At 44.9% G+C, this 72,089-nt stretch overlaps 1 protein-coding gene across 1 annotated transcript; it reads right to left on the reverse strand.

The window, feature by feature from the left end:
* Nucleotides 1–6,177: 6,177 nt before the first annotated feature.
* On the reverse strand, nt 6,178–50,434 carry COX5A (cytochrome c oxidase subunit 5A). The gene is made up of 5 exons (XM_085643815.1): nt 50,130–50,434; nt 44,594–44,710; nt 24,101–24,222; nt 19,924–20,042; nt 6,178–6,354 (listed from the first exon to the last, which is right to left on the reverse strand). Exons 1-4 carry the CDS (start codon nt 50,224–50,226, stop codon nt 19,929–19,931), a joined length of 450 nt encoding a protein of 149 aa, XP_085499941.1. The 5' UTR covers nt 50,227–50,434; the 3' UTR covers nt 6,178–6,354; nt 19,924–19,928.
* Nucleotides 50,435–72,089: the final 21,655 nt, after the last annotated feature.

Genomic DNA, 72,089 nt, shown 5'->3' on the forward strand with positions numbered 1-72,089 from the left:
TCCTCCCTGCACCAGAAATGAGCAACTGGGGACCGGTTTCAGGGTATCACCCCTCATCAGCCAGGCTAGCCTGAATCCAGGGGAACATTGAGCAAGGGACCCACGTGTAAGAATACCCATCCAACTTTGGGAGTGAGTGATTTGAGCAGCATTCTGTCCATCACATTGTTTGCACATCATTTTTCTCCCTGTCAAGACATCTGGGTTAAACACATTGTTCTTTAGCTCACCATGCCACCCCAGTTTGGACCCAGCCATATGCAAATCAGCCTTGATCCTGCTCCTTATAGGAACAGTCCAGCCGGAACTGCCAAGCCTGGTCCTCCCTGGCACGGACACAAGCATCTTGTGACCGGTTTCGGGGTATCACCCCATATCAGCCAAGCTAGCTTGAATCCAGTAATGAAAGTAAAACAAAGCGCTATGACCCAGCTAGTGGAAAACGTCATAGCACTTTTTAGGTCGAGCCTAGCACAGCGCGCATGCGCTGCCCTAGGAAAACTACTTCTTGGAATCGCTCTGGGCTTTCTATACACTCGTGCGTGTTTTTTTTTTCCATTGATCTATGCGTGTCTTTCTGAGAAAGGCATCACGCAATTGGTCAAAGGTGTCTGCATTTATCCGCCTACGGCCCAAGGCTTGCGGTTACGAGCAGGGGCTATCTGTTCGACCTTCTGTTTTTAATAAATGCACCACGCACGTAGTCACGTTAATTGGAAACAGATGTCACGTTCACTTTTTGTTTCTTAGTTAGGCGCCGTGTCCCATCAATAGAATCTTACTCTCCAGCTACACAGTGAAAAGTTACACTTAATTAGAGGAACTAAAACTATGCTTTATTCATTCATTTACCCGCATCCACGTCACACCCCGACTCGGCATTTTCGCTGTGCCCGCCGCATTTCAATCGCTTCAAAGACTCTCTCAGACGGGGAGCAGATGTGAACACTCTCGCTCTCCTTCCTACCGGCAGAAACAAGAAGCTCTTCTCATCTTAGTAACTCCTTCTCATGACCTCACTTCTTCCACACATTGCCTCATGCTCTTCTTCCAGTAGCCTCATTTTCCTCTCCCACTTTTTCTCCCAGTGCTCTTGCATCCGCTTCTCCCCTTTAACCCCTTCTTCCTCCCCTGCGCCACTTATCTTCGCATTTCCTTTTGTGTCTCTTTCTCCCGGACTCCAGGCGCAAGAAACAGCTGCCACGCCCCTCCAGACAAAATTTCCATTTAATGGGATGTCTTTACTGAATCCCACTGGTTTTTTTAGCACAATGGCAGCTGATTAATAAAGCAGGCCGCCTGGCCTCTCTCCTCTGCAGAGTCACGCGCACAGCCTCATGAACTACAAGCAGCAGCGCACAGGAAAAGCACACCGATGTTCACATCATACCAGGCTTCAGTTTTATGACAAACGACTGCAAGTGCCGGCTTTTCAGAGCTTGTGTTTATTATGACCTGGTTGTTTCTTCATCGAGTCAGACACCTACAAACTCTGCAGAGGCAGAAGTGGGGCTACAGTCTGCTCTGAGGGGCACAGTTTATAACCATTAAAAGTGATTTTGTGTGTGTGTACATTAGCTTTTTTGATTGCACATACAAATCACTGTTAGCCGTAAAAATATGGGTGCGTTTTTCACACAATTCTGGAAAACAATTTCTGAAATCCTCAGCAAAGCACGTCGAGAGAAATTGCATGATACATTATGAGATGTTGGTTTGCTTCCACAGTGTGTTGAGTAGTGTTTTAGCTTATTTGTAATAGAACACATTTTCATGTGGACTTAACAGTAAGTAACAGGCATTGCCATAGCAAATAGGTCTCGCATTTGGGACCTCATAAGTGTTTAGTTACCAAGCACAATTTCCTTGGTGCAACTACATCAACTGTTGCATGGCTAAACACAAGTGCTTAACACTTGTTAATATAACTTTTCAACATAAACAGCAGCCACAATGCTCTACAACATAGCCAAAAGTTCTGGCTAAACACAAGGTCCCAAAGGCGAGACCTATTGGCTATGTCAATGCTTGTCTTTAAACCATGTTGCACAGCAGCTTGTGTGCTGTGCAACATGTCTAAATAAACATTGACAAAGCCAAATAACTCGTGTATGCGAGAGCTGTTTGGCTTTGCTAATGTTCTTTTATGCCTGAGGGGTGGGCGCTACAACTTACCGGTCAAAGAGGCCAACACCTGGTGGAATATAGATTAACCTAGCCTACACAAAGAAAACGTTTAGCTGTGGTTCGTTCGCTCCCCTTCTGACCCACCTCCCATAAATTGCTGTCTCCCACAACACTATCGGAGGGGAAAAACTCAACATGTGTGGGAGCTCAACCCATTGTGACACATTATGCAGACTCCGGTTAAACAGGTCTTTTCCTATAATATTCAATCACGTCTTACCTTCAGGTAGGTGATATATGTGTAGAATGTCCATAAGCATCTACCGAAATCCACCAACGCCCATTTCATCGCCGCAATGTTCATCAATGCAAAGCGGATACGGAGCTCATGCATGACTCTGAAGCGTCTTCGTAGCCATGATGACTGCAGACAACACTCTACTTTTAATGCATTTTTTTTTTACCTCATTGGTACCATGGGGCAACAAGGCTCATTGGCTCAGATGATATGTACTCATAAGCAAGCCCATCGCCTCCCTAATTGTGCCTGATTGCATAGAACAGTTTCACTCTTGTTTCCAGTGCCCCTCATGCTCAGCTCAAACTGCTTAAACCAGCTGAAACATGCTTTACCTTCGCGTTTCACAGCTAACAGACAGGGAAGAAAGAGAATAAAATGTAAGCTACGGTAGAGGGAGTGGTGTTAGAACTGGGGAACCAGGTTTGAAGTCTCGTTGTCGGCCTAACATCCTGCACGTCTTTGCAATATCACTTAATCTCCCAGTGCATAAAAACATAAATGTGGCCTTGTGTAACGTTAACTGCCTCTGTAAAAGTGCTCCAATATCTTTGTCTCGGCTTGTGAGATTTTCACCTTTTCCAGTTGGCTCTCCCAGACCCTGAACCCAATCACTCTTGACTCATCGGAAGCAGAATCTGGAACCTGCAGTACGGGAGCAGGGCATCTCGGCAAGGGCCATGAGCCCAGAAACAAGTTATTTCTAGGTCAAAGTAAAATCACAAAAATAGTTATTAAAAGAAAATATATACATCTCCCACAGCCAATGCTAGCTAGACCAAGGGGATTAAAACCACAATGGAAATCCAGGGGAGAGGAGTGGGGAAGGGGGGGGGAGGGGGGGGGAAGGGGTGTAAAAAAACTGAGCTGAAGGAGATTTGGGGGTATGTCATAACTGAGCAGGAGGGTGGAGGGGGAGGAGAGGGCCTGCAGACATGCACTTTACACAACAGAAGGAGGGTGGGGTGGGTCAAAACAAAATGGAAGCGGAGTGAAGGAGAGAGACTGCACACACTATTGGATTGCATGTGCAAAAGTACATTTTAAAAAAATGGGGATGGTCGGATGCTGCTGGCCAGTGGAAGGACACTGGACACAGAAAGCAGTACTTGGTCCATGCTCCATGGCATGGACGAAGACATCGAAGCACAGGAGGAAGCTGGAGGACAGGAGTCACTGCTGAACATTAGGAAGCAAGGAAACTATAATGACGGGGGAAGCCAACCAATGGTGAGTGAGGGTCAGTAAGCCCGCTTTTATGATTTTTTCAACTTTTACAAGAGATTTTGCAAGCGTTGTGCAGACGAAACCTAAAAAGGACACAAAGTAGGATGTTTTGACCAATGTAGTGGTATCTGAATTTTACAACTGTGTGAGGCTCTAGGAAGGAATGCCTTATATCCTCAATTTTTTTTTATATTTTTAGTCAACCGTTATCTTTAGCTATTAGTCAGAAACCAAACTTTATGTAGGGTAAACTACATCGACACCGATGACAGGTTAATTTCTACTATTGAGAAAAGAAATCTGTTGACCATCTCCCATTTGGAATGCTTTTGGTGCTCAGGCCATTAAATCTATAGAGGCAGTCTGAATTTTTATCAATCTATAGAGGCAGTCTGAATTTTTATCAATCACAATTTTGTAAATAAACTAAGAAAACTTTTTAAAGTTATTTTCACAGTTTATAACTTGAAATGCTGAAAAATATGGAATACTTTTTCAGAAATGGAGTATTCTTTAAACGTACACAAGAAGAAATCTGTACAATCTCACGGAGAGGCAAGGTTTCAAACGCGTGTTTTACATATTTTCTTTAAAGGAGTTATGTTTACTATGCAAAAATGGCAAATATATCAATGTTTAAGTAATTTTTACGACAAGGGAAGAGGGCTATTACAAGATTGCTCAGATTTAGCGATACATGTGTTTTCAGCCTGCTGGTTTTAGACTGATGTCAAAATACAAGTAACTGCAAAGTCAGAGGAAACAATGCTTGGGAACATATCTTAACATTAGGGGGGGGGGGGGGTGGATGCAGGGACAAAATAAAAATCTATAAACGGCATGAGATGTGTACAAAGCTCAAGATGTGTATAACAGACCTTTTTGGTTTTGTACAGGACACAATTTGGTCGGGAGAAAGGGACTGAACTTCCCCTTGCATACTGACTCAATCATAAGTAAATCCTAGTGGTGATGGCTTTTTTTATCATCTATGGCATTAAATGCATTATCAAAAAAAAAAGGTTTACAAAAGAAAAATAACTTGGTTGTGCAAGCTAACATTAAAAATTAAATATAATTTTAATGTACACACAGTAAACATGACAGATTTAATTTTGTTTGTCATTAATGCACCTTACATTTGGCTTGCACAAGACTGCACATGAATTTGTGTTTGGGGTGGACCTCTAAAGAGTCATTATGTATACCCTTAGATTGCTCCCCAGCAGCATATGTTCAAACAGAAATACCAATAGATAAACCTAAGCAACTGGTTCTTTAAATGCTTCCTATTTTTACAGACACCGGTCTTGTGATCATTTGGCTAAACCTCACCTTTTTCTATCAAATGGTTCAAAAGCAATTTGTTTAGAAAATCATTTCAAGGTAAAGTGTATGCTAGTTTGAATCTTCCTTCCTTCTGAAAACAAGCATTGGCAAAGCCAATAGGTCTTACCTATGCAAGAGCTACTGGCTTTGTGAAGGTATTTTACCTATGTGTATACAGCAAGAGAACTGAAAATAAATACACTATGATGCGGACACACCTGTAATGCAGGTGGGGCAAGCAACACGCATGAGAGAAGCCACGCTGCTGGGAACAAGCAACATGCATGAGGGAAGCCGGGATGATGGCAACAAACAACTCATAGGGTCGATATGTACACAATGGAGCCAGCTGAAAAAGATGCATTCTAAAATCTAAACACACAGAAAAAGAGCGTAAAACAAATGAGCAGTGGAAGGACACATGAAATACATTTGTGCTACAGAGGAGGGATAAGTACACAAAGAGGAAGGAATCCTAAGACAGCTAACCAATAAGCATGTAAATGAGAATAACAATGGAGCCAACCAATGGTAAACAGCTAGAAAACAAATGGTCTTGAGGAATCTGTGCGTGCGCTGTCTAGGAGAGACCTAAAATGGAGTTTAAAAAAAAGCCACAAAGGGAAAACCGGGTTGCTGCTCTTCCAACTTGCCACCTCCATCTTACATTGTCCCTACTTCAGCTTTTCTTTACCATTTCTCAATATGTCGTTCAAATTCCTTAAAGTTTAATTACTTTCTATAAATGGGTCTTTTGAACAATTCAACTATTACGAGCCAAAATTTTATTGCTGGAATACAATTCAGTCCTGCGGGCTTTAAGAAAATTGTGCCGTTGGAAATTTGGTAGATTATCATCACTTTATGATGAGGCTGAAGAGTTAACTCCAGAATGAAATGCAGTCATCTGCAATTCACATACCCATATGCCCCCAAACAAGCTTTCCCAAAACATGACATAAAAAAAATGATTCCTCAATACCCCCCCCCCCACCCCCCCCAAAAAAAACCATTGCACCCAAACAAACTTGTTTTATGACAACACCTGAGATGGAGCACTGAGAACATACTATTTCAAGTCTCTGTAACACATTTCACACTTATCTGCTGTCAATCTGTCTGCTAGTCTCAAACTAAACCATCATTGTGAATGCTTCCTTCCAGTCTGCAGTCCATCACACCTTTTCCACAGAATATAGAGGTACAACAGTTTTCCATTTATTAGGTCCAGTTCAATATTACATGGCTTCATCAGGACTCAATAAAAGAAAAGTTTTATTTCAAATAAGGTAATATCTTAACATATATTTGCATCTTGAGGTGGCTGTGTACAGTCAAGTAGCATCAACAGTAAAATTCAGAGGCAGACCGATCTAGAAAAGAAGAAACATGGTTTAGTATGAGCTATTAAAAGTACCGATTCGTTTTTGCTAAACCAGTTCCTACAAAACTACAAACTCAAAGTGGCAAATATGAACATATACATGTTAATGATACAATGATCTGTTCAAAGATAAATATTCGCCCCTCGGCAGTCAGCCAGAAACAAATACATATTGGACTTATGCAGTTTCATTCAACCATGGGACAAATATCTGGAGAGTAAACACGGGACTGTAAAAGGATAATATTTCTTATCCAGTAAGCATCTGTTCTAGGCATGTAGAGTTGTAGGTTCACATGCTTTGCAAACTCTGCCATCTAGTGTTGGGTCCGGATGTTTGAAAGTTGTTTTTCATCGAAGAAGTCTTTCCCAGTCATGAGGTAAGAGGACTCCTTTCGGTGATCGTGCGCATGGGCACCGACTCCATTGTTATATTGTTTTCCCACAAGAGGGTGTGAATGGAGTAAGTGAGTGTAGTACAGAGATGTACGTGCGTATGTAATGTAAAAAAAATGACAACTGCAACAACTACAGGTGTCCGGGGAGGTGGGAGGGCACATGTGAATCTACAGCTCTACATGCCAAGAACAGATGCTTACTGGGTAAGTAACAATCCATTCGAGGCATGTAGGCTGTAGATACACATGCTTTGCATAGGCTTTATAGCAGTATTCTCCGTAAAGCGGTGGCTAACCGGTAGGTGTTGCAGTGGTTTGAAAAAAGTATCTTTAGCACCGCTTGCCCTACATTGGCAACCACCCTTTTACCCAATGCATCGATCAATTTAGACTTCGTACGGGGGAGGAGGTGCATCTGCAGAGATCTGCAAGTTTGCTCTTACGAGCATTAGAGACTACTAGTGTGTCTAAATGAAACTGTTCTTTAATAAAAATAGGATCAGATGGTGGGGTTTTATATTTGTCAACCCTAGTTGTGGGCATGAACAGGGCCCTTACATATTTCATCTGCACGTCTCTTCATACATAGAAAGACACTGACTTGTCCTATGTGAAGGCCCTAGTCTCAAATAAAAAGTCTTCGTCCAAAGACTGCAAAACCAGCTCTGGATAAGCTACATCATCATCTGGAGGCGATGGCTTCGCAGGGTGTAAATCTGGATCATTATCCATATGTGGATCAATATTGTAGTTATCCCATGGATCGGCTGGTAAATGACTATTGTCAGTCTCATCCTCCCCTATTTCAAGCTGTGTATGAGGAGCCCCCTGAGGTGTTATGCTCAGAGGATCTGAGCCTGGCAATTGTGGTAGTGGTGAAGATGGTGGAGTGGATGCGGACTAGGGTGAACAGGACTTGTAGCCATGCCCTCCTTCTTGAGAGGAATCTTATAACTAGTGTACTCTGAACTGACTTTCCTTTTGGAAGGTGTTTTTGCTGAAATATGTCCAGTATTTGGATTGATGTAGATTTTTTTTTTTTGCTTAGGGTCTAATTTCTCTTTCATAATGTCCAGGATTGGTTCTGGAGACTTTGGAAGGCCCTCTTTCAATTTTGGCACTGGACTGGTCTTAGTTCTCCTTCGAAGCAAAAGGTTTTGGTTCCGTAGACCATTTGACTCTACTATCCCGAGCCGAAAGGCTTGACTGTTTGTTTTGGTACATGGCCCGAGGGCGGGGAGTCGAAAACATGGTCTCGGTGCCAACCATGGCCCCAAAGCAGAGGTGTTGCTGAAGCCTTGGGTGGTTGCAGAGAATTTGTGGGGTATAGGGGATTTAGTGCTCTCGGCATCCTGTCCTGGTGGAACATCCTCTGACTCCAACTCGATTTCCAGCTCGGAATCCAATTCTGGGATAGAGAAGACTTCTTCCTCTTCTGCTGCTGTCGCTTTGACCTCTTCATGTTCAGATTTTTCTCCGAAGATATCCGGAGTATGTTGGATGCTTTTTCACTGCATTTCTTGTAGTCGAGCCAAGCAATCCTGTAGAATCTTTTTTGATCGTAACAGACAAGCCTCACAATCTTCTTTGTGCTCCGATGAGAGGCACAAGTTGCAGACTTTATGTAGATCGGTGTGACAGTATTTAGAGTTGCACTGAAGACAAAACTGAAACAGAGTGTTCCATAAGCAGAAGGCTAGACCAACGCGGCTAGGCCCGAAGGCCACCCACGATATTTTCAACCGAAAATTGAGTCTCCCCCCCAATCGATTCGATATGTGGAGACTAGGGAAACGCGTACGATAACACCGCTGAGGGTACAGTGGCTTGAGCTCCTAGGGGAACCTTAGGAGGGTTTCGAACCGGAGCACAGCAATACACGTCCACACCAGATGGCGGAAAGAAAACAATGGAGTCGATGCCCAAGCGCACTATCGCCGAAGGAGGAGTCACCTTACCTCATGACTGGGAAAGACTTCTTCAAAGAAAATCAACTTGCAAACATCCGGCCCAACACTAGATGGCAGGAGTATGCAAAGCATGTGTATCTACAGCACACAGGCTTCAAACCGTAGAATTTCACATGACCTAGCGCTATGAAGTGGTTCTCTGTTACAAAGCTGCAATTTATAAATCAATAAAATGTTACAATCATTAAAGAGTGGGGGTCTAGATTCATGCCTATAGCATGAGCGCTACTACATAACAAATGTCAAGCTTTTAACTCAAGACTGACAGCTTGTTAGATCTCCATTTTCAACTGTTAAATCACAAAGTAACTTTTTTACTAGTTTATTACGTGTTAATGCTTTTCAAGACCTGAAGGGTGGGCTTCACAAAGCAATGCATTGCTTGTACAAATTTATAATCAATAAACCCCATACTTTAGCAACATAGTTTCTGACAAAGATCAGCAGACTGTTAAGGCAAAATTCCATGAGCTATTTTTCTACTCTGGAGCACTCGTTTAAGCTACTAGCATCTGACAGGTTTATAAACTGGACACAGAAACAAGCAAAGGTTTTAGATGTCGGAGCGAAGGAATGAGAGTTGTTCACCAGCAGGATAGTTTCTGGCCCCGTTCTTGTTTTATACTCTGGCACATGGTTGACCAAGTCATACTTTTAGCACAGTCGATAATCGGAATCTTAATATGTAATGAGCACTTATTTGTAGGGATTTGCAGAGGGAATTAGCAAAGTGTTTTGTATTTCTAAAATGGTAAGCACTTGAATCTCGAGAAAAAAGGTTTCAGTTTTAAGACAAATATGAATCCATAGCAGTAGACAAATGCCATAGAATACACATGGACCCATAAATATAGCAAACCTACTTTGATGGAATTCAATAGAGGTTTTAATAGGCTGTATAATCCATAACACCAATGTTATTAAGTCAATCAAAGAAATATGTCCCATTTATCACTGTGTGCACATATGTTGCACCAGAGTAGACTTTCCCCCCCAGATACAGGTTGACTCTCTGCAGCCTTTACAAATTGTTTTGACATCTAAATGAGGACTAACCAGTTAGGAACATTTTCTGTGAGATACAATATAACTGCATCACCAAGCAAGAAAGGGATGCACAGCAACCCCAACACTAACACACCGACTCCCAGATGAAGTCAAGTTCTACTCCTGTTCCAAAGTTCTACTCTGATCATTACTGAATATGTTAAAAAGTTTGTGAGCTAAGCCACAGCCCTGCTTTACATGGAGATCTATTTGAGCCCCCATCTGTGCTTAAGTAAACTGACCTTTGTTCCACTATGAAGATTTTTCAAAATGTCAACTATTTATCCATCAAGACCACTGCCTAACTGTGAGAAGTTGGCCTGGCATATGCTGGTCACTAGTTAAAGTGGCCACCTTGCACCAGTCCAATTCTACTCTTATGGTAGATAGGTTAAAGACAACCTTTTAAAGAAAGCTATCCTAGTGGTAGCTGTGGAGAGCAGCCTTCAGGCTAAGTCTCTGAGGAATGTAAAGCAGCTTGTTTTACCTTATAATCTCTTGAACTACCAAATGAAAAGACACCACACAGGTATAGATATAAAATATATATGTATTTATTTCTAGACACACTCTACTAATCTCTTTGAGATTAGAAGTCAGAACATATGCACAAATCAATGTTTCACAACAAATTAAGCACTTATATGGCTGGGGCCCTAGGGGCGTACCAGACCATATACTAAAAAAAATAAAAAAAAAAAAAAAAGGTACAAGAAGAACGACTTGAGAAGGGAGAAGGCCTAAGGTCTTTCGAAGCACTGGGGCCTCACTAATCAACCCAAGGCAGGTAAGTAAAGGACCCACAGGAGACACATGCAGTGTGAGAACACAGCCGCGGATCATAATAGACTTCAATGGAGCAAGTCGCGGTTGGAATTTTAAAGTTTTAGGATACTTCGGGAGAGTCTACAAGCAAGTCACTTACAGGGCAAGTAGTTCTAGAGCCAACACACACAGAAGCACCGGAGTGCACGAGTTACCTCACCCAAGGGAAGCCGGGTGCATAGGTGTCTTTTGGAGTCAGGTCGCAGCGTCGTTTTCAATGGGAGCCAAAGAAGACTTGCTGCTTGTGAAGACAGAAGAAGTGTCCGGTGGAATCCAAGGGTGGATTCTGAAGAAAGAAGACCTGAAAGCAGAGGAGACCGTGTTCAAAGTCACTTGCCAGTAACCCGGGCCCAGGAAGATGGATGCCCACAGTCGGGTGATTTCAGGTGATCTCGTGTGTCTTGACTATTCAGCCACAAGGTCAAGGAGGCGTCGACAACCAGGAGCTGGATTCGGCGTGTCACACGATGTCTGCAGCTTACTGAGGTGTCGGCAACCGGATTGGAGCCAACAAGCCTTGGCAACAGCAAGTCTCGTGGAATGTGAAGAAAGTCAGCGGTGCAGACCAGCAAGGTCTGAGGGACTCACCCAGAAACAGTAAGTCAGGGCAGGCCTAGAGCAACCAGGGGAACCCTTTGGTTCGATAGGAGTGTCTTCAGAGGACCCACAAGCCAACAGGCAAGGGATCGTGAAGACGCCTCGGAAGGACTCTGATCCTCGGTGGAAATCCTGCTGGAGGCTTGGACCACACGTGGTCCAATGCACACGTTCGTAGAACGTCGTGAAGGGATTGCACTCGAAAATAGCACACAGTACCCGGGTATTGCTGTTCCTCGCCACTCGTGGGGTCCACTCGCCTCAGCTCTGCTGGGGACTCACGATGGCCGTCAAGAAGTCAGGAAATCCACTTTCGGGCTGCAGGGACTTCGAACTCCGGCGCGAAAGTTTGCGACCGTTGATTCAAAGTTTTGGTGCCTGCCAAGCAGGGGAGTCACTCCTTGACTCCAAAGGAGATTCTTCAGCCTTCCAAAGGCAGTGGAACGTCGAAGGTCCAGGATTCTTCTTCAGAGCGTCGTCCAGGGATATCTAGATTGCAATGGCAAGGGTTCCCTAACTTGTACTGAAAGAAAGGGAGGGACTAGCTCTATGACCACTCCTCTGGGAGGGTCAGGGGAGTGGGTGGTTACACCCACTTCCCTTTGTCCAGTTTCGTGCCAGAGCAGGGGCAGGTAGCCCCTGAACCGGTTTTTAGCTGGCATATGCACAGAGGAGCCTACTGCTCCCCAAGTGCAGGACTTCAAAGCACTCTAAGAGTGCACCCACCCAGCCCCAATACACTAAATCCTGTTTGGAAGGTGGTGACACCTCCCTGTGACAGGATGCCTATTGTTGGGCCTCCTCCACTGAGTTTCGGTCAGCAGCAGGAGGGTAGCCCAGTGTCTGTGCTGGTGGCATCCATTTTGTGATAATATCACAAAAAGGACACGGTTCCTAAAAAGTAGGGTGCAAAAAGTCACCCATCCATTTTGTGATGCCAGGGATCTTTCAGGGTTCTACCGTGTTTCCACAGTAGGTATATGTCTTCCCCTCTAGAAGGGTGGGATCATACTCACACCAGTTACTGGTGTGGGGGTATGATTCCAAAGCGTTTGACACCAAATACGACATGTTTTGATGCAGCCATCACTTAAAAGTATATGGTTTAACCGCATCCACAAACCGCCCCAGAGAATAGACTTCGAGCTGTAGAGGGGCCCTGCTCAGGCAGAGGCACCCCCTCACATGTAAACCAAGCACCCTGCCCTCAGGATTGATAGGGCCTGCCTTAGGGGTGACTGATAGGTTTATATGTGTGTGTAAGGTGAGATATAGGGAACCTATATCTCAGTGAGGAGTGCTAACACTACCTCACCCAGGCTGCAGTAGCAGGCCTGTGGTGTCAGATTTAGTCTGTTTCCCAGGGGTGGCATAATACATGCTTCAACCCCTGGTAGGCCTGTGAAGTACCTATGCCCTTGGTACCTAAGGTACCATATACTAGGGGCTCATAAGGTACCACAGTATCCAATCACTAGTGCATCTAATATGCACTCAAAGTTGTTTAGAGAGAACAGAGGCAGGGACCGTGATTAGCAGGGCCCCCGCCAGACTATAGCCAGAAACCAGTGTTATCAGAAAAAAAGTGGGGGCAACATAAGTGCAGATCCTACACTAACGAAGTGGCTGGTGGCGGGGAGGAGGATTATGGGGGCTGCGGTCTAAATACTTGTCTTAAGTCAATAAAAGACTGGGCATACTATTGGCCACCTGGTATTTGATCTCATACTGCAGCAGCTTACCAAACATTTTAACAATCAAGTCTACAAAGAAATGGGTTGAAAATTCCTAAAAATCGGTATTCTTTCAGATTAGTTTTAGCTTTGAGAAGGTCAGAGGTGAATGTCAAGGTCCAAGAAGCTTGACCTGTCAATCGCACACTGGCCAAACGTTCATGGGTGCCTGCAGCACAAGTCCCATTCATAAAACAGATGGTGCCTGCCATTAGCATCATAGTATTGTGGTGGGGGGCCTACTATATTAAAAATAGGGTCATTTATAATTAGGGCTCCCGGTTTTCCGTTTAAACGGATTTATACACATAAATACAGGCGGAAAACATTTTTTCCTTTGTCTGTATTTATAAATAGACACGGAAAAATACTGAAAAACCGGCGATGTGTCAATCCGTGTCTGAGGTTCACAGGGGCTGCAGGAAGAAATTTTAAACCGGTGTCAGATTCCCCTGCACACTATTCTTCCGTCTAAATCACCCTAAGCACTCCCCTGCTGAGTGAGACTGATTTGTTTCCAGGGAGCCTCTACCGCCCTGACAGCAGCAGGCCAGGAGCGCTTATCAGCCTTTTTGAATGCACACTGTCGGCTGTTTAGGCTGGAATTAGCTGGCTCTTTCTCTACTCGGTGCCTGTGTGGATCGCTAGAAAGGAAAAGGAGGAAGCACCATGGGTTAGTGGGGAGGGGGCCCCAGGACACTCTAAAATCACAGCGTGGGCATTGGCCATCAAGTGTCTGGCATAGTGATGTCGTAGTAAAGTAAAGGACACTAAGGAAACTTGACACTAAGGAAACTTTCAACCTGGACAATTCGCAAAGTCGAGTGCAGGGAGCACGGAGCGATACCAGGAGGGCAAAGGTCATTATCACCGAGTCAGGGCTGGCTTTAGGGCGGTGCGACCGGTGCCATCGCACCGGGTGCTGACTTCCTGGGGGCGCCGTGCTTGAAAGTTTACTATGCTTTTGAAGCACCTGCTGCAGCGTTTCTTTCCCTCGGCAATTACCAGGCCTCACATAAATGTCACAATAACTCCTGTGATTAATTATCGTCCTGCAGAGAGATCAGCAGTTTGCATAGTTGAGGTTTTGACTTAGGTGAAGTTAGTGCAGAGGGTTAATATGCCTACTGCAAAGAACGTGTACCAAGTAGATTACAGAGTGCGTATGATGTAAACAGATCAGCAGATTACTGCTTTCAAAAGAGGCATCCTTTTGTTACTTGCAATTTATAACTTAAAGTCCTAATATAGAATAGTGAACTATTAACTTTCATCTCAGAACTGCATACACACTGCAAAGCATACATTAGAACGTTGATTAATGTTGCAAAAAGGGTTAGTTTGGCTAGAAATCGATTCTTAGTATTAAAGAGAACTCCCAACTATGCTGTTTCTTTTTCGACTCTGCGTTTATGCTTCTCCACACCAAGCACTCTTAAACTATACTGCCTACCAGTATGGATGACAAGTGACTCCTACACTTTTAGTCCTTTGTCTTATGTAACATTTCCTATACACTGATTTACACACGTATGATTGATTGTCTCTGTGCAATGTGTGTGTGATGCAAAGTGCTCGGACACCCTACACTGGTATGAGTGGCGCTATATAACTAATTCAATGCATCTGAGAGAGTGTGGTTATGGAGACTTCGTCACTGTTAAAGGGTGCTAATGAGAGAATCTTTGGTGGAGGTGGTCATTGGGGGGCGCCAACAAACATTGTCGCACAGGGCGCCACCAGCACTAAAGCCGGCCCTGCCTCGAGTGACTGTGCCAACATTCATAACGCAGGGTGCTGTCCCGACCCACTCAAAAATTGTTTAAGCAGTAGGGTTTATCTGCAACACCTCTCTAGCATCACCACAAAAAAAGAAAGTCTGGCTTGGAGTCCTACACAGTGTCGTTCTTCTACTGGAGTTCTTAATAACTTCAAACTGTTGCCAATAAGGGACAGCTTAAAGGCATAGGCAAGTAGGGCTCCCTCATTTGGTTAAGCCCCTTAGACTGGGCCTTCACGGGCAGCACTTTTATTTATCTTGAAGTGAGCAACCAGGCCCAAATCTCGGCGTCTGCTCACCATCCTGTGATCCTGGGCAAATAACTTGATTTACCGGTGCCTGTAGAAATTAGAGTGATCTTGTGTAATCAGACTCGCGCTCATGTCAAGCGCTTCAATGCCTCTGGTGCATACTATACAAAACAGGCAAAAATGCACAACAATGTAAAACAAAAACGTTATTTTCATTGAGAAAAAAACCCTCCCCAAGCAAAACGCAACCATTCAAGATGAACATGATAAACATGAAGAAATGGGAGGAATTAAAGTACAATTTGAGTCTTGGTGTTTACTTACCCATCCCGTGATTCTGGGCAAATCACTTAAAGTGAAATGCCGGCTCATGTAACGGGTACAAGCAGCAAGAGGCCACTTGCACGCTGTTCCCTGGACTACTTTTGCTATGAAGTGAAGGGTGTTAACAGTTGATAAAGTTGTAGATCAGAAGTCCTAACCGGGGTTAAGCTGTACAGACCATATGGATAACTAGGACTTAGGGACTCCCTCAGTCTGTACTCTGAATAGTTTGTACTAATGTCCGGAGACCAGACGGCATAAAGGAAAAAAACAACCAGAAAGAGCCTCAATGTCGTCAAAGTCTCTTGAAATACACATGTTCTTGTCCTACAATGGCAAAGATTTCAAGTGAATGTATTATTTTTACTTAATTTGATATATATATATATATATATATATATAACAACCGAGTTCAAGTGTGTATTGTCTAATTAAATAAATGTGGAAAAATACTAGCTGTAGCGTCTTCTTTTGCTTGCAACACAAATAAATGTGGATAAATACAGAAAAATTGACCAAAATATAAATATGGATAAATACAGACGGAAATGTTAAAAAAATAAATACCATAAAACCGGGAGCCCTATTTATAATCTTTACAGACATCCAAACATTTGACACCAACGCTATTTCAAAATTCTTCATAGTAGTGGTGATAAATGTTAAAAAAAAGAAAAAAAAATTGAACAAAAAGGAGGCATCACTTCAAGACTTCTTAAAATAAAAAAAATAGAAAAGGTGGTTGGAATCACCTGTGAAGGCACTGATCCCAATGAAAAGCAAGAAGTGCAATTCCACCTCTATCATCACCCCGACCTGGCCTCTTAAATGTGCACTTCAACTTTTACAGCCTGAATTTTATACTGTGCTCTGATACATTAGGTCTCAACTGTTGAAGGATCTCTGTATCTAGCCCCTACCGCTGTTGACCCGGGAAGAGAGCAATGTGGGAAAATGGGGAGTGGGTAGCATTTGCCTTGACAGTTAGCATATCCAGTTACTAGAGGCATGGCAGTGAGTGGATGAAGACAAGCTTTGAGGTCTACAGTAGAGGGTACCATGTAGTTCCAATGTTTCCCCAAGGATCACGCAACTTAAGACCAAACCCTGAATCTCTCATAATGAGAAAGCCAATTTAAATAAGGTGTGAGAAAAGACTTAGCAGTGGTGATGCCTTGAAGGAAAGAAATAAAAGACTTAAGGGTGTAGGCTTTAAAATTAAAAAAAAATTAATAAGTGGAGAAAGCAGCTGAGTAGGTAGATACCCATGAAGTGACGTGTAACAGGGGATACACAATATGAATAATACAAACTTAAGGACATGGGACTAGAATTGTGGCAAGACAAAAACCTAGACAGACCTGTTTCCCCACTGGCTGATACTCCTTTTAGAGGACGGGTGCAGGGTTTTCTGGACCGACTAGCTCTCTCGACTCTCAGACACATGGCGATCTGTATGCCAGACTCAATAAGAGGCTGGGTTTGGTGGGTCTTGTGATCAGGGCTGCACTGTGAGTATTTGGGTTGCACGCTATCTGACCATAACACACCTCATTGGGGTGGGTGCAGGGCACCTATTCTCACTTGGAGATATCTTTACGAACCAACCTTTTGGGGCGACTGATAGAGGCTTACTTTAATACCAATGCTCATACTGCCTCCCACACCAGTGCGGAGTGGGACGCATTTAAGGTGGCAGTTAGAGGTTTTTGCCATAGTCAGTTGGTAGGGGTGAGTCACTCCCTCTGGGCCAACCTGGCCACCATAGGGGATGACACCTGGCGCCTGGAAAATGAGATTCCACAGCACCAGAGGTTCAACTTGCCCTATGGGAAGCACAAATACGACACTTTGTAGTGTTAGTAAAACTCCATTACATTAGTAGGCAAGACTATAGCACATGCTCAGGGCAGCAGAGCAGGTCTGACATTGGTGTGGCTGGTCCACTTGGGAGGGAGTGGGGGGGGGTGCCTCTGATCAAACAGGCAGCAGGGCTGACTGGAGAAATTATATACTTACAAACGGGCCTACATGAGAGCTTCACGGGTCACTACTGGACCTGCAAAGGAGCGAAAAGTGCTGGATGTCCCCATATCTGAACAGAAACAGGAACAGATGGCCTCCAGGCTGAATTTTATCATACTTATGCTACACAGTTGGTCCCCCGAATTGCTGCATTTTTTACGCGAGGCTTTCAATCGCGGTAGGCTCCTTGATATAACCAGGGAATGAGTGTCCATCCCCAAGCCATCAAGCTAAGCAGGATGCCCGGCATCCTCATGATCCTTATCGATGTTGAATCTGGATTATAAAATACTTAGCAAGGTTCTGGCCCAATAGGCTTCAACCGCCTCTTCACTGCCACATACATGAGGAGCACAATGACTTTATCCCTAATCGTAGCACCTCCAACATTAGGTGTCTGTTCGATGTCTGAGGCGAGAGATGGGGATCGATTCCCTGAGGCACTGTTACTTGTCATAGCTATCCAAAGGGCCTTTGATACTATTCGGTGGGACTACTTGAGCAGGAGTGACTAAAATGCCTTTAGGTGACTGGTAGAAATAATGAGTTCTACTATATGCCAGGGCACGGGAGCGCATGGGTGGATGCATTTCTGAACCCTTTGAGATTGGCTAGGGTAGTCTGCAGGGTTGCTCCCCTCTCTCGCTTGTTGTTTGCCTTGGAGACTGATCCGTTCGCTTGTGTATTAGAGGGTCGGGAGAGGGAATCCCACTGTGGGAACATGTAGTCTAGTTATACGCAGACCTGTTTATTTACCTGTGTGGCGCTAGGACTGGGATCCCCTGGAGTGCTCCCCTCTTGACTTCCGGCAAGTCTCAGGCCTCCGCATTAACTGTCAGACAATGTGCTTTCTCTGTGTCAAAGCAGCTCGAGAGACCTCTGGCACTGGTGCAGCTAACTGGGCTTTTTATGGGAGCCCAAGGTACTCAAATATCAGGGTGTCAAGGTGTACCACACTGACGTGGATGTAAGGGAGGGTAACCCCTGGGGTGGTGATGCTTGGCTTGCTAGGCAGCATGACCTTTAGTTCAGCAATGCAACTTTCCACCATGGCCCACACAGCGCTGGTGATACTCCCGAGAGTCCTTAATTACTTTGCAAATCACCAGGCTTGGGTGCCGAAGGCCTGGTTTAGATCCCTTGACACCATGATCAGGGAAATGATATGGAATAGATGTTGCCCAAGAGTATCACTACGTACATTGCAGAGGCCCACGACCGGAGGCAGCTTGGGGGGTCCCAGACTATGAACTGTATTACTACGCAGCCCAACTGTAGTGGATCGCACGCTGGTTGGCAGAACTCAACATTTGGTGAACCGTGCAGAAAGGAAGCACTACTGGCTCTGCTGCTGGGGCTAAAACGACCACCCCTTCCCTAAACCTATACTTTTTCGCTTAGCTCTCAGGTGTTAGAGGGGAGCTTGTCGCCCGATTGGACCGATCACCCTTTAAGCCTAACAGATGCCACTGGTGGGCTGGCTGATCGCATGTGGATTTTGTTTACTGCCAGACAAATGTCACTATGGTTAGTGACTGGGGTGGAGACCATAGGGGACTGCTAGTTAGAGGGCTCCATCCAGTCTTTGGAGGCCTTGGTGACGGAGGACGTCCTGCCTGGAACCCAGTTCTTAGCTTATTGAGCGATAACCCAAACTGCAAGCCATTTGTGTAGGGCACTAAATCCGGTACCCTCTACAAATGATGGCCAACATGAAGAGAATAACCCTCAGAAAAGGTAAGATATCTGGACAGTTGGTCATGCAGGAATCCGAGACTCAAAAGTCTAAGGGACCATTTGCTCCAGTCGGTCATTTCGGTACACGTAGTATGGTACCAAACTGATGACTGGCTAGCCCAAACACTGGAAAAAATGCTGCACCGGCCAAAACAGAATTTTTTTTTTTTTTTTAAATGGCACATAAAAGGTAGCAGTGTGGGCACATCCTGACCCCCGGTTCAATATATAAAGAAATATTCAAGGATTCTGGTCGTGTGGTACCCACCAAGGCGAAGTATAGAAAAAAATCACAAAAGTCTGGTCATAGAATAAATTCTGCAGTTGTGCAGGCTTAGGCAGGGGTGGTGGATGTGCTTGTGTGTATGTTTATACAGACACATGTATGCAGGACTTAGCCGGAGGCTCTACAGTCCTGCCCTCCATGAACAGGCTGATGTCATCTGATAATTATGGTGCTACCAAAGACACGTTTCAGCACAAGAATGTCAGATCCTGTGGTGGGTGGTTGGGGGGTTTACAGATCAAAACCAGAGTCCATCACAGGAGTGGGTTTTCAAATAGTGCAATTATTGCAGACTCATCTAGTTTGTTTTAATCAATTAGTTGCTTCAATATATTATCCAGCAAGTCCTCTGGGGTGCCTCCTGTTTTGAGTCCTACATTTTGATTAAAAGAATTCATGGTTTTAGCATATTAAGATGGATGAAATAACCATTTGGCAAAAGACTCTGCAGATTAAAATTATGTCTTTTGTAGATTTTTTTCCCCAAATAAGTTTAAGACTCAATTGTTCTTGTACTCCGGTTTCAAGAGCTAAAACAGCGTTTTCAGGCATCAATTATAAAAATTAATTTAAGCCAATCCTTACAATGTTCATGCTTTATCCAAGCCAAGTTCCTCTGGAGTGGCAACTCCCAGCTCGTCTAAAGTTGGTCGAAGTTCTTGGATAACATATGGGTATATTTCCTTGTGAGGTCCAGCTTTATCCTGTTTGGGGCGAGGAAAACAAATTGGAATTAGTTTAAAACGAACAGCAAGAAGAAAATAACTAATCTTTTGTGATGCTTCTACACCCTGTAGAAATGAGGATAAGAGACGACTGATTTAACCAGCTTGCCCACTCTTGATCTCAAGGACTGAGCGGGATATGTGAGCTTATTCTTATGCCCTTTCAGGATGGATGAATTTGGGGTGTAGGAAGGGTGACACAAAAAGTTCATATCTATTAACCACAAAATAAACATATTTGGCTGTATAAATGTGTAAAGGCCTTCCTAGATTATAAGGCTTAATCAAAATAACATGTTTCATTTACAAAATAATGGAACATTAAGTGAAGAATGAGGTAACAAAACTAAGAGAAAATGTTTGTTAACAGTTAACATTTTCCATTGTTTACCACGGTTTGATTGCATTTAACATTAAAATAGACCCAACTGACACCCTCATTCACCCTACCCTACCTGCCTTCTGTTCGGACAGACAGCTGCATACAAACACTTTGATTTGGAGTGGTCCAAGTGTGTCAGTGCCCTTTTTCAACTGTCTGTCCTTCCAACATCATGCGGGTCGCTTGAGGGGAAATAGGTAAGTTTGTTGTTGTACCAAAGCTGCAGCCTGTGCCTCCATAGTTTTCGGATATGTATTTATTAAAATACAAGGGTGCAGAAACATATGCTGCTACCTATCACATTACGAAAAGACGATATAATGGGATTCTGGAAAGCGATTTCCAACGTGATATAAAATTTATTGGGTGCAGATCAGGTATAATGCCACCCAGAGAACGAAAGTGTCCGCAAAAAAAAAAAAAAAAAAAACCAACCACAACCACAACCACAACCACAACCACAACCACAACCACAACCACAACCACAACCACAACCACAACAACAAACGTAGGACCCTGCCCACTTTACCCAAATTGCTAAATTTAGCCTCAGGGGATGGGGTTGGAAAGCTCTTGAGGGAAGGTCGTGTGGCCCTCTCCCATGTTTAAAGACCATTGGGCTTCAGGGGGTTCACCTGGGACAAATATGGCTTTGGGAGGGGGGAGCCACATGCACCCCTCTCCATATTAACTTAATTAGGCCCGGACATGGGATACACCAGTCTGAAAATTGCTTGGGGGAATGCTCCCTGCACTTCAAGGGATTTCAGCCCCGGAGGTGGGCAACGTGGCTTTCCACCCCTTATAAATACATTGGGCCTCAGGAAATCGGGTTACTGGGGCCAAATGCAACTCAAGGGGGTGGGGAGTTCTCGCCCCCAGCCCCGAATTATTAACTAGGACCCCAAGAGATGCGAGTTGCGGAAGAGGCTGCACACCCCCCTCCGATTAATCTATATGAAGGCCAACCCTATGCTGGGCACTCGAAAGTGTGGGTGGTGTGGGGACAGTAGCATGCTGGGGGGTGTTGGCCACTGGACCTGGCCGCAGGCCAAGCTCTGTGGCCGACACCAAGCTGGGCACCGTCAAAGGCTCTGTGCAGAATTGATTTGGCTGCTTATGAAGAGTTGGACGCAGGACCAGACTGCGAGCCTAGGCCCTGCAGCTACCAAGCTGCACACGATGAAAGGACATACACACTGTAAGGTGGACTGCCTGCGGGTTGCGAGGGTTGTGTATTGGCCTTGTAGCCAACCTCCTGGCCGTGTGCAGAGTAGGGTTGCGTGTGGGGTGGTGTTGCTGCAGGGTTCAGCATGCAGGTGTTTGGCTTTACGCATGGTACTAAAATATTACTTTAAATGTTCTATGACATCACTGATTAAATAATACAATGAGTGTGCTAGCTTATCTTATAGTTTACATAGTGGGGTAATTACCATATTACTTTCCTACCTTATTTTGTACAGCCTGTGTCCAACTAATGGGTGTAAGTGTTTACACAACGCATGTGTAGGGGTAGTAACCACATTATAAATCTTTTAATTGAAGACCAACTCGTGTTCAGATGACAGTTGATGACTTGTGACCAGTATATTTCACACAAGTCTCTCGGTTCTGCAGCAAATCTTTCCAAAAGGGCAAAGATTCTACCGCTTAGATATTAAGTATTGTAAGCAGCATTGAGTTGGACAGATTCTTCTGAGCAATACAATTTCTACATAACAAAGAACAGCGTGTAAACCAGGTGCTAACTATGTACACGTGCTTCTTTGCTACAGAAGATTAACGTTTTCGCCACAGTATGAAGGCTGCCGGTAGTATGATCTTTAGCACCTTCAGATCTTGGTTATTTTAAGTGAAGTGTCTTTTTTGACAAGTGTTGCCTGGTAAATACTGTTCTTACTAGATACTTGTTAATAAGCTGTGGCATATTTATCGTGAAAGTTTCACTATCTGCAAATAGTATGGCTCAGAGTAAACTCTTTTCAGTAGCCACTTTTCTAATCATATCAACTTCATTTCTCAATATAGATTCAGTGACCGAGTGGTTTGAATCATACAAAAGCTGCCCGTAGTAGGGTATTAATTTTGAAACAGACATCAAGTATCTTGAGGACTTGGTTTCCTCTGAACAGCTCTATATAAATTGCACATCATGTGCAGTATGGTTACCCATCTATCTGTGGTTGATGGTTAATGTGAACTGAACTACCCATGAAGTGTATATTATTGGGTCAATGTTGAACAGAACACATGCTTGCTACACCCAAGGGAGTTCTATCCGTCATGGCATCAATGATGCTTAATATTATTTTGAGCTATTTTGTACTTACTTTCAGGCTTATTGTTTCATACTAATTTGCAGAGACATGTGTGCAGAAGAGGCTTGACAAGGTCATGCGTGAGGTCATAAATGAGGTCACAGAACAAATGAGTGTTCTAATATGTGAGGTCATAAGCAGTACATGGCGGAGGCACAAACGGCTGTATGACAGAACAAAGCTGTGAAATATTCAGCATGCCTTTACCACGCATTTTTTACCCCACATCTTTTTAGATCACATATGCTCTTTCAACCTATGCCTTTGCCACGCATTGTGTATGTATATATTTATTCAAACACTATTTGTGTGGGGAGACCCCCCACACCCCTGAACTTAACCTTAAATGTGTGGTAAACGCATATGTGATAAAAGCATATGCGTTCTAAAAACATGCGTGGTAAAAAATGCATGGTTAAGGTACAACATGGTAAAAACCACGTTATAAAGACTGTTTTGTGTTAGTTGGTTCTGCTAACTAGGACTGGTGAATTTGTGTTTTTTGATTTCGTTCAAAGCGTTAATGCTATCACTGGCACATTCACTCAACTATAATGTTACTTTAACCTTTGTATTTCTCAGTGAATATATATTTACTCAACCAATGCGACTTTTTTGTTGCTGATCCTAGCAGAGCAGACGCATTTGTTTGAGAGCAGAACCTCGCATATAATGATCCATACAAAATCTAACCGGCATCTCACGAGGGGGACAAAGTGAAGATTTGTTCACCGCCACAGCAAACAGACATTTCGGCAAAAGTCTGGATTGCTGTGTTAGCGTTAAAATTAATTACCACACTTAAAATCATGAACATTAAAAACATGTATTTTATCAATATGGAAAAACAGAACAGCAAACGGTACAAGACAAGGTTCATTATTCTTGGCCATTTTATTAACCTGTTTATACTACGTATTTGGATAGAATCACTACAGTGCATTAATTAATACACTCCAATACCATCAGTCCTCAAAAAAGGAAACAAAATCATGCACATCGAAACAATAAAGTCCTCAAATACCAACAAGAAGTTTAGAACGGGGCACTTAGACAGTGTTAAAACATGTATTCACATATCTCAAAGGACCAATTCCATACTATAAATGAATTATTTGTGAAATCGTAATGTCTCCACACATTCAACTCCACTTATACCGTCAAACCTCTAAACTACGCTAGCCACAAAAGTGTACACAAACTGGAAAAGATTTGATGTTGTGGGATGGCTCTTAAAATTAGGTTGGAACCATTAATACGCTGCGTTAATATGCTCTATGACAGGCAATGACAAAGGAATGCCAATGACTGGCACATTTTATGGATGAACTCACCTTTACAGCTTCCAAGATGCGAATTGCACTAGCCAAATCGTTTAACCGTCGGCACGCCCTTAATGCTGCATCAATGATTTTTGGTTCTGGGACAAGGTCATAACCAATTAAGGTATTCATACCTATGGAGATAAAGAATGCCTCATCAACATTTAAGTGCAGCAGTTTGAGAAAAAGACCAAAGTAATTGGTTTCTGCAATCAAAAAAAGGCCTCCTTCTGATGAATTTCATGCAACATAATAATTTATGTCTAGTTGTGCTTTGTTTTCATGTTAGAAGGACAAAATGCCCATCTACAACACGACTGCTTCATTATTAACACAGAATATCTCACATACATGGGGTCCTAGAAAACTTTAATTGAAAGAAAAAAAAAAAGTCTCCATCCGTAACAAAGCAAAACCAATTTAAATGGAACATTTATTTCATATCTTCATGAAATCACACAAAAATATACACATTTAGCAGGAGTTTAAAAAAAACCAAAAGTCACAACGCCTTTGTTTAGCCTCATAAAGGACAGTGCCGTTGCTTTAGGGTATCCACAAGTTCCAAAAGAGCTCAGTATAGCACAATGGCAAATTAATGCTCCGATTGAAAACAAAGGAATCCAGCCAGGCAGTAGAGTTCAGCTTTCAGTCCACAGACCTGGGTATCCAAGCGATCTAAGAACACCACTCCGTTGTTTATATGTGTAATAACCACTTTAACATTACCGTAACTGATCGTGCCGGGGCGAGGGTGGGGGTTGACAACGCCGCAATCCATACAAATGATAGCTTTTTCACACCTACAATGAGGCACAATTTCCTAATAATACCTGGGCTACGACGCCGAAGTTTAAGGTCTCCATTACACAACAGACTACCTTTTTTTGCAAAGGTTTGCATAACAGCCCAGGAAGAAGCGGTTAAATCCGCAGAGATGACGTAGAAGCTGCTTTATTTAACCTTCCAGGCAAAACAACGTTTGACTAAAGGAAGAAAAAAAAACGTCCTTCCATGAGCAACACTTTTTGAATGTAATGGTGCTTTAAAAAAAAAATCCTTAACTGCACCAAAACCCACACATACTGCAAAAATTCAGATGACCAAAGAGGACTATATCGCTATTTTCGCCTCTTTCCTAATAATTATTATCTGGAACAAACCACTGAATCCCACCAGTCCATGCTCAAAATGTAATTACCAAAATACAATCAAACCAGGCGTGGGTTAAGAAGTTCCTTATTGTTTGCCGAGTGCATTAACTATACCAAGCGGACCATCAGCCTACAGATGCTTAAAGGCAAGTGTGCTCTTTCCCATAATGCCGCAGGCTGTTTTCAAACTCACAAATGTAGTTTTTTAGGTCGAGCCTAGCGGCAGCGTGCATACACTCTTCGCTCTGCGAGGAATGCTGTATTAGGGTATGCACTGGCAGCCCCGCCCACTTTACGCCCATATTGGTAGTTGGCTTGTGTTCTTGTCCTGTGTAAATGCTGGCATCTGATTCGTAAATAGGCTTGTTAGTCCCTCCTTGGTACCGCCTTGTCTGCATTTGTTACCGCCCATAACGACTGGACCTTTTACTGGTGGTGTTACAGTCTGCTTTATAAGCTGGTGAGCACTATTTTCTTTAATGCTCTTCCCCTATTCCACCCATGACATCCCAGCACCCGCCCGCTTTTATATTATTAAAGTGCTTGTTTACTTTACGGCACGGTCTGCTATAACTATAGCGGCCGCGCTTATTTATTGGAGCGGTCTGAACTTGCTCCTTTTAACCCCTTCCCCGCTCATGACGGAACCGTTCCGTCATGAGCCACGGTTGCCGTGTGCTCATGACGGAACGGTTCCGTCATGACACGACCGTTGGCGGCCGCTCCGCCTACGCGGCGCTGTTTCCCCGCCTGTGCGGGGGGACAACGCAAATGGGCGGAGTCATGACGGAACGGTTCCGTCATGAGCACAGCTCAACCGTGGCTCATGACGGAGCTGCTCCGTCATGAGCACAGGCCCACTGCGCTGCCCCCCTGCCCCCCCCAGCGCTGCAGCGGAATGTCCGCAGCAGCGAAGGGGTTAAAATGTATTATTTACTTATTTATTTTGCAAGCACGGGCTTTTAGCCTGGAGAAGCAGCCAATGGCGACCACATGCCGTTTTTTCAACAACAACAACTCCCACCTCCCCCTTCCCCATAGCTGTCAGAACTGGAAGAAGGCATCTGCTCCAAGATGCTGGAGTCAGATTTAACGTCTATTGGTAAGTAGAAATGGTTGTTGTACAATGCAATAGGTCTAGCATTTACACAAGTTTCAGCTATTGGCATTTTAAATGATAATGGCTTGTTTTGGTTTTGAAAACAGAAACAATAGCTTAAAGTCGTGTAAATGTGAGACCTATTGCAGTGCAAATGGTTAGTTTTTTTGTCGAGAGGACAAAGCCAGAAAGCTGAAGTTTGTCTTGAAGCGGATAGGAGATGTTGCTGTGCATGTGTGGAATGTTGGGGAAGTAAGTACATTACTTGATTTGTTGATAAAGGACTCTAGCGAAACAGACTTGACAGATATCCATCTTTATAGACGGGCACTGCCTTTACATCCGAGGAATGACAAGTAAAAGCTTGCCGTTTGTCTGGCCAAATGAACCAGTTTGGATTACTACTCTTACTTGGTGCAGACCCACCATACCAGAGGTCAAACTGAATGTGAAGATTTTTTTTCAGTCCCCACACACAGGCAAAAACAGCTTTGGTCATGTATATATGGTTAAATTCCAGTGATAAATTGGTTGTTGGGGGCGAACCAAACTGAGTAAATGTGCCCTTTTGAGCTCAAAGGATAATTAATGGCAATTCACATTCAATATATTTCAGGAGAGCACTAGCACCAGGACCTGGTTAGAGGGCTCTGGTGCACTTTCAGAGTCAAAACCATCAGCGCAGATAGATATGTGGAGGTGACCATACAAAAAGAGCACTCTCCTACAGTCTCATTAGCTATAACGCGCCTACGCTGGTTGCTTATCAAACAAGGAAACAATTTTAAAGGGTCTTTGTCTCAAGGACAGCTTATCCTATTCTGAGAAATACAACCTGCAGGAACATAAGACTGCTTCGCACAAGCAGAAATCTAGGCTCACAGTCATTGCTTCTGTTCTCGGTCCCCCCCCATATCAAATGCTCTCGGTTAGGAGGGTGCTCACACCGCCTCCTGGGTCAACAACTATGGAATTGCCACAGCTCATGTATTAAATTCACCCAATAACATGTAAGCTTCAGGAATGCTTTCCTTGTCTTTGTTATAACCCCCTCCTGTCCCATGTGTTCCTCTCAAGTCACAGAAACTTTCGAAATTTACAGTATTTAAAAATGAGACTCCATTTAAAAACAAATGACCACATGTTTCATTTTGCTTCAACACAGCACATACAAACCTTTTGGCTGCCCGTTCCTCGACTAGGATACCCAATGACACTTCCAATAATAAATGATGTAGCAGGTGTAATGATTCAATTTTGAAATTGCATGGCCCCTCCACCCCCGATTGTCGCCCTCAAATGAGTTACCCTCTGCAAGCTGCCATACCATATGTCTCAGGGTACTGCCCTGATGACCGATGCGCTTCCTCTAGGTCAACATTTTTTAACCCTTCTTCGGTAGACCCCAACTGATTCACTACTGGAAGTCAGAGACCCCCAACCTAAGCAATTTCTATGATTTCAACCTCAAAATAATACACAAAAATATAGAAATCCACTAATTATGTAATATTTAATCCGCCAACAAAAACTACACAAAAATTAAAAATTTAATTGCAGGGTTGGTTGGGCAATTTATAAATCTAGTTTTGTTTCTAGATGAAACAACGTGCTAGTCTAGGATATCTTTTTTTGCTCGTAAAGTGTGCTCTCTTTGTCTGCATGAGCTTCAATTGTGGCAACCAACCATCCAAACTAGATTGTTTGTTCTAGTTGCGCTGCTTCCAAGAGTCAGGCTAGGGATATCAACTTCATTATCACCCTCCAATTTTAAATTATGTACAAGGTATTTAAAAAAGGTTTAATTCTGCCTTTGTTTATATGCTTTTAACCGGTTACCATTTAATTTTCTAAACAGTCAAGCACCCCGGGTACAGGCTTTGCAGAACTCCAGAGGTCCATGAACCACAGGTTAAGAATCACTGCTCTAGATTATTCTTATAGGGTGGAATACAGATCTCTAACTCAGGAGGCATGCACACTATTCTGCAACCACTGTCCTGGATACACCACAGCATCAACAGACTACAAACACTTAACCGCTTCGCTCCGGCGCACATTTCACCGCTGTGCAGGCGAACGATTCGGACGGCCACAAAAAGGTTATGGAAAGTTCAGAAGGTGAGCATGTGCATGAATTTCCAAACACGATACAGTTATTTTACAATTGCTTTGTGCATGCATTCCAACCTTTTTTTAAATTCTGCAAAAGCACATCTTAACACTAGCAACAATGTAATCCAGAGAGGGCAATTATGAATAGGTACTATTCTCATTCCCTACACATCAAGCTGCCAGATTTAACAGGGATGTGGAATTCCTATAGCAAGACACCAAGGACATATCGTTTGGGTCAAGGGCAACATGCTTTCATGTGTATTTTGTCCTTTGGACAAGTAGGCCCAACCCCCTGCAGCACAAACCCTTTGGTTGCCTATTTGCAGTACCACATTATGGATCAGGAAGGGCACTTTCTGCAGTTAAGGTAATATTCTGTTCCTATGTTAATGCTGTGCAAACTTGTATTTATGGTTAATTAAGTGAAAGCCATTATTATTAGGGTGAGCGCTTTAAGTAAAAGATGTAAGCTCAGACTGCACTACTGACGGGGGGGGGGGGGGTCGGAGAGAGAGGGTGGGGAAAGGGAGACGGCTGTTTACAATAAAATGTGTTGTGGAAAAAAAACCGAGTGTTTTCAAGTTCACTTTCCCTCCAACAACTTTGCCCCCCATTCCCCCCAGCCCCCCCCTCCCCCCAACTTGGTTACCACTACATTCATCCCCAGTATGTAGGTCTGCTGAAACATGGCAACATAAGGAGACTGCAAGTATTCAAACACTACTATGGTATGAGCCTTTGCATAATCAGAGAGAAGCTGTAGCAGAGCTCTTATATAATGAGATTGCTGCTATAATTTGTCGCTGCACTACATGGCACCAAAGGGGCAAGTGGATTTTGTTACAGGACAAGTAGATTTATGTAGCAACCTGCCCCATGGACAAGTAAATATTGTATTAAATTCCACACTCCGGTTTAACTAATGGTGGATTAGCCAAAAGACATTGTGTGTGACGCTGCTATAGCGATAAGAAGCAGTCGTAATGTTTTTCGGACCAAGTATGCTCAGACACATTCCCCAACAAATATAGAATCCTATTTATAGTTCTTTCCTTCGGAGAATATGGTGTAGCATGAATATGCGCAGTAGCCTGAAAACGCAATAGGTCTCACCTTTTATTAAGTTAAAGCCATTTGCTTTGCTATACAATACAATTAGCAAAGCAAATGGCTTTAACTTAATCAAAGGCGAGACCGATTGCATTTTTTAATGCCTTTTTAGGGCACAGCGAGACTATAGAAAGCGGGTTTGAAAAGTGCTCCCAAAAAGCAGATTGCATGGCTAGCACGCGCACAGTCACGCGCATCGTGCCGCCATGCAATCTGCCTTTTGGGAGCACTTCAAAGGGTCCGCTCCCCCGCCAAGCACGCGCGCCACCCTCCGCCGGGCTTGTTAAACCAATATTTTTTGTCTTTCTGCACCATGCTGGAAGTCATCACAGTTGGGAGCTGACTGGCTGAAAACGAACAACCTCCTTCTTTTCTCTTGTTGCTGTTAATATTAGAGCTCTATTCCGGTGTGTTTAAATCGTCAAAAAAAGTATATATATTTCACCACTCGTAAAGGATCGTCTCTACCAAGCCACTTTTAACGGCAAGCCTGTAGCTGGGTGGCGAGCCCCTACAAATCCATCCGACGTGTTCAGTAAAATCCAAATCGTATCTGCTTCCATAAGCGTGATTTAATTAATAACATTTACATTGCAGCAATTACAAGACTCACCGCGTTTCGGAGCTCCTGGCTCCTTGCGCACGAGCAATGCGACCGTCAATTCCTTCAGTTCTTAAAATACACCACGTGATTACTGAACAAACAGACGTGTACGGATCTTAACAATGGAGCCAATTTGAGAGCCCAGCCCAGCCCAGCCCCCACCCCCCCCCCGCCCCAGTTTTTTCATCCCTCTTAAAGCTCTGGTTAAACCATCCTGAGGACCACTCGTGGAAAATCATTGTAGATACTGTTGATTCATAACTAATGCTAGATTTATTTGCCCCTTTCGAAGTGACAGCTTGTTACCACCCCCTGCCCCTGAGCAAAGAAACATTTTTCCTGGTTGTAGTGACAGTGGGTAATCCGCTACTAGTCACCCTAGACGGCTGGCTTGTCTTGCCTGGTCCTAGCACCAACTCTTCATAAAGTCTCGAACTGCGGGTTGCTTATTTCCAGCACTAGTCGCTTTTTCCGCACCTCCCGTGTTTGCACGGAGAGGTGAGCTAGAAAAAAATTCACGGCCAGACATTTAAGTTGCTCCATGGACAAGATAGATTTTAATTTGTTTCCTTGTGCGGCCGCACAGGTTTAGTATTTTGAGAGCCCGGGTATGTCAGGCTGCGTTCTCCAGCTGCGCAGCAATTAGCCTTTGGAGATGATCAGGTCAGGCTGGAGTGGAGGTCGGCAGCGTCATAATCTTCAGCGGGAGGTTTGCATAAAGTAAAGTGTTTGTCTACCGCCATTAGCCGAACCTTGGCAGTTCGTCTGTTTTTGTCTTACCTTTTATCGTGTATACTTTCACCTTGTAAACCTGGTCATAATGAAGTTACTGGCTAGCCTTGTACGGTCTGAAGCCCATCAAACAATGCGTTGTCCTGTTTCTCGCCCAGTGTATCGCAGCCTTTCCTACTTTTAGTGATTAAGGTACAGGCTTGAGTTGTTGCGTTTAATGCCTGTGCCCCATGACCTGGCCCCTTGGAATAATTTTTCTTGACAAGATTAGTAGTGCATGAAGCGTCATTTTGTTCCAAACAATTACCCCCAGAGCCTCGAGAGACTTATAGTCAGGATGCATGGGCGGCGGAAGTGGGGCGGCGGGGGGGGTGTTGGGGTTGTGCCGACCTCTAAGAAATGCTTTCTCGAGTTGGCTTTTGGGCCAAGCGGGTTGCGCCAGAGTATAGCAACACTCGAGACAAAGAAGCAGGTCTCCCTGCATCTTCGCTGAGCAAAATTTAATTACAACACAGGCCTTGTATTTGTTTTTATATGGGTTGTGAATGTTCTTGAAGCCCTTCATATATCTATTCACTCTTTCCTGCTGATTGTCTTTAGCCAAGACCATTCTATCAGAGCTCTATTTGCCAAACTGTATATGCAGTTTTGCCCTTTCGCTCTTTAAAAATCCGTTGTCTAATGTTGAAGGTTTCCTTTAGTTGTTGGCAAGTGGAATGTAGGGGGAAGAGGTCGCCTGACCCTGTACCACAGACTTCCGGGTCCTAGTTCCCAGTTCGAGATATGTCATAAGAACATTGCTGCGTGATCACTTTCGCGGCCGCTTTGATGTCCTCAGTGAGCCTCGCGGCCACTGAGGACATCAAAGCGGCCGCGAAAGTGCACACAATTTGCCAGCCTGCGTGCCTCTCTCCCCTACCCCCTCCCTTATCCCACTTCCTGCTTGTTTTTTTTTTATATCAGTAAGCACGCCTTATTTTTAACAGCTTCCAACATGCAAAAGAAGCGGCATGACGCGAGGGGCCATCTTTTAGCTAAAACATTTTATTTGCTTTTACAAACCGCACTTTTCTTTAACACTGCGACTTTTTTTTTTTAAACATTTTATTTTACCCAGAACTCAAACCGCGCTTTATTTATAACACAGGCGCACACTCAACAGAAGCGTGGGTAAACAAACTTTGAGCCGCGCCGCCTTTCTTTTGTTTTGTGTGGTGCAGCATGTTCAGTTTTTACGGCCCCCCCTGCTTCACATTATGAGCCCTCCCCATCCTCTGAGCACAAATGGAGCCTCTATCAATCAAACGAAAATGCTTCCTCATTCCTCCTCCCGCAGCCATTCCCTGCTCTGCCCGACCTCATCCCTCTCTCCCAACACCCCTATGCATAGGTCCTGCAAGCGCATACAAGTACAAGCTTCACCGCAGCATTTCTATTTTTAAAAATGTAGCATGTGTAGGCATTTCCATCCTCAGCCATTCCCTGCTCCGCCCGACCTCCTTCCTCGCTCCCAACACCCCCATGGGCGCCTACAAGGTACGAGCTTCGCAGCTGCAGCATTTGTATTTTCAAAAGAATAGCGTGTGTAGGCATTTGCAGTTTGTAAATGCTCAGTCACTACTGGTAAATAAATATTTGAGTGTGTAGACTTTAGCATGTGAACTGCCAGAGCCGCGAAGAAATGCTTTCACATTCTTCCCGTATCAACCAGTCTGTCACCAGAACTGGCACAGATTGTTGGGCGCTTGACATGATAAAAAGGCAATGAGAGACTTGAGCAAAGCGGTCCTTTTAGACAAGTGCTATTTGACTCATGGGACAAAGTGCTCAATACAGGCAGCGTGCAATCAAAGGGTGAGCAGACAAATTGACTTGCCATCCCTGCCTGCAACGAGTACTGCCACTTCAGGGCTAGTCTGCTTAAGGACGCGATGTTAACCAAGAGGGCAGGAGCTGAACATGAGGTCAATACAACACGTATTAAGGTCTCGCATTTGCAAGAGTTTAAGCAATTGGCATTGTAAATGACAATGCTTTTTATTTAGGTTTTAAAAATCAACACATAAATAAAAGGCATTGTCATTTACAATGCGAATAGCTCAAACTCTCGTAAATGCGAGACCTATTGCATTACAAATGCTTGTTTTTTTAAGTTGCTGCAGCGATAACTTTTGCATGACAGGCTAGGGACTGTTGCCATGTTCAGGCTGGAGTCTAAAGAGTGGGAATAGTGCAGTAAGTCACAAGACTGGGATCATTGCTGAGATTAAGCCATAAAAGTGAAACTGGAGAGGACTAGTGAAGGCAAGCCTTGCAGCACTGATCAAGATAATAGTCAACAACAACTCACAGTCTTGATTGCAGACTTTGAGCTGGGCTCTGGGGAAATTTAGACTAGCTTGGTAACCCAGTTCGTTTATCAATTAATCTTTATTCGGATAAAAATATCCATAAAAGCACCAGTTCATCACTACCAATAGCAAATACAATACAAGTTTTCAAACGTATAAATATACAGTATCATCCAATGCAAATACAAAATTACAGTAGTAAAATCACAATAAAAAGGTTGGACGGGCCTGCGAAATCTAGCAGCATTACTAACAAAGTATGAGGTTTAAACCAGTGTGCAAAGTCGGCTGTATGTTACAAATAAAGTGCAATAACGTACAATAAGTCAGACAATGATAGGCAACAAGGTACAGATATAATTTAACTAAAGCCCCATTTTCAATTCTACCAATACTAGCAGCATTATCAAAATATTTAGTTACGGGCAATATTAATGACCATTATAAGAGCAAAGATAAAAGGTGAATTTCACTAGGCAGGGTTACAAAATTTGTGGCACATTCAAGTTCGTTCATGGATGCACGTGAGCGTACCGCAGCTTGTAAAAACGTGCTTACTCGGAAGATCAAATAATCACTTCCTAGCCGTAAAATTTCAAAATATGCTCATTTAAAATCAAAAATAGCCCATGCCTTAAAATAGGGAGTTAAATACTGTTTTGTTTATCTAGCGTAAAATTTACAAAAGATAAAAAAAATGTAGCAATGTTTGTTTACTACCAATACCGCATGGGCAACACAGCTGCTCAAGGTTGCTATTAAATCCTATCGGGAAGCAGAGTGAATATTTTATACTACCATCCCTAAGGCGGAAGAGTAAACTCCTTTTCCATCTCCCTATATTCTTCCTGAGCTATTTCTGTGGCATATGATGTGGAGTGCTCGGTACCTCCAGAAGGGGCATATACCTAACAATCGATGATTTATGATACTCGATGTTCTGTCTTTCTTTATGATGCAGGTCATACAACGCCCCCCTGAGTGATTTTGTACTTATGCCTTCCAGTGCTGGTGGACATAAAAAAAAAAAATGTGCTCCAACTTCACACTGGCTAAACTGTTTTTAACTACAACAAGCCAGGGTATGCTACCACCCTTATCGCATTTAAGGCAATCTATAACTATCTCTTGTTAAAATCGCAGCTGGGTTCTGCCATATTTTTAGCCAGAATATAGCTGGACGAGACCTCCTAGAATCCTCCACATGATGTAGGTTCAAATCCTTGTGGCATATGCAAGTTGGAGATGAAATTTGAGCCCCGAGAATTTTTCTGCAAAATCTATTCTCTTCAATTTGAATCCCGCTACAATTTACATACCCCCCAGACTTCAGCACCATAGGTGGCCGTTGATACACATTGCGATTTATATATCTGGATTAAAGGTAACACCACCCCTGGTTGTTTTGGCTGCCGAAGGCTAATTATAGAATTAACCGCTTTAGAAAATTTGCTTCTGCTATGGGCTACATGGGCTTGCCAAGAGCCCGATTCTGAAAAAACGAAGCCCAGGTAAGGAAAAGTGCTTGTGCGTGTTAGGGATTCGCTGCCCGATGTTATAGAATTAATGCAGTGTTTTTTCGGCCCACACATCTTTATAGAAGATTTTTTTAAATTAGTGCAAAGGTGCAGTTCGGTCATAAAAGACACAAACCCAGTAACTAAAGTGCGAAGTGCGTTGGGGGTGCGACCCATGAGGACCGCATCGTCTGCATATAAAAGCACGGGGAGTAATTAGCCATTAATTTTCGGTACATCATTGGTCAATTTAGACAGGGAGTTATGTAGTTCATTTATATAAAGAATAAAAAGTAGAGGGGCTAGAACACAACCTTGTCTGACCCCTCTACCAATAACAATATCCCCAGAAACCTCCGCATCATTGCTTATCCTCACCCGTGCCTTCAAATCCCTGTGCAAATGCGCCAAAAAATGAACCATAGCCTCATCCAACCCATAATTTAAAAGAATCTCCCATAGACGCGATCTACTAACAAAATCAAAGGCCGAGGTTAAATCCATAAAACCCAAATAAAGTGGAACTTTGAGCGTATATTTGCCCAAAATAAGATTTAAGTTCAAACACTGTTCGACAGTTCCGACATTGCTTCTAAAGCCCAGCTGACAAAGATTTAAAATTTGGTTGTCATCAGCCCATTTCCTAATCTTCCTAAAGACAACCCTGCCCAAGATCTTCAAAGTATTGTCTATCAGGGAAATTGGGCGGTAACAGCTGGGATTGGATCTGTCACCTTTTTTAAAAATGGGCACGATGATACTAGTCGACCAGGTACTCTGGATAGCCGTATTGGTCAAGTTATTAAAAACATTGCATAAAAAAGGGAGCCCAAAAATCTGGTTCATGTTTTATACGGTACATTGGTAGCCCATCCGGGCCTGGGGCTTTATTCCCTATACTTTGTTTTATGGCATCCTCGACTTCAATTACAGTTATAGCAACCTTTAAAACTGGGGGGCAGGTATGACTATTAGAGATCTTTGTGGGAGCTGTATAGATTCTGGCAAAGTGCTCCTCCCATAATTCGCTAGTTATGTTACAGCTTATGGGAGTAATATTTGAGCCCATGGACCTCATGGCTTTAACTTCTTTCCAGAATCCAGTTACATCCTTAAGTGAGGCAGCACTAGCAAGGTTATCCCAGCGCTCTCTCAATATCTCATCTGAGCGTAGTTTAGTTGCTTTCTTATAGCAAGCTCTCAATTATCTAACTCGGGTTATATCCCTAGGTGTGGCCACTAATACTTCACGCAGTTCTCTGTTAGCCCGCGAGCATATGCCATCGAACCATCTGGGATTCTTGTTTGAGTTGGTAACAGGTCTTGAGATTATATGTTTGATACCAACACATAAACCACTAAAGGCCTCAATGATCTCTGCACCCAAGGTGATGCTTGATAGGCACGTCTCAACCAGTAAGGGATACGATTTTATCATGCGTGCGAATAGGGCTTTATTATCTATGCCCTTCCAAATCACTCTAAGTTTGTCAGTTGATGCCTCCAAATGTTTGGCCCCTATTTCCCTTTGGGTAATACATTTTGAAAAAAGTCTAAGTCTAATGGTTGTTAAAATTGGGTTATGGTCGCCTTGGCTGGTACATAAAACCTCAGCCTTTGCTAAAAAGTTTACCAGTGAAGATGATATAAAAACAATTTATAATAGATGAACATCCACGTCCTCTACAGGTAGGCAGTGGACCCTTATTTGAGTCAACGCCTGCCTTTTCCATTACATTAATTAAATTACCGGAAGATATATAATTGCGAAGTTCCTCCCCTCTTATACATTGGTTGGCCCTATCCGGGGCAATGATTGTATTAAAAGCTCTAAAGACCCTGCTGTTCCCTTAAATGATCCTTTTATTGTTTTCTTTGTCTTCAGCGCTGGGAGGCCTTTGGTAGCCATGCGCTCTATAAATAGATTCATTCATTATCAATACCACTATGCAATCGTACGTTGAAGTCAGCGCCTAGGCAGATTCCGTCCAATTTACCATACCTCTGCTCGTCTTCTAATTTATCAATAAATTCAAACAAATTAATAAAATTCCTATTTGGTAGTGATGTAAAATCATTATTATAAAAATGAGTTAAACATATCGAGGCCCCATTTAGGGTGCCAACACGCCATGCGTGTATTTGGAGGGGATTTGCCACAACCTGATTGGGAGGTGGGTGGGGGAGGGAGTTGAGAAGTTTCAATTTACTCATGTATTGGTACGATGGAAATGGTTTCTTACAACGAGCCAGGGTTACGCTTTATCCTTGCACAGGGTACACATCCCAGTTGGTGGACACTATGATGTACAGCAGCACTGTAAATACTACGCGGAGCGGGAGGTGTGATGATGGGCGCTAGGATATTGACATGGAACATTAGAGGTCTCGGGGACTACAAAAAGGCTAGATTAATGCATGGGTTCCTCTCCAGACATAAGGTAGATATATGCTTCCTCCAGGAAACGCATATTAACTCCGTTCCATCGCCTAGGTTGAAACACTCACGGTGGGCACGGGTATACTCCGCCATTTATTCTAACTACGCTAGAGGGGTGGCGATCCTCATTCACAGTGGGCTGGGCTGGACTGGACAGAACACCGCACTATATTGGACAAAGAGGGTAGATACGTTATAACACATGGCACACTCCAGGGGAGACCACTAGTGCTGGTGGCCGTATACGGCCCTAATGTAGATGACCCAGAATTCTTCAGAGCTGTATGGGCCCAGATCACGCTACTGGATTGTTCAACAGTTATCCTGGGTGGGGACTTCAATGTGGTGCTCAATGATGCGTTGGATCGTAGAGGCGCTAGGGGCCCACGCACACTAGAGCCCGTCAGGCTATCTTAGATATTATGGAAAAGGGCCTGTTGGCGGATGTGTGGAGATCCAGACACCCCAATGTCACAGTGGGGACATGCATAACGAGTCAACATGCAGCTTGGTCTCGCCTGGACTACTGGCTGGTGTCGCCAGATGTGGCTTCCTGGGTGGTGGGGGTGGACATTCAGGTCAGGTTGCTCTCAGATCACGCCCCCCGCTTATTGGAGATAAAAGCGCCAGATGCCCCTACACGCGCTTTCTCCTGGCGGTTACCCCCTCATGCGCTTACCGACTCCGTCTTCACTGAAGAGATCAGGGCAGACATTGAGAAATATTTTGCAGACAACGCGGGGTCAGTGTCCACCGAGGCCGTCCTGTGGGACGCGTTTAAGGTGGTGATCCGTGGCCAGTGCATCTCGCGACAGGCGGGTGTCCTAAAAGCACTCCGCTAGACCCTCGGCAAATTGGAGAGGGAGCTACAAGAGTTAGACGTGCACTTCTGCAATGATCCTTCACCCGAATTGGTGGTACAGATGAAGGCCAAACTGCTTACATTCAGCGAAGAGGCACAGCGCGAGGTGATATTCCTGGGCAAGCATGCAGAGGCACGTACATACGGGGAGGGGGACAGACCGAGCAAAACCCTAGCGAGGCTCCTATCTCCACGCGCACAATCAAACTATATTCACTCCATTAGAAGCAAAGAGGGGACACTCATTGTTGGACAGGAAGCGGTTCTTAACACATTTACAGAATTTTACTCGACTCTATATACCTCATGACAGGCTACCGCTCCGGAATCCCTAGAAGGTTCCCTGGACTCAATAGCCATAGTATGGTTTAACGACTTCCATCGCCGGTATATGGATGCCCCATTTACTGCCAAGGATATAGCTCAGGTAATAATGAGTATGCCCGCAAACAAGGCCCCGGGTCCGGATGGTCTGACGACGGCCTTTTATAAGGCCTATGTTGAAGAACTGGCCCCCAGACTTCACTCGGTCTTTGCCGAGGCCCTGGAGTCTGGCACCCTGCCCGACTCGATGCGCGAAGCATTAATAATAACGCTGCTAAAACCGGACAAGGATAGCCAGGTGTTGGACTCGTACCGCCCCTTATCACTAATTAATGTTGATGTTAAAAATCTACGCTAAAATCATCGCGGACCGACTGCAGCCCCTGCTCCCCATGGTGGCACTGCCCGATCAATCTGGGTTTATCCCCGGCCGAGCCACGTCGCACAACCTTAGAACGTTATTTTCAATATTAAAAACTATCTACATCCTTCCATACAGGCGGCGGTCATTTTTTTAAACGCTACGAAAGCGTTTGACTCGCTGGAATGGCCCTACCTTTTTAAGATCCTCGGTAGGATGGGTTTTAGCCCCCTCTTCATCAACTCGATTAGACTGCTATTCGATGCGCCCAGGGCGCGGATGTGTGTGTGTGTGTGAACGGTCTGATATCCCAGCCGTTTGCTATCTCCCGCGGGACTGGGCAGGGCTGCCCCTTACCCCCATTGCTCTTTGCCATTGCCATGGAGCCTCTTGCGGCCAGGGTCAGACAACATCACATGGCAAGGGGCATCGGATTCAGCTCTCGCAGCTTGCTGATTTCCCTATATGAGGATGATGTCACGCTGTATGTCACCAACCCCGCCGAGAACTTAAACCCATTGTTGAGGGAGTTTGTCCGTTTCGAAGGTCTAGCAGGGGTATCCATCAACTGGTCCAAGTCTGTCGCGTTCCCTTTGACAGATACCACATCGGAGGTGCGGTCTGATTATCCCCTGCGCTGGGAAGCTGACGCCGTCAAATACTTGGGGGTCTGGATCAGCCGCAACCTCAAGGATCTCTGGACTCTGAATTTTGGCAGGGCAGTGGACTGGTTGGAAGGGAAGATAGAACTGTGGAACAGGCTCCCCCTGTCTTTGGTCGCTAGAATAGCCCTAGCAAAAATGGTGGTCCTTCCCAAATTCTTATATCTATTTGTAAACCTTCCAATACCCCCGACTGTGCACTTTCACGCCCGGGTGCGGGCACTGCTGTTGACGCTGGTCTGGGCTGGTGGTCAGGCGAGAGCATCTTGGGCGCTGCTTACACTCCCGTTGTGGCAGGGTGGACTGGGGGCCCCAGATATGCAACTATACTCGCTATGTGCGCAAGCACAATTTCTACATTTTTGGGCTTTTCCCACCCCTTGTCAACTGCATGTTGCGGTGGAACTGGCTGCCGCGGCTCCGTTACCGCGGAGTGTGGCGTTGTACGGGAGGGCGCCTCGTCCATCAAAAGATGTGGACACAGTGGCCATGCTCCGATGGACATGGCGGGAACTGCAGAGGAGGGCAAAACTCCCACTTCTTTACGCGCCGGCCATACCCCTGCGAGGCAATCCAATGATGCCCTGCCTACAGGACAGCGGGGGTGACGTCACTATCAGGGGGAAGCCCCTGCACACTTTTGCAGACATCTACCCCAAGGGCACCTTCAGGGAGCCCGGTTCTGGAGGGGCGGATCCACCCGAGTCCTTTTCTGACCTCTTCACTTACTATAAGCTCAAAGAATCCTGTAAAGCACTGTGGCCTCAGTTTCCAGAAGAACCCCCACAGTTACTGGCGTTACAAAACTTGCTCTCGAGGGCATCTCCCAAAAAACTTGTGTCCCGGCTATATAACTGTATGCAGGCACAGTCCCCCGTTGTTGTACCTTCTTCCATGCACGCATGGAATGCGGAATTGGAAGATCCCTTGTCGGAAGACCAGTGGACCTTCTGCTGCAGACAGCTAACGGAACTATCGCCTAATTACAGGTTGCGACTGGTGCATTTCAAGTTTTTACACAGATACTATCGTACACCAAAGTCGTTGCACCGCATGGGTCTTAGGGAAGACGATACGTGCTGGAAATGCGGATCCGAAAATGCCTCTTTTATGCATGTTGCATGGAGTTGCCCGAGGAGTACTGGTCAAACATTTTTGTGGCTATTAATCAAATTTTACTCAGAGCCGATACGCCAACTCCACACCGCGGGTTATTGGGGTACTTTCAAGATACTGCACCGAAGAATAGGAAATTACATGCACTATTGCTCCTTTATGCTATGAGACAGGTGGCGGTGCGCTGGGGTCGTAGATCGCGAGAAAGAGCGGGCTCCCCTAAGTCCACACATTCGGGGTCTGGGGAGGTCTCTGATGACATGGGTTGACGCTGTCAGGCGGGGGGTTGCGTTCGCCTGTGCCGCTGAGCCCGGTGCACTTCCACATTTCATTGACACCCTCTGAGGGCGGTGGGACTAAGCTCGTGCCTCGTTGTCTGGGGGGTGCACTGCCAAGACAGGCCTGACCCGGAGTCCGGATTCAACTGTGCGTAGTCCTGCGCCTCCTGCAATGTACCGCAGTCAGGTCTGTGTGTATTCTTTTCTTTGCGGCCGTGTCCACGTACTAACTCTGGGATATCTCCTTTGTAAGTGTTGACCCTCTATTGCTAGAGAAATCAGTTTGGTTTATCCTATGCTGCTTTCCGTTCGTACCATCGTTTGTTTTGTTTCTGTTCATCTAAAAGTGAATTTGGGTGTAAAAGAAAACCGATACTTGTGTACATGATATTTTACAGTGTCAAATTGGTTTTGAGGTCACATGTGTTTGAGGACGCCGTGAACGTACGCAACTGTAATGTCATTGATTTGCTAACCTGAATAAACAAAAATTTAAAAAAAAAAAAAAACATAGGGGCCCCCTGTGAATAAACCGTGGCTTGAAAGTGCTCGTTATTGGTCACCAAAGGTTTTATACTACCCCCAGCTGAGATCTTTATCCATGTTGATAACCCCCCGCATGGGCGACCTGTTTTGGGGCCGGGTACAATGCTATTATAACATGCAAATCCTTCAAGGAACAATTCATTTGTGCACCTGGTCTCCTGGAACATCAAAATGTCATAGTTACTAACCAGATCGACCCACTCCATGGAATTCAATTTAGATCTTAGTCCTGCGATGTTCCAGCTTAGCCCATTTGAGTTAGGATCTAGAGGTCTGGGTTCAGTAACAACCAGACAGACTATTAAGGGTTTCACTAACTCTGGTACAGTAGTCGATAGTTGACTCGATAGTCAATCCTGGCTCTCCAGACTAGAAAGAACGGTAAACAGATTCTGTGTAGTCTGTGTCGGGATAGTAAGACTACGTGCACCCAGAGGAGGTTTGTAGAAAAATCCCAGAGGTAGTGAGTGTATGAGGGTTGGGGCAATGTTGTGGTGGATTTGTGCTCTTAATAGCCATTTCACCAGGGAGGGACGTTTAAAATTCACGACTATACAGTCACATGTAATGTTCTTATCTGAGGGTCCTACCCATCCTACACGTCGCACCATTAAAATGTCATTGCTTTCACCATCCCTAGGCCCTTATGCTTCAATAACCAATCGATACTCTTATTCTTGAGTTGCTCCCAGGACTCCGATTGGTCTTTCTTCAAGGGAGGAGCGCCAGCTAAAATTACAACATAGAGGCAGGCTTCAGGTGGTAAGTGGAGGACATCTTCAGATGGATTCTTAACCTGAGTTTCAACAGTAGAAGTAACGTTCGGAACAGTTGCCATACTTGTGAGAACAGGGGCCAACAGCACAGGGGCGGCTGATACTAAATTTCGAGAAACTATTGCTAATGGTCCTATTGCCAAGTGCTGCGTTTGACAAGGGCATCAAACTGGGGATGGGTTTGGGGCTCTGCAGCATTGGTGCCCATCACGGCCTCTCCCACATCCACACCAGTCCGCTCTTGCACTAGCCCCCATGCTCTCTGCACCAACAGCATTTCCAAGGGTGCATCAGACCTCTACTACACATCAATCCAGCACTACAACACATGTGCAGCTGTGTCACCATTAAAATGTTACAAATCACCAAAGACAACTGCATTAGCCATCGCACCCTGACTGAGCACCTGTGTTCTTCAACTGCACAACACCCCATGTGTGCAGTACTGTTCACGCGGAGGGCACCAGCTCTCCACAGCTGTAACAGTATTAATACCCAACGGGCACCAGCAACCCCTTGTGCCGCCAATGGCTTCCTCTCCCGGTGTTGCACTAGTGCTCAAGAACTGCACAGTTCTCCTTGTGGCTGGGTGACTGGTACCAGCCACGGTCTACAAAGCTGCAGCAGTCCTTCCAAGGTGCATCGATTAAATGCCTGCAAGGCTGCAGCCCCCGGCTCCGTGCATCGGTCTAATGCATGCCCCATAGGTGCACTTCTACATCGATATCTGACTGATGCACCAGGGCCCCCCCAACCACCAGTTGCCACTACTCCCCCCTTGATGCTCAGAAGAGCCATCCGCCCTCTCTCTCCGGGGAGCTCGGGGTGAAGGTGGACATGTCCCTGCCGGACTCCCCCTCCAGGCTTCGCTCAGGGCGCCGCCACGGCCGCCGTAAGTACGGAGCAGCCAATACCCAGCACAGCTGAGGGAGAGCGGAACGGAGGAGGTCTGCGGGCAGAGGGAAGGGGGAGGGGGGTGGGGAGGGCAATCTCATGCGTTAGCATGTAACTAAAAACATTACAATATACAATATTATCACTCAACACACCATTAGAGCACAGTGAACAAACCAGTCGTGCAAAACCGAAACTGGCGCGTGAGCCCTGCCCAAGAGTACACTGTTCACTCAGAGCTTTGGAGAGGAGGGGACCGAGGCTGACACTCCAAACTATACTAAATACACTATAATAAACACAGACGCCCCGCGCTACAGACTTCAGTGAGGGGGGTATAGTCACAACTAGGACATGCAAAATAGATGGCGGAGGACAACTCCGGCTCGCACGCTGAAGGACCAGGCGAGTTCAAACATCCCTAGAAGGCTAGGGGCGCACCCTGTTCGGACTGCACGGTAGGAGAAGCCACATCTTTCACGGAGGGCAGGACCCTCCACATCCCGGGCTGCTCCCGCGGAGCGGGCAGGGCCTCGAGAACTGAGCTCCGCCCTAGATGCATTACTCACCCAACTACTCCCTGCCCTTGACTTAACCAGCTTGTGCAATGGCAGGGGCGGGTCAGAAAAAAACAAGTGTGAATTTAAGACGCGGAGCGCATACTTGGGTCATTCTTGAAAGAGCATGGCGGTTCAGTGGAACATCTTGGTGTATCTGTGCGTTCTGTTGTGGCTGAAAAGAAAATTACAGCACAAACAACTTACAAACGGAAGCCGGATGCTCCTCTCTATCTGCTTTGGGCGAGCGGGGTCAGCGTTAGCAATGCTATTGTGTAACCAAATAGCACTAGAGGGAGGGGGAGGAACCTCCTCCAGGCAGACGCTGGGAAAGAGAGCCCGGCCGGGGTGGGTGGGAAGGAAGGCTGAAGTTCGACACAGCGCCATGCACGTGTAGGGACAAAAAAATGTGCGCGCGTGTGCACAGCCCTACGCTAATGAAAGTAAACAAAGATGGCGTCGGGCTGTCCACATGCGTGTGCATTTTTTGTCCCTACACGTGCATGTTTAGCTTTGCGGATGGCGAGAGCAGCCGTCTTTGTCCATCTGGACGTGCATGCATTCAGCTTTGGCTGAATTGATTCCAAAAAGGTCCGCTCTATGGCGAGAGCAGCGCATGCGCTGCTTTCGCCAGGCAAGACCTAAAAAAGACATGGTTACTTTGAATATTACAAACATTGCCCTTAAAAATGACAGTGGGAAACGTAGTGTCTATTTTTTTTTTTATTTATATATGATCTATCAAGTTCTGGCATTTTACAAAAACAGTGCATTTGTAAATGAATAAACGATAGCTGCATAGTTTCACCTGCCTCAGGGTAGAAAGGAATACTCTTTTTAATGACCATCTAGGGTATGCCCAGTGTACATCGAACAGCCATCCATCTTACTTTTTACAGATGCATGACAAGCTCGAACATGGACAGTACAAGTTTTACATCAGGCATCCTCCACCACATTCAGAATGAAGACTCGGACAGTTCTACTCTGCCTCACACCATTACCTTTTCGAAGCTCCCATGCATCGATGTCAGGTTTGTTGAAGTACGTAACCCACCGAGCATCAAACTCTTCATCCGATTCATGCTTTGCATGGGAATAACAGCGAGCAGCTGCTGCAGCTGAGAAAGAAAAAAGAAAAATCAGCTAGGTTTGGATTTAATTTGTAATTATCCAAATTGCAATTTTTTTTTAAAAGAGACCCGATTCTCTCTACACCCAGTGATTAGCACACTTGACTATTGATGGATGTGAGAAGACTTAGTTCACCAACGAACAAATATATCACCCTTTGCAGAAGTGTAATTACAGATGTTTCTTTATAGAGATAGTGATATTGTATTGAGTTAACAGATTGTGTGTCACTTGTCAGCAAATAATACCCTCAAATACATATGTACCACCCTGGAAAGATTTATTAAACACATTCCTACTTAAAATACATTTTCACTTTGGTACTAAGTGAATCAATCGCTCATAGCTCAAATACGAAAATTGGGTATTTCCCTGTAATGATGGTAAGATCCAGCCACTTAAAAGACCCATTAAAACTCAAGAACGTTGGCTTATATCAGAGTACTCAACTGAGCAGGAGTTGCTCTGCCATCTTTACCCTTTCATGTTTGCTCTACAACTCATTTTACCTTGATGTCGACCACCTCTCCTCTGAAAAAGCTGGCAAGGACATTTAAAATCACTTGCATCATTTATTGCAGTTCAACAAATGAGTACACCATCACTAGACCAACATAATACAACTTGTTCAAAGTTAGCCCATAATATATGCATATCTGTAGGGTTCCTTTGTGATACTCCACTATGGTAAGCGGATGTTATAATCCAACAAAAATGACCGGGGTGGAGTGGGGTATTGGGAGAGTAAATGTTTACCAAAAAAAAGTTGGAATAATATGATCTAAGAAGTTCTGGTATACAAAAGAAAAGCTGAAATAACTACGGGTCTAGCTCGTTGCACCTTTACATTTACAATTCTTGAAAATTAGTGCACACACATGTACCAGTTTCAATTTGATTTCTGCTGCCCTGGTTCCTCGACAATCAGGCTTTGGACCATCCAACATTTGTAGAGTTCAACCCAGAGGGTCTACTGACACTGACAGTATAGAAAGATAATTGATGCTTATTGTTACCCTGCTCAATAGTGCTCATCTTGGGACCTCAGAAGGATAACAGACCGGTGGACAGACTAGCATTCAAACCGGTGGCTGAAGGATCAAACAGATCATTGTTGTGAATTCTTTAGTCCATTGAGCCACAAGATCACAAGATATGCGGGCCGCGATGGCTTCAAGATAAAGTTGGACAGTGACTGCATCACTGCCCGAATCCTCTTGCACTGGCGACAGTCTTTGGCAGTGTCAACTATGCAAAGCTGGTTTGCATGCTATACGTAGTGTCTCAGAAGCCTGGAATACGATAAAATCTTTGAGTGGGTTTAGCAATCTCTTCCCACTACAAACTTCTTTTTTGTTCAGTGCCTAGGCAAGTCTTGGCTCCTTTTGCCACCATCACCACAACGTACACCTTGCCATTCAACACATATGACGATAGAACTCATCATACCATTGATAATGCTGCAGACATTCCAATATTGAATGGTCTTGGTTGCAAACTTGGTGGCAGCCAAAGCACTGAAACGTAAATACGACAAAATTCAGCCCTACATCCATCCATCTGGAAATCTACCTTGGGCAAAATCCACTGGTCCAAGTGGCCAAACTATTTAGGTGTTACATTGGACTCTGCTCAACGACTGCTTCCATACCTGCATAAATAATCACCACATTTCTATGCATCTGGCCAAGCTTCATTGGCTACTTTTGCCAAGAGAAATGTGTTTAAGGTACTGTGCATGGTCCATACAGGTGTCAATTCACTGGATACATTTTTCTTAAGCAATTTACCTGGTCTACTCCTGCTGGTCAACTTCATCCATCTCACTTTCCCTGTGTCAAAGTCTTCACATTAAGATTGGCAGCCTAAGTGGATGTACCTTTTTTGTTGGGGAGAGCTATCAATCAAGTGACATCTGATGTCCATTGGTTTTTAACTATGTAAAAAACTAAAATGTTTATTTTTGTGCTCATTAATGCCCAACCATGGCTGAGCTTAGAATCTAGGAAATCGTCAGGTAACTAGGAGCCAAACAAGCTAAGCACCAGGAACTCTTCAGGTAACCAAGTGCACTACAAGCCCAAACTACAGAATGAGGGCATGTTCTTTGCTGATATTGAAGTATCACTAACAAGGTGATGGGAATTGATGGCCTATCAGATTGCTGGAACAAGTGCTGAATATTAGGGAAATAATGTGACATCTGCTTACTATGCAATCAATTGACTGCATGGCGAGGGAGACCAAAGGTTTTTAACAGATTCTATTATGGACTAGATGTTTAACGTCCAGTTTCAAAAATACTGTGTACGCACATACCACCACTTGTCTTCCTTACTTGCAATAACATCTTTAATTCTTGTTGTGAGGAGTATATTGGTGATTGGAAACATGTGATGCCACTACAAGAATAACTGAAGGACAAAGGGGCTTTAAAACCAAATATGTGAAAATACTACTTCAGCAATTACTGTAAAATACATTATACCCTAGTGAGAAGCATGAGCAAAATATTTATTCAGGAAAATGGACAATCTGTTAAAAGCAGTATAAATGAGTAATATCCATGGCATCCGTAACAACCATTTAGTCTTAAAAACAAGGCCATGGACTCAATTTTAAAAAAAAGTCTTAAAAAGACAGACCTGCCATGTGTATGTAGCTGAGCAGCATAACTATTTGTTTTTTTGTAGGCTCACAGCCAATTGATGAATATATCTACTCGGCAATAACTGCATTAAATGGGTCTGGCACTCTTCTCATTAAAGAGAAAAGTGATTCTTGCCAGCACACCGCATTAAATAAAAATTAGCAACTGGAAAAATGTGGTATTCTTCAGGATATTAAACACGGCCAGAAAGCTTAAAAAAAAAATACTGGACTCAGGAAAAAAAAAACTTCAAAGCAGAAGATGTACTTTATCGAATGTTAATAACAAAAGTTAGTTTATGCCCCGTTCCCGGCACTTATACCCAACTAGAGTCTGGAAACGCAAATATAAATAAAATATTTCTTACCGGCATAAAAAAAAAATTACTCTAAAAAAATACTTTCAGAAATAATGCAAATTCATTTTCTGTGGCTGTGCATAAGGTAAAAAACCCGAATTTAAAAGACCGACAATGAAAGGTTTATGCCCAATTTAATGCAAGAAGCCAACCACTACCACACTGCCAATTATTACTAACGTGTAGCTGCTGTTAAGTGTTAGGCTTGGAAAAAGATGATGGGACTAAGTCCACGAATGTTTGTAAGATAGTATCCTTCGTCTAGAGCTGCAAACAGCCCACATAGGCACAACTATTTTATATGGTAATATATCTGCATTTGTAGGACACCGCACCGAAACTGCAACGCTAGAGCACAGCTCTTGGGTGTAAATATTGCATAGTTCCGAGGTGCAATGCTCTGCAAACCACCATATTAAGTAACATTTTCTTGCTTTACCAATGCTACACTTATCTGTCATTCGATGAAACACAAAGGTCACATCTACCACTATGTAGAAGAGAATCAGAGGCCTAGTCAAAAGTGAATTTCCCCGTTTGTCTTTGAAGTATTTGCTGTACTATGTTCAATGTCACCTTCCTTATGGGTCAGCTGACTGCTCCCTGGGCCTCGGTCTTTCTGTTTCACAAGCAACACTTTCAAATACCACGACCGGTCATAACATACTTGGCAACGTGATTAGAGCAAGTAATATAGTTACCAATGGTTTTGGCCGTTTACTGATCTCATCTAGTCTCATCACCACAACAAATATTAGGTTTGCGCATAGAGTTATCTAAACCATTCCTAGGCTACATATAAAAAAAAAATCAAACATCACAACTGTATACGATTTCTTAACACATGAATTAAGTATGCTGATACATTCTACAATCGGCACCACATTCTACCCATGAATGTACCTGGCTGCATCAAACGGTGGGCGCTTACAATACTGCCCTCGGTACTTACAACATTGTAACCCAAAAGAGTACTCAGCACAATTTTAAAACATTTTGGGGATTTTCTAACCACGTCTCCCAACATTAGGAACCATATGGCATCTTGCCAAAGCCCATAACAACGCTATACGCCTACATAACACACAGTCCCTTTCTTTGATCTTAAATACCTTTGACCTCAACTACACACTCCAACGTGTTAGAGTGCACCGACGGAAAACTCCAGTGAACCTAAAGTTATGGCATCCATGCATCCTGAGCATACACGGCACATCTCAAAATACTCACGGTGCCTTCAACCTACTCAGCACATCTAGTACAGTGCACACTCCTCTCAGTGAGCACATTCTGTTAGCAGATGATTCGTTTCGGCTTGTAGTGAGCAACGAAAGCCTCTTTCCCATTTTCCGCCCTTACAAAAACCGCCCGGGATATCTACCCCCTACGCTCCACACTAGTGAAACGCAATAACACCATACCTGGTGCTATGCGATCTCGCTGACCTACACCCAAGGCATGCACGTCTACTTTATAGCAAGTTCCGGCTGATCTACACTCGGGCAGCGAGTTACTAGTACCCCAGTAAACCTGCTCAGTGACAAGCACCCAGACATTCGCTCCTTCTTCGATGACCCACCGAGCAGACAACACCCACTGCCCTCTTCTACCACCCTAAAGACTAGACCCCTGCAAAGACCAAACTCCCACAAACCTTCTACAATGACCACCAACTGACTACCACGCACCTTTGGTGATGCACCTGGGACAAAGGCCTCTCATGTGCCCTTCCCAAGTAAGAACCATGGCTAACCCGCCACGTGCAACGACCCCTTCAAACCCGCATCGCAAATCTCCCACCAAAAACAGATTGACAACTATCAACAACTCCCCCAAAGACTACTCATACTTAGGAACGCCACCCCGCTTCCCAGCGACGAGCAACACCCCAACAGGCTAACAATGCCTGAAGTGAAAACCCAGTTATCCCACACTTGTCCAGAGCACCTTGCAATCCCTCAACAGGCAACTAACACCCACTCACCTACTTCCCAGAATCCATGAGTCCATCACGCTTCAGCGAGACATCATTGCCTCTCCAACAAGCAAAGAGCTTCAAGACCGGACGGTATTGTAAACACCCAAAGGCTTTCACCTGCATGATACTACTGAAAGACCCCACCCGCATTCACCGTACTAGCCCAATACACCTTAAAATCCCCAATGACATACATCACCTTCCAGTCACCCACAACCATCCTGCTGGCAGCCCATTGACCCCATCTGACCACAGGAAGCCAGTAAAGTAGCACACGAGAAACCGCCAACATCTAGGACTCTGCAATTCTTTCCCATGTCCTCGTATCACACCAAGAGGTATTCACTCTTCCATGGGGTAGGCCGCAGGTTGCCCTCCAATGTCACTTCTTTCAAGGACATATGAAGCACCGGCTCTCACCTGGGGTTAGACTAGGCTGAACCAGCTGGCGACCCCGGAGCAGGCCACGTACTGCCCCGCTTAAAGCGCAGCGACGGACCAGCGAGGCTGCGAGCATGGCTGCGAACGGACGGAAGGCAAATGGTGTCTGGCTTCGACTTCACGATACACAGGAACGCGCCTTAAAGATGTCCCTCGCACGTTCCTGCTCAGTGGTTGCACCACACGCTAACCGGAAGCGCAGGCGTTCACGCCGGCTGCAATGACAGAGACACAGAAAGGGCAGCACGTAGTGCTAGAGGGCGAATGGACGTCCTGCGTACCGTGACGTAATCGCGCTACGAACGTTCCCGCACTCCAGTGCATGGAAGTGAAAGAAGGACTACAAAGGAGTACACTCAAGGGGAAGGAGGACTTTTTTTTCAAAGATAGAAAAAGGACTAGTATAGCAAGGTCACTATCTGCCCCTTTCGTATACGTATTTAACGAACAACTTCCTAGCTATTGTGAAGGAAATGTTTAATTCTATGTCAGTCCACGGAGGCTCAGATTATGCTTCTCTTTGCTTTACTGCAAACACACAGCAGCCAATAAAACAACTTTAAACATCAGCATACCCCGGAAGTACAAGCCCCTCCAGTAGTATGCCCCAATCACTGTCCACACTATCATATATAAGGTCCGACTTGCGACATCACTTCCTCTTTCTTTGCTGCTGCAGCAGCAGATAAGTGCTTTTCCCTTACTTTTATCAGCTTTGGTAGAGTGTGGGGATACTTTACGTTTAGTGAAATTTATCGTTATTACCTGTGTTTTCATGGTTATTGTAATTTGATTGTTGACGGCGAGTCGGCTCCGGAGCGTCTGTTCTCGGCTCCGTTTTCGCTGAAGTTGTGGCGTCTCGCAGCGCGCGCGCGTCGATAGCCTGCTGCGGGCGTTAGGGGGCGGTGGAGAAGGAGGAGGCAGACGCGACACGCTCGTGCGCAGAGAGCGGTCGCGTCGTTAGCAGGACGCTCTGGCTGGGCGCGCGAACTCGTTCTTCATTCAATTTGAACGAACGGCTCCTCGCGCTTAGATCCGCATGACTGCACCCATCTCTGGCCTCAATTATTGAACGCTTACCGGAGCGTGTGACCGGAATAGAGCGCTGCTCTAGGGGAGTGTACTGGGGTTGCTCCTTCCACCTTGATTATAACGCAGGACCTTTAGTTTAGGTTGTTCTTTTGTGCTCCTGTTGAGGAGCAGGTTCTGCCAGACCCCTGGGCTGCTCCCCCCCGTGAATCTCTTCCAACCCCTCTGAGCTTATAGCAATGGCGTACTACGCCGAGGAGGAGGATCAGTGGGTAGAATGTGACAATTATGAGGACTATCAGGAACCGGAACACTTGGAGGAGAATTTGGTGGAAGCCCTGGATACCCACGTCCAGGGTTCGGTTAACATGGCCTTAATCAAAGCCCTTAAGCCTTTTACTAAGCCCCTCCTTAAGTATGGCAAGAGGAAAATGAAATCCAAGCACAGTGATGCAGGCACTTCGCAGTCCTCGGCCAAAGTTTTGGCACGTATGGCAAAGAATGTAATGAAAGACCATGGTTCCATGGCTGCGTATGACACGGATGACTCGTTGCCAGCTACTACTACCACTTCTGACTCGGATGTGGAGTCAGTGAGACCCAAAAAGAAATCACATAAGGTGAAGCATACTGCTTACAAGGCTGATGACAGCCAGGCTCCTAAAAATCTGCTGTTTGACCCGCAGAGCCTTATTCACCCGCGGTCCTCGGAATGGGTTCCCTGTCCTGAGGTGGCCCATTATGTGGGGGTAAATTTACGGCAGGGCTTCGAGAAGGAAGTGCGAGCCACATTGCGCTCAGAATGCCCGAGGCCATCCCTGACTGGCAAGGTGGCGGACACGCCAGAATTAGACCCTAATATGGCTACATTTATGCGAAAGTTCGCTAAAGACCCGAAAAAGGGCTTAGATAGAGCCTGGCGGGGATGCCAGGATAAGTTGTTGGATGTTTCGGGTCCCCTCACTAAAATTCTAGACGCGGCGGTCAACGCGAAAAACCAGAATGTTCCTTTGGACACTTCTGAGATTATGGAGTGGGCTCAGCGGGCCCTGTGCTTTCTAGGAAATGCAAATGTGGCGCTGTCTACCGAAAGGAGGCGCTCGTTCTTGATGAGAATAGATTCTCAATTGGCAGAGATGGCCACGACCGAACCGGGTTCTTTGGCCAATGGTATGTTGTTTGGCGACAAATTCGTCAAGGAGATGGGCAAGTACGTGGCCACTTTTTCAGCTTTAGACAAGGCGCAGGCTAACATCAAGAAAGTGTTCCACACTGGTGTTTTTGATAGGGCCGGACGTGCTAGAGGTCGAGGGTCCGGCCGTGGTTACAACCAGACCTCCCGAGGGGCGGAACAAAGAGGCAGAGGAGGTCAGAGGTCGCAGTTTTACCCCTCCCGCAATAGAGGTGGCCGAGGTCGAGGCCACAGAGGATCCTATCGAGGACAGCAGAACTCCGGAGATAACTCCTATTCAGGTAACGATGTTGAAGGCCACAGAATGCATGGTGGGAGGTCGTATTGCGTTGTTCCTTCACAGGTGGCAGGAGATTACGGTCGATCCCTGGGTGTTACAAACAGTCCAGGGTTTCCACATAGAATTCTACACCACTCCGACTCGGAGTCGGGTGCCTGGCGCCCTACATTTTTCCCTACAAGAACAGAGTTTCATCGACAGGGAAGTGGAGGCACTACTCCAGAAGGGTGCAATAGTGAGGGCTATTCCCCATCCTCGGGGTTTTGTAAGCACGATTTTCCTAGTTCCGAAAAAGGACAAAGGGTTCCGTTTGGTGTTGAATCTCAGAGAATTCAACGCTTGGGTGGTGTATCGACATTTCAAGATGGAGGGCATCCATTTGCTGAGGGACATCCTCTTAGAGGAGGATTGGCTCGTTCGTTTAGACCTAAAGGACACCTACTTGGCGGTCCCTATCTTCTCACCACACAGGAGGTTTCTCCAGTTTCTCTGGCGCGACCAATGGTTCGAGTTTTCCGCGATGCCCTTTGGTCTGTCTTCCGCCCCTTGGTGTTTCACCAAACTCATGAGACCGGTGGTCCAATGGTTGAGAGAACGGGGGGTCCGCCTGATCATTTACCTCGACGACATTCTAATTATGGCACAGTCACAGGAACTCCTGTTGAGACATCTAACTTGGACTCTCCAACTGTTACAGGATTTGGGTTTCCTTGTGAATCTGGAGAAGTCAGTCCTGATTCCATCGCAATCGATGGAATTTTTGGGATTTCAGATCAACTCCCTCACGTGCCAATTGCTCCTTCCTTTGAAGAAGAGAGTAGTTATCAGGAAGGAATTGAGGAAAGCGCTTGCCTCTCCGACAATTTCGTTACGGACATTAGCTCGCCTAGTAGGATTGCTGGCGGCGTCCATTCAGGCGATTTTTCCGGGGCCCTTGCATTACAGGGCCCTGCAGAGACTGAAAATTCTGCATCTTCGCAAGGGTCTCTCGTATGCGCAACAGATAGCCCTCTCACCGGAGGCTCGTACGGAGATCAATTGGTGGTTAGACCATATGGAGGCCTGGAACGGCAGGGCCATTTTCTCCTCCAGCCCGGATGTCGTGATAGAATCAGATGTGAGTCGCTGGGGCTGGGGAGCGCGGTGCGGGACCATGGAGACAGGGGGTCGTTGGTCTCAGGAGGAACTAAAGTTGCATATCAACTGCTTGGAGCTTCTGGCGGGAGCGTTCGCGATTCGAACTCTGGCCCCGCAGAAGGTGTCTTGTTGCATTCTTCTACGTATGGACAATGTGTCCGCGGTGAGGTACATCAATCGCCTCGGAGGGACCCGATCTCGCCTCTTGGCAGAGATAGCCAAGGACTTTTGGCATTATTGCCTGGACCATCGTCTGGTGGTGACGGCGGAATATATTCCCGGGTCGTCCAACGTGATTGCCGATTGGAATTCACGGCATTTGCGGGACAGCAGCGACTGGAGACTGCATCCCAACTGTTTCAAAGCGCTGAATCTCAAGTGGGGACCCTGTGTGTTGGACCTGTTTGCGTCCAGACTCAACAGTCAACTTCCGCGGTTCTACAGTTGGCGGCCGGACCCTCTAGCGGTCGGCTCGGACGCCTTTCTTCACTCGTGGACGACGGGCATTCTATATGCCTTTCCACCATTTGCCATGATTCCGAGAGTGTTGGCTCACGTTCGCAGGCAGAAAGCAGAGTTAGTTCTGGTTACACCTTGTTGGAAGGCGCAGGCATGGTTTCCAACCGCCTTGAACTTGGCTTGTGCGCCTCCGGTGCGTCTTCGGTCCTTTCCGGACATCCTCACGGACCCTCAGGGACTGCGCCACCCGTTAGTGTTGCAGAACCAACTGGGCCTCATGGCCTGGAGACTTTCAGGCGTCGCTGGCAGGTGCCGGGAGTTTCGCAAGACACTCTCTTTTTCTTGTCCCAGGCTTGGGCTCCATCCACACACAAGCGATACGAATCAGCTTGGAGACGGTGGGTTGGTTGGTGTGGTGAGCGACAGTGTGATCCCGTGGGATCCGACATTCATCTAATCGTGAATTTCTTGTCGGAATTGGCCAAGTCCGGTTTGGCGTACCGGACGGTGAATAACTTTAGATCGGCTATTTCGGCGGGCCACCCGCATGTGGAGGGCAGACCAGTGGGGGAACATCCCTTGGTCTGCAAGGTAGTGCGAGGGATTCGATTGGTGAATCCTCCTCAACCTCGGTACACCGCACTTTGGGATGTGTCGGTGGTTTTGCGTTTTTTGAGGAATTGGCCGAATAATGAGGCACTTTCTAGGAAACAATTATCGGCAAAATTAACAGTCCTACTGTGCTTAATTTCATGTAGACGGGTGTCGGATGTGCGAGCACTGGATTTGGCAGGTAGAGTATTTACTCCTTCGGGAGTTTCCTTTACGATTTCCAGACGTACTAAGACGCATTCTCAGTGTATTACGTATCCTGCATTTCCTCATCATACCAAGTTGTGTGTTGTAAAATGTTTGAAGGTTTATGAAGATTGTACTAGGGAATTTCGATCTGATGTTTCAGGACAATTGTTAATTGCTCTTCAGCGACCTTTTCGCCCGGTCTCATCTGCAACCCTGGCCAGGTGGGTCACTTGGTTACTGGGCCTTGCGGGGGTGGATGTTTCCATATTTGGAGCTCACTCTGTTAGGGGAGCTATGGCCTCTAAGTCTTTGGGGGCGGGTTCCCGGTTGCAAGACATCATGACTGTGGCGGACTGGTCGACTGATTCCACATTCAAAACGTTTTATCACAAACCTATTGTGGATGTAGCTTCGGTGGTGGTAAATCAACTTTAAACTAGCATAATCTGAGCCTCCGTGGACTGACATAGAATGAAAAATTGTCTAGCAAGCGCGACAAAGAATTTTCAATTCTATTAAGGACACGGAGGCGAGGATTATCCCACCCAAGCAATTGGCATGTTGGCATACTGATGTAATTATTATGATGTTGTGCCCACCCGATAATCCTGTACATTGCCTTCATAGTTGTTTTGTACGGGTGTTACGATGTCAGTTTCCATTTCAGGAGAACAGACCAAGCAATCTTGAGGTCCAGGACGTCTGGCATCGATAGGGATGATTCGGTTCATCGGGGAGACAATTCATCGGGACAGAGGAAAGTTGTCGTCTTTTCCGGAGAGGATATTCAAGGTTCAAGTTTGGACGCACGTCGATGGAGCAATCGGTGGTCCAGTGTTCGACGGTCAAGTTGGTGGACTGTGTTAAAAAAGTTTTCATGCAAAGAAAGAGGAAGTGATGTCGCAGGTCGGACCTTATATATGATAGTGTGGACAGTGATTGGGGCATACTACTGGAGGGGCTTGTACTTCCGGGGTATGCTGATGTTTAAAGTTGTTTTATTGGCTGCTGTGTGTTTGCAGTAAAGCAAAGAGAAGCATAATCCTCGCCTCCGTGTCCTTAATAGAATTGAAAATTCTTTGTCGCGCTTGCTAGACAATTTTTCATTCTATTAAGGACACGGAGGCGAAAATGATGATGTACTTTCTTTACTTCAACCTCACAGCTGTTAATAACAATACGAGCTACATTACCCAGCCACAGTGCATTTGCATGCATGCCAACATTCCCGATTCAGACGGGAGACTCCCGATTTTTAAAACAAAAACATGTTTTTTATTTAGCAGGCTGCCGCCTGAAATTGCCTCTCCTTCAGTAGAAGTTAATGGGGGAAGTACATTCTCCCAATTACTTTAAAATCAAGCATTGAAAATGCAATAGGTCTCGCCTTCGATTTAGTTAAAGCCATTTGCTTTGCTAATGGTATTGTATAGCAAAGCAAATGGCTTTAACTTAATGAAAGGCGAAACGTAATGTTAGTGTCAATCAGTGTCAGTCATGTCAGTCAGTGTCAGTCATGTCAGTCAGTGTCAGTCAGTCAGTGTTAGTGCTCCAGCGTGGAATTTCTTATCCTCCCTTCGTCACAGACCAGATATCATACTAACGCTTTTACTCTATACATTCATTGGTGGGGCCCATAACACCAACACACATACACACTCATTTGGTCTGCTCTTTTTGGAGAGATAGATGTTCCAAACGCTGGTGTGAAAAGAATAACTTTAGTCTAATAAAATTCTATTTACATAAACATACACTGAATATCCTCAATCCAGCACATCTTAATCCTGAATCTCTAGATATCCCTTCCACTTTGCCGATGGATAAATTTAGTTAAATTTGGAAAAGTGATTCTAATCTTGTTCATTTATATTCAAACGATAATAAATAACGCAACACATTTGCTTGTTAATCAATGAAATTTTTATCTAATAAATGCACATTTCTTTAGTAAGAATTTTAATCAATCCACAGAACATCATAGTTACCTAATCTGGCTATTAGTCGTCCTCTTAAGTCAATCGATTCGTCATGCAACACACTACAGTCCCAAAGATTGGTATGGACCATAAACGTGTCCGCATTAATCAATGCCCATCAGTATCAGTGTCCTTAGTTCATCAGGAAAATGGGCAGCAATCTAATCTGTCAAAGATTCGGGAAACAGCTGTCCTGCAGTGTCACCGTCCTCTCTGTCAGCATAACGTCAGGATAAAGAAACTCAGCGTTAAAAGGAGTTATTCTATCGTCTTTTATAATGAAATTAATGGTAGCTGTTTCGTCGAGTCCGTAGGCCGGCCATTTTAACATAGGCCAAATTGGTCAACTTAAGCAAAACAAACACAAAGAGTAATTAAAACATGGAAATAACAAATAAAATGTTTACCCCTCTCCCGTATGTGTGTGTAATTATCTAGCATATTGGCGACATTTAAAGCGTTTATACTCACCCAATGATGTCATCTGGTGCAACTTACAATTACATCACCAAAAGCAACATATACCACGTAATAATCTATTTTTATAATGTTAGTATGCGTACGTATATTAGTTTACAAATTATTTTAGCCATGCAAATGCAAATCCCGCATGTAATTCATACATTAGTAGGGCTGATTAGACAGCAAACAAACACATTAATACTTATTATAATTAATAGTTTATTCTAATTAGTATTAACATGCAGAATGGGGGGTATACAAAATGTTGTTTTACCCGCTCCGTCAATCCCCCCTTTGGTGATTTTATCACCACACTATTAAAATTTTGTATTCCCTTTTTCAAGGAGTAAAAGTGAATTCTTGCTTTTATTGTTAGATTTCAGTCTCCCCAATTTCTTCAATTTTGGCTGTCTTATACATATCTTCTTTTATCTCTTCCAATTCGATTTCTTCAAATTCCCTCTTCTGTCTCTTATTCTGCCTCCTTAAATTTTCTCTTTTTAACTTTCTCTGAATTTTCTTCCTTTTATAACAAAGACATCCTAATTTTAATATTAATACTAAGAAAATCACACATGTTAATGGAAATAAAATTTTACCTATCAAGGTACTACCTAAATTTACTAAGAAATCTTTAATAGAAGTTATTTTCTTAACAATCTTTTCCCAAACACCTTCAACCTCCAGTGGTGCAATTTCGTCATGCAATTCAGTTATGTTTTTAATATAAATTTTCAAATCTTTACTTTCGTCGGGTATGTAAGTACAACAATGTTGGACTTTCAACATTCCACAAACTCCACCCTCTTTTGCCAATAAAATATCAAGGGCAAGTCGATTTTGCATTACCATGGCACACATGGCAACCATTTCAGTATTTGCCAATAAAAATCCTCCAGCGGTGCTTGTTGACAAGCGATCCACTACTGTTGACAGTTTTCTAATTTTTTTTTTTTGCATTCAGAGATATTCCCACTGCTGGTATCAATGCTCCAAAGATATCACCTACAATTTCTGACCAAGATTCTCTCTTTCTACGCGCTAAATAACTACCTAAAGTATGTACACCATCTTCTCCTCTTTCGATGTGAAAGATCTTTGGGAAAACCAGGCCTACATAACATGTGCCGTACCAATGGTCTGGCAAACGATAATATGCCCTGTTCCCACAGATAAAATATAATCCTGGAAAAACTGGATCATTTCCTCCTTTAAATCCCCATCCACCCATGATTCAGTATGTATAATGGCACTCACTGTCACCTAAAAAGTAATTGTCATATGCAGTCTTATTCCTCCTAATACACAAATTTCCTTTCTGAGGCCAATCTAAAGCCATAGTTGGACTAGCTTTTCCCATATCTACATCCCAAACTGTCTTTTCTGTTTTTCCTTCATAGACCTTCCTTTGCATTTTCAGTCTTCTTTCCTCAACCATATCTAAAAAAGTATTTTCTTCTTTCTTTAAACTGCAAGTCAAATTATTTCTATATATATATATTCTACTGTTAAATCTTTAGTTTCTAAGAAAAATTCACCTAATACCTTTGCAGGTCTTACCTTATTTAGATTGTGAATTGACGGTACTTGTGAAAATATGTTATCTATATCTGAAAAATAATATTCTAACTTCCCTGTTCAATAAAATAAACTAGTTATTACACTACATGTTATTCCATAAGTTACAGGAAGGTGGTGATAAGTCACTCCCTCCGAAACAGATGCAGGTAACTGCATACAGACGTAGCAGTCCCTCACATCCATTGTCTTTACATATTCATACAGTAATTTCGAAAATACATTGTTAGAAAATCAGTTATTGACCTGTCTTTATGCATATACATTTTATCTATTCTAGTGTGATCTATCTTTTGAATCTGCTCTATATTAGTCTTGTTTTCACTATGTTCTCCTAATGTGTCAAAGCTAATCTTAAATGTAATCATTAAAGCCAATATACTCCATAGAAGCATTAGTAATCCGTTACAACAACAACACATTCTGCACCATCGTTTCAAAAATATACATCTACTTTTTCTACCATCTGTGTCAGCCATTTTCATGAAATGAACAGTGACTTTTAACTTAGCCTCTTCTACTTGACAACTAGTTTATCTAACCCAGGGCTCTAAGCACCTACTTGGTTCTACTGCTGGAGCAGGGTTTTCTATTGAAAATTTATTGAGATTTAAACTCCAGTTTATGTTATATGTCATGATTAAAATTACTGCTAAATAATCATTAATTACTAGCTTTGTTAAAAGTCTTGATTAATCAACATTACTAATGAGAGAAATTACACGTGGGAATGCGTTTATGTTGCTTTATTAATACGTGAACTAAATTAGCGAACAAATTAATTAAATGAGTGTCGCAAAAGTGCTATTTGTTTCGTGTTTGCGCTTTTAAATAATGTGCTCTAATGCTTCTTTGTGTTGCAGACGGCTAGGTAATTACATACACATAAGGGTATTAGTGGGGATTAACACTGTATAATCATTACGATGTGGTAATGTTGTTTTGTGTTTCTTTTAATTAAGATGGTCCGTTTTGGCCTAAACCAAGATGGCCGCTATTTGCAGCCTGCACTCGAGTGATTGAAATGTGACGAAAGGCCTTGCTGAACATGGTTGGAAGTCACCTGACCACAGCCTCTGTCTGAATTAAAAGTTTCCGTGAGGACGGCAGCTCCAGGCTCGCTGCCAATTGCCCTTGGAGAAGAATAAAGTCACAATGAACTCTGATAAACTTGCGGTGGCTTCACTATGGTTCCGAGGAAAAGCATTCATGAATGTATCGTTTTTCTAGCTTGAGTTTCCTTCTTCCGTGTTTTTATTTTTGTGATTCCTGGTAGCAGTATGATGGTTAAGATTATTGTCTTGATCTGATAGATTGCTTGTAGATAGGCTTTTTGATTTATTGATTATTGATTGATGTTGGTATATGTTCTAATACTATATGTTGAAGTCGTCGTATTGAGTTGAGTTCTATGTAGTGTGTAAGGCTTCTGGAACGTAGGGAGCTGGTGACGGTTCCGTAGTAGGGCAGAGGGAAGTGAGTGCTGCACTCGGGAAAGACGGGATTGTTGGCCCTGTACGTATGCGGGGAAAAACGTGTGACAATTGAAGTTGCCCGTCACATTGTCTGGGTTCGGAATTAGTGACATCGTCGTGTGTTACTATTAGGGACATATTTTCAGTATAAAAGGAGTGTGTATGGTAGCGAAGGTTATCTGTGAAACTCTGGTCTTAAGTCCCAGGGATCCGTAAGGTTTGCCGTTAAAGCTTATCGCTGGAGAAGTAATAGGTATTCTCTGAGCTTGTCTGAAGGACTGGGCAGAGGTAAGCGCTGCTTAGTTAACGTGTGTTATAATTCTGTAGTGGGACAGATTGTTCGCTGTTCTCGGGAAAGGCAGGATTCTGCGTGGATGTGCTACATTTTCTGGTGTGAAAGTGCGTGAATGTATGAGCATTTAGTTGATTGTGAGACTTTTTGGAGCAGTCCTAGAGGAAACAGTTAATGGATGCATGTTAGAAGGGCAGAGTAGAGGGATGTGCTACTGTGTCAACGAAAGTAATAATTCCGTGGTAGAGCAGAGGTAAGCGCTGTTCTAGAGAAAAGCAGTATTCTTGTGAGAAAGACTTTTCTTTACTATTCTGTGGTTAGCGAAGCAGACAATGGAGATGTTTATATGTTGTAACTAATAGATTTTGTAGAATCTGAAACAAAGTCTACTGAGAAGGCTTTGTAAAGGAGGGGTAGACGAGTAACAGGAGACAGGAGTAGAAGCTGCAGCCAGCGACTACTGACGTCATACAGACCGCGCTGTGATTGGGCAGTGGATTAGAACAGTGCTCGCGCTGGGATTGGTGCGTTGGTGTGAGCCGCGCAGGGATTGGAAAGAGTACAGGGTGACGTAGACGCTCCAGGATTGGTGCGTTAGTGTGAGTCGCGCTGTTATTGGACAAAAGATTGTACAGTCGCGGAAAGGATTAGAGGGTTGTAGTAAACGTGAAAATGTATTATCAACCGGAGGAAAAGTAAAATAAATCCTTGTTCGGTAAAATTAAAAGATGGTTCGACAAGGATAAGAATATAATAACTAGAGAAGGTGAATTGCTACCTCCGACGAGAACTCCTGCATCCTTCATGGTTGCGAAATATGGGTATCATACCTTTATATGGTTAGACAACTGGGCTAAGTACACTAAGGAAGATGGTGTTTTAGCGTTCCCGGAACATGGTTCATTTAATCTGGCCGTGTTGAGAAATTTACTGGAAAAGATGATGTGTCTAGAGCCTAGACCAAGGCCGACACAGTTTGAGGCGTTGGTGGAATGGGAAGATGAGGTGCATGAGCGAGAAAAGCAGAGGAGTGGAGGCAATTATAGGTATATATTCGGGAGAAAATATGATCGTGAAACTCATCATGATCGAATGAGGAGATGGCGAGATGCTAGTATGTCAGAGGGATTATATCCTATGAGAACTGTTGAAGAAGCCGAAGGGAGGAAAGGTGCAGAAAAGGTGCCTGATACAGAAGTGAGAAGGTATGGGGCTAATGATTATGAAGATGAGGTCTTGGATGACATGATTTATAAGAGACCACCCCCATATAGACCAGAACCAGAAGAAAGAACGCCGGTTGTTACTCCCATAAGAGATACTTTACGAATTGTTAAAACTGAGATTGTGACCCCTGATTTGAAAAGTGGTGGCTCTTTTATGGAAAGGGAGAGAGAGAGAGAGCGAGAGAGAGAGAATCAAATCAGTGATGAGAAAACAAGAGAATTAGCCAGAACGACATCTGAGCTGACTGAGAAAATTAGAGAGCTGACGAAAAATCTAGAAGCTGTTACAGTACCTGTAACCATTGGTCCGGTTGTGCCTATTTTTGATAAACAAAGAATGGGTGAAAATGGTTTGACAGTTCCCTATGTAGGAAATGGTTTGGTTGGTTCTTGTACTTTGGAGGGATCAGGAATGAGGACGGGAGAAAATAATTTGAGACAGCGGAGACATGACACATGTAGTGAAGGATCAGATGTACAGCCTAGTTCAGGATTGAATACTGGTTGTTTGGGAGGAACGATTTTGGAACCACAGAGGATGGCAGAACAAGTGGGTGCAGTGAAAAAGTCTACTGAAATAACAGCTGAAGATTTGAATGATTGGTTGAAAGTTCTTCAAAAGAAGGATAAAGATTCACAGGCAATTGATGTAGCCAGGTTGCGCATAGAATTGGAGGAGCTTATTGCAGGAACAATTCCTACAGAAATATTGAAAAACCATCATGATGGAGAGTTGTTATTTATGTGCAAGAGTATCACCTGGAGGGCTAAGAGTACACATGACAGGTTAAAAGCAATAGCGAGTGAACAAGGAGTTGACATGGATAAGGTAAAAGCTTTGCAGAAGCCTTACAGAGTGGATTTCACCGACAAGGACATTGAGAATCTAAATGGTGTTGGTAGAACAGGGCAGATTAAGGAAATGATTGCCTTATTGCGAAAATGGGGTGATGTGGAAAAATGGAAGGATAGGTGGTACAAGAAAAGGGAAGATTCAGTGGACAGGACTTACTCAGCTTTCCCTATGAGAGAAAAAGAGAAAACAGTGGATGCTTATCCTATGAGAGAGATTCCTGGAGGAGGATATGTACATGTCCCATGGACTAGACAGGATATTTTGTCATTTACGAATGATTTCCCTCGATTGAGAGAAAAGCCCGTCGAGTGGTAAAGGCAGGTAGACAGGTTTGTGAAATTGTCAAAAGTGCTGTGGATTGACCTGAATAGTCTGTTTGATATAATTGTTCCAGCAGACTTGTGGGCAGAGTGTAAAATAGTTGTAGATTGGCCTGCTAAGGAGTATCCAAGAGATCCGAAAACAAGAGCACCAGATCCAGAGGTGATGAAAAAATATGACCAGGTAATTGTGTTCCTGAAAAATAAGGTACCCCCGAAAGAGACAGACTGGGTTAAGATAGATCGAACACATCAAGAGGCAAAAGAATCAGTTCATGCTTTTTACGAAAGGCTGATACTGGCTTTTAAACAGTTTAGTGGAGATGAACACCTGGGTGACAAGGATTCGAGTCATTTTGTATACAGGTTTGTATATGGCTTGAGACCTGAAATCAGTGAAAGGATTCGAGAGCACACAGTTGATTGGCAGAGTAAAAAGATTGATGAAATCTTGAGACATGCAAAGTACTTCAGTGATGAGATTGAGGCAAAACAGAGAAAGCTGAAAGAGAAAGCAATGTGGGCACAGGTGAAAGTTGCTGAAAGACAAGAAGCACAGATGGTGGAACAAGCGAATAATCCAGGAAATAGACCCAGATATGCAGGAAAGGGGAAGGGGAATCTAGAAGAAGCAAAGAAAAAGTTCCCTTGTCACAACTGTGGACAATTGGGGCATTGGAGATCCGAGTGTACCAATCCACCATTAGTGAGTAATGAGAATAAACCCTTGAATCAACAGGTGCAGAACGAGGGGTGTAATCAACAACAGCAACAGCAGAAGGTTGTCAGACAGCAAAACCGCCCTTGCCGCAGAATAGAGGGTCCCAAAAGTATAACCAGGACTCAGGATTCTACAATGATGAGCAGGTAAACAAACCGAGACGTTCTAACCTGGTACAGCAGTACTGGTTAAAGAATGAGGGGAGTGAGTCTGAAGGGGACTATTGACGGTGCCGAAGAGAGGAGGAAGAGTGCATACTTGGTGCAACTCTAGAAATAGACCAGGCAGGACCATTTGTAGATGGGAAAATAAATGGGGAGAGTGTTACTTTTTTGGTAGACACAGGAGCAACGAGATCAACTGTCAGGTCAGTAGATATTAGAAATCTTCCTCTCTCGGACGAAGCAATCCAAGTGGTTGGTGTAGCCAATACACAGATTAAGACTCGTCTTACCGAACCAGTAAGGGTAAGAATAGGGAAATTTTCAGACATGCACAGGTTTGTAGTCTGTGACACTAGTCCAGTGAACTTGTTAGGTAGGGACTTATTGTGTAAGATGAATTGCACAATTTTCTGTACTCCGGATGGAATAGCTTTTGAGACACCAGATGAGGATGTTTTGTACAGGATGACTCTAGACAATAGAGAGAGTGAAATTGTTGGTACATATGCTGTGTTTAATCCAGATGATTTGCCTCAGGAGTTGAGACACACAGTAAAAACAGCGGTTTGGGATTTTACTGGAGAAGATGTGGGATTGATGAATAATGTAGATCCAGTGAAGATTTCAGTGAAAGAGGGGATTGTTTATCCTAATATCCCACAGTACAGATTGACACCAGAGATAATTGAGGGAATAACTCCTATAATTGACAAGATGATTCAACAGGGTGTTTTGAGAGAGTTACTGAGTAGCCCGTATAATTCACCGATAATGGGGCTAAAGAAACCTAATGGAAAGTTCAGGATTGTACAAGATTTGAGAAAAGTTAACAAAATTGTGGTGGCATGTTGTCCCATTGTGCCAAATCCTTCAGTGATTTTGTATCAGATTCCTCATGATGCTGAGTGGTACACGGTAATTGATTTGTGTCATGCTTTCTTTTCAATTCCATTGCATCATGACAGCCAGCCGATTTTTGCATTTCGGTTTGGACAGCGTATTTTGGCATGGTGTCGTATCCCACAGGGGTATACAGAGAGTCCTTCGATATTCAATCAGTTATTGAAGAAATCGTTGGAGAGTTTGATCATGCCTGAAAGCTCAGTACTAGTGCAGTACATCGATGACCTACTTGTGGCATCGAAAACACGTGAAGCTTGTGAAGTAGATACCATAGCTTTACTGAATCATCTGGCAGATGGAGGGTTAAAGGTATCTCCAGCCAAATTGCAATTTTGCAAGAGAGAGGTGCATTATCTTGGACACAATATTGAAAAAGGGCTGAGAAAGGTGACCGATGACAGGATCAAAATAATCAGAGGAATGAGAGCCCCAATGACCCAGAGAGAGGTGAGGATGTTTCTGGGGATGGTGGGTTATTGTCGTCAGTGGATAAGTAATTTCTCCCTGATAGCAAAGCCACTGATGAAATTGATTAAAAGTGAGGTGAAAGACCCATTAGAATTGGATGCAGAACAAATGGCAGCATTTGAAGAGTTGAAGAGCAGAATGTGTGAAGCCCCTGCTTTGGGAATGCCAGACTATGAGAAGGAGTTTGAGTTGTATTGCAGTGAGAGAAATGGATGTGCACTTTCAGTGTTAATTCAGAAACATGGACAACTGAGAAGGCCAATTTCGTACTTCTCATCAACACTTGACCCCGTAGCTGTGGGTTTGCCAGGTTGCCTGAAAGCAGTAGCTGCTACATGCAGAAGCTTGGAACAGAGTGAGGGTATAATAATGGGATATCCTGTACGGGTATTCGTACCTCATGATGTGGCAATTCTTTTGACAAGAAGCAGGACTCAATATATGTCACATAGTCGGCTGACTAAATATGAGAAAATCATTCTGGGAGCATCAAATGTGACTCTTGAGAGATGTGTGAATGTGAATCCAGCAACTTTGTTGCCAGATGCTGAAAATGTGAATGTGGGAGATGATGTTGATCATGATTGTTTGGATGTGCTTGATTACTGCACAAAACCAAGACCAGTCATAAGAGATTTGCCATTACCTGAGAGTGATCATGTGCTGTTTGTGGATGGATCATGTCTGAGAACTGATGATGGTGTGCTGAGTGCAGCATATGCGGTGTGCAAGGTTTCAGAAGTTATGGAAGCTTCGTCTTTGAAAGGAGTAAGATCTGCTCAAGTGGCTGAATTGGTGGCATTGACGAAAGCTTGCAAGATTGGAAAGAATCTGAGAGTGACTGTGATGACTGATAGTCAGTATGGATTTGGAGTGGTTCATGATTTTGGCCAACTTTGGCTTCAGAGAGGTTTCTGGACGTCGAGTGGGACTCCAATAAAGAATGCTGAAGTGATTGGAAAGTTGCTTGAGGCGATACAACTGCCTAAAGAGCTAGCAGTTGTGAAGTGTGCAGCTCATGGACAAGGAGATGATTTTGTTACTCTTGGTAATCGTTTTGCCAATGACATAGTACAGTATTGTGCAAAGAACAATAATTCAATTAATCGGGGACGAGAAAGGGAGATGTCTTTTTGTTCTGTGATGTTTACTAATGTCCTAGAAACGTGGGATGAAGTGAAACAGTTGCAGGATGAAGCAGGAGATGAGGAAATGAGAGATTGGATTAAGGCAGGTTGTGCCCCAAGAGAGACAGATCATGTTTGGATCTATAGAGATGGAAGACCAGTCGTGCCAAATAGCATGTTGTCAACAATGGCAAGAATGTATCATGGTCAGGGACATCTGGGGAGGGACGCAATGATTAGGTCCTTCAAACAAACCTGGTACAATGCAAAGTTCAGGCTAATTGCAGAGAGCATCTGTCAAAGATGTTTGATTTGTCAGCAGTTCAATACTGGAAAGAAGACAGTGGTGAGTCTAGGAACAATAGGCAGAGAAGGAGGTCCTTTTACCAGAATGCAAATAGATTTCATTGAAATGCCCCAAGTGAACAGATTGAGGTATGTTCCAGTGGTAGTCTGTTTGTTCTCAAGATGGGTGGAGGCCTATCCGACTAGGAGGAATGATGGAATAACAGTGGCAAAGTTACTGTTAAGAGAGTTGATTCCTAGGTATGGGTTCCCAGTGACAATTGAGTCAGACAGAGGTGGACACTTCTACAATGAGCTCATGGGTTTAATTTGTGAAGCATTGAGCATACAGCAGAAGATACATTGTGCATACAGACCAGAGGCTTCTGGTGTGGTTGAACAGATGAACGGCACAATCAAAAACCGAATTGGTAAGATGTGTTTAGCCACTGGAATGAAATGGCCTGATGTCTTGCCTCTAGTGCTTAGGACTATTAGGTCTACTCCAGATAGAACCACAGGGTTGAGTCCACATGAAATATTGATGGGACGTGCGATGAGACATGCTTTTGTGCCTGTCAACAAGTTGATGACAATAACTGATGACATGATTTTGGATTACTGTAAAGGCCTGGCTGCCGCAGTTCATTCTGTGTTTCACCAGGTTGGAGAAGACGCTACCACACTTGAGAAGAAGCAAGCCCATGATCTGAGTCCAGGGGACTGGGTGAGGATTAAGGTGCACAGAAGAAGAAATTGCTTGGTTCCAAGGTGGGGAAGGCCAAGACAAGTTATTCTGACTACGACAACTGCAGTGAAGTGTGCTGGTGTGAAAAACTGGGTTAATGCGAGTCATACTCTAAGAGTTCCGAATCCAAAGGATGGGACTGGTAAAGAGTATTTTGAAGAGTCAGATTCTAGTGATGATGCGGAGACTGAACCAGTGAGAAGAAAAAGAATCCTGAAAGGGGGGAAGGAGAAAGAGAGTCTGTTAGACCTGTCAGCCCTTTGGGTGGTCCCTCCTCATCATTATTTATTTTGTCCCACTTTTGCCTCAAACCCTGTTTGAATTTTTCCTTTTTGGGAACCACCCGACTTTTTAGTGTTGCTGCAGATTCAGGGAGCCATTTTATCTACCCCTGAAACTTCTGTCTGAGGGCCTGGAGCACAAAATGGTGGCCACCTGTGACATCACTAGCATCCACTGGAACCTACCAGCACCTTCCAGAACATTCCAGAACCCTGTGACAGTTGGAGGCGGTTTAGAATGTTGGGAGGTTAAGACAGAGTGTTGGCAGTTGGAGCTGGCAGTTGGCACCTGACTGGTGAAGAGAGAGCAGCACAACAGTGAAGGAGGAAGGAGTGAAGCAGCAGGGGTGGAAACTTGTGCCTGGAGTGGGGTCCATAAACCCACCCTTGATACTTGTCCCTACTGATGGATCCCAGCCTGTAGCCCTGTGTGGGAAGAAGCCAGAAAAACTCATCCTAAGGACCTGGACAGCAGGAACAGGCCTTAGAAGCAGAAAGCAGCAAGATCCTGACCTGGAAACTGGTTTCCCTGGAGTCCGGCGTCGAGTAGCCTAAGACCTGGAGCCCGAGGTGGAGAAGCGGCGCTGACTGAAGAAGCAGACGTCGTACCCGGAGCCGCCTGAGGTCGTGAGAGGGCGCCGACGGAGGTCGTGAGGAATACCAAAGGTCGAGGAGGAAGTTAACCGAGGTCGAGTGAGCGGCGTCATCGGAGGAGTGAAGTCCGCCCTCCGGAGTCGTCGGAGACCGAGGTGAAGTGTACCGGAGGTCGGGAGTGAGGATCGCACTCCGGAGTCGCCCGGAACCTGAGAGGAGGAGCACCGGAGGTCGGGGGTGAGGATCGCACCCCGGAGTCGCCGGAAGTCGACATCGAGGCCAGGCCGGCCAACGTCATCGAATCCGAGAGCGCCATCGGACCGGAGCCGCCCGAAGTCGACACCGAGTAGAGACTGCCCGACGCCGTCGAATCGGAGGTCGAGATCGAACCGAGGCCGCCGACATCGGACCGGAACCGCCTACCGGCGTCGTCTAGAACTGACATTGTGCCGAGGCCGCCGAGACCGAACCGGAACCGCCTCACGGCATCGACACGACTCCAGCGGCGTCGGAACAACAGAAAAAGGGCAGTAAGTGGAGTAGAGGGCGCCTAAGGCCCTGTGGAGACCTGAGAGACTGCTCTAAGGGGCTAGGGAGGTGCTGGAACCAACCTGACTGTGCCAGGGGTGAATTGGGACTAACCTAGAGAGGTTGTGTGGAGAGAGAAAGCCAGGGCACTGGTATTCCCCCCTTGATCTACCTCAGTTTAGGCCTCAGCCTTGTCCCAGCCAGGGAGTAGTACCCCTCAAGCCTTCCACAACCCTACAAGCTGTGCCTGGGCCAAATCAGCCCTTAGGAATTGAAAAGTGATCTGATTACATGAGTGCTGCTGTATACTTTTAATTATTTATTGGGGGCACTGTATTTATTGTGTTAGCCTATTTATTGCTTCACTATATTTATTGGTCTACAGGACTTGTTGGTGTACAATATTTATTGGTTCAGTATTTAATGCCTCAGAATATTTAATTGCCTGTATTACCTGCACTTATATTTATGTCCCTTGTATTTATGATCATCCCTATTTATTGAATCTCCAGACAGTATTTATTTGACCTGCACTATTTAAATTTGTATATTGTGATTGTCTTATTTATTTTTCCAATCAGCAACTGAGAGAAAAAGATAAAGAAGAATATTTTCATAATTTTTACGGTGTAGAGTCGTTTTTGGAACGGATGCACGCATGGTTATTGTTTGGGTATATTGTATGCTTAGCACGGTGCCTGTTTCCTGACCACTCGAGCCAAGCTACCACAGTGTGTTCGGGGAGTCCACCACCACCCTGCGGAGTGGGAGTGGGCTGTTTCCAACATAAATTGGTGTTCAGTGGTGGGATAGAGCTGTGCCTACGTATACTCAACAATAACTGTGGGTAGTCCATAGGCCTACACCGGGAGTTTTCTCAAAAGCGGCCTTCCTAATTGTGGGTTTTTGTTTTTTCCAAATTTACTCTGGTGGTGGGAGGAGGTATTATTAAAGGTACCCCCCTGCATTGTTACTGCACAAAACCTGTCCTCTAACCTGAGTGGGCAAGATGGAGTTTGTACTAGAAAATCTAGAAACGTACACTGTGGCCCAACTCAGGGAGTTTTGCCAGCGGGAGGGGGTGTACTGCCCCCCAGGAGCAAAGAAGGGTGCACTCCAAACTAGCTTAAGGGCTTGGGGGGAGGCACGCCGAGAAAGCAAGGCTGAGGAGGAAGACAGGGATGGAGAGCCTGACCCTGAGGGGGCTGAGATGTACCAACCTGAGGTGGGGAACCTGTCAGCAGGGCCCAGAACCATTTCTATGAAGGGCAGCAGTGCCTCTAGCGGTGGCTTGTCTGAAGTGGAGCTAACAGACCGGAGGGAGAAAAGACAGCTCACATGGGACTTAGCAAGGCTGGAAAAGGAGAAGGAGGAGCAGAGGATGGCCCATGAATTGCGACTGAAAGAAATAGATCTTCAGATCTTGAGAATCGGGGCACAACCTGTTCCTAATGGTGGCAGCCAAACCCAAGAGATCACCAGGGAATCTAAACCATACCTGCCAAAGGACATAGTGGCTAGCTATGGGGTGGGTGATGATATCGCCAAGTGGCTAGCAGCCTATGAGGTCTCGTTGAGGGCCCATGGGGTACCAGAGAAGTACTGGGGAGGGGGATTGTATAAGTACATGCCTCCAGCTGGTAGGGATGCTTTATTGGCCCTCGAAGAGGATGAGCAAACCCACTACCCCACCATGAAACTGGCGCTCATCAGAAAGTTTGGACTAACACCTGAAAAGTACAGACAGAAGTTCAGGGGTAGTCACAAGCTGGGCACGCAGAATTGGGTGGACTTCCTGGACTATGCGAAGAAGGCAATGGAAGGTTGGATTCAGGGCAGTGAAGTGAGGAACTACGAGGAGTTGTTTGACCTAGTACTGAAGGAACACCTGCTCGAGAAATGTTTCCCTGAACTGCGGCAACACCTGGTGGATAGCAAGCTGACCAGTCCCCGGAAGCTTGCTGAGGAGGCGGACATTTGGGCTAGTACCCGGGTGTCCACAAGGGGGACCGGAGGGGATACTCAAAAGGCCGGACAGGGCGCCCCCCAGAAGAAAGAGGGAGGGGAAAAGAAAAAGGAGTTCTCCAAAGGCCCCAAAATAACTTCCAAGGGAAGGGAACAGGATTCACCTCTAAGGCTAACCTGCCCAGAAACCCTAATCCTGGCCAGAGTCAGCAGCCAAGGGTTGTCCATTGCTACGAGTGCGGTGGCGTTGGACACTATAAAGGAGATCCGAAGTGCCAGAAACGACCACCCCCTCCCACTGGAGGAAAGACCCCCGGAGTAGCTAGTGCAGTGCTCGGGGAGGAGATGCCCTTAACTAAGGGAAGGGAGTGGGCGGGTGTCACTTTAGTGTCCCTGGGAGAACGGGAGATGGTTCCTAAGATCCAGGTGCCCGCAAATACCGCAAAGTATGGGCAGTGGGTCACCATCAACGGCCAAAGAGGGGAGGCTCTGAGAGACACAGGAGCCAGTATGACTATGGTGCGTAGCCAACTGGTGTCTCCAGAGCAGGTAATTCCCGATGTACTCCACCCAGCCGCGATGGCTGACGGCAGAACAGGCCACTATCCAGTGGCCGAGGTTCCCTTTGAATGGGGGGGGGTTGCAGGTTCACTTCGAGTTGCCGTAAGCCCTGCCGTGCCAGTCGATTGTCTGCTGGGGAATGACATGGAGCACAACGCTTGGAAGGAGGTGGAATACCGGACTCACACCGAGATGCTGGGTACACCTGACTGGGCCTGTGTTAGCACAAGGTCCGCGACTACCCGAAGAGGGAGTTCATTCCGGCTGGAGCCTGGAACAAAGGCCCAGCCAGCTGCCAGTCAAGGGAAGAACCGAGGACAGGAGGAGCCTGCCTCGGCGTCTCCACCCCGTAGGACGGATAGGCCACCGGAGGTGGTGGACCAGGAGTCTGCGGAGGGGGACGTTACCAACCTGGAGGACCTACCCATCCCGGCCGAGTGGCACGTGGAGGGAGGCCCGTCCAGGGAGGAATTCTGCCAGGGCCAGAGGGAGTGCCCTACCCTTGAGG

Source organism: Triturus cristatus, chromosome 3_1 (assembly GCF_964204655.1).
Source record: "Triturus cristatus chromosome 3_1, aTriCri1.1, whole genome shotgun sequence".
NCBI lineage: Eukaryota > Metazoa > Chordata > Amphibia > Caudata > Salamandridae > Triturus > Triturus cristatus.

Bases quoted from the DNA above. Each gene is read 5' to 3' on its own strand.
- COX5A (XM_085643815.1), bottom strand. From the start codon at position 50,226: ATGCTCGCAGCCTCGCTGGTCCGTCGCTGCGCTTTAAGCGGGGCAGTA. The intron at 44,711-50,129 runs GTGAGAGCCGGT...TTTCTTTCTCAG, and splicing joins TCAGCCTAGTCTAACCCCAG to CTGCAGCAGCTGCTCGCTGT. The intron at 20,043-24,100 runs GTGAGTTCATCC...CGCCCCAAACAG, and splicing joins GCATCTTGGAAGCTGTAAAG to GATAAAGCTGGACCTCACAA.